Source organism: Tympanuchus pallidicinctus, unplaced genomic scaffold (assembly GCF_026119805.1).
Source record: "Tympanuchus pallidicinctus isolate F22 unplaced genomic scaffold, pur_lepc_1.0 scaffold6, whole genome shotgun sequence".
Classification (NCBI taxonomy): Eukaryota; Metazoa; Chordata; class Aves; order Galliformes; family Phasianidae; genus Tympanuchus; species Tympanuchus pallidicinctus.
In genome coordinates, this window is record NW_026294780.1 from 10,162,754 (window position 1) to 10,226,694 (window position 63,941).

General features: G+C 42.3%; 3 protein-coding genes and 1 non-coding gene across 4 annotated transcripts; 1 reads left to right on the forward strand and 3 right to left on the reverse strand.

The window, feature by feature from the left end:
- Positions 1 to 5,319: 5,319 nt before the first annotated feature.
- CNOT11 (CCR4-NOT transcription complex subunit 11) lies at positions 5,320 to 14,537 on the forward strand. The gene is made up of 7 exons (XM_052664905.1): positions 5,320 to 5,749; positions 5,942 to 6,106; positions 9,200 to 9,352; positions 9,913 to 10,115; positions 10,912 to 11,114; positions 12,589 to 12,685; positions 14,197 to 14,537. The coding sequence occupies exons 1-7, from the start codon at positions 5,335 to 5,337 to the stop codon at positions 14,392 to 14,394; spliced, it is 1,434 nt and encodes a 477-aa protein (XP_052520865.1). The 5' UTR covers positions 5,320 to 5,334; the 3' UTR covers positions 14,395 to 14,537.
- A 1,595-nt stretch (positions 14,538 to 16,132) lies between these two features.
- On the reverse strand, positions 16,133 to 39,511 carry RNF149 (ring finger protein 149). The gene is given in 9 exon segments (XM_052664904.1): positions 16,133 to 16,750; positions 19,479 to 21,481; positions 21,848 to 22,043; positions 24,708 to 24,804; positions 25,283 to 25,365; positions 28,154 to 28,222; positions 30,861 to 31,111; positions 38,790 to 39,298; positions 39,300 to 39,511. Coding segments are annotated over 8 exon segments (1,476 nt in total). The 3' UTR covers positions 16,133 to 16,750; positions 19,479 to 21,422.
- LOC128071835 (small nucleolar RNA SNORD89) lies at positions 19,115 to 19,228 on the reverse strand. Its single transcript, XR_008202020.1, has one exon. It is a non-coding gene; the product is annotated as a small nucleolar RNA SNORD89 (small nucleolar RNA).
- A 2,459-nt stretch (positions 39,512 to 41,970) lies between the features above and the next one.
- On the reverse strand, positions 41,971 to 60,332 carry CREG2 (cellular repressor of E1A stimulated genes 2). Its single transcript, XM_052664912.1, has 4 exons — positions 59,915 to 60,332; positions 58,639 to 58,808; positions 48,026 to 48,139; positions 41,971 to 45,568 (listed from the first exon to the last, which is right to left on the reverse strand). Exons 1-4 carry the CDS (start codon positions 60,305 to 60,307, stop codon positions 45,421 to 45,423), a joined length of 825 nt encoding a protein of 274 aa, XP_052520872.1. The 5' UTR covers positions 60,308 to 60,332; the 3' UTR covers positions 41,971 to 45,420.
- Positions 60,333 to 63,941: the final 3,609 nt, after the last annotated feature.

Genomic DNA, 63,941 nt, shown 5'->3' on the forward strand with positions numbered 1-63,941 from the left:
TATACTGCAGATGGGCTGGGTCACTTAAATTATTAAGGGAAGGAATTTGTGTACAAGAGAAAACTCTTGTGAGAATAAACAAAACAATCTGGAAGTGTTCTGATTTCCCCTTTGACTTCAAGGTGTGACTTAATTCCATTCCCACCATATTCTTCCCATGTGAAATATGGGATAAAAATACACTGGTGGAAGTTGTTTCCTAGCTGAAGTATTCAGCTTCTTTGCTAGAAGAAACTCAAGTATATGCCATGGAGGAGGTCAATTTAATATAACTTCGTTGCCACTTTTTCTTTTGCCTCCCTAATGCTGTCATTTTCTGTTGCTCCCTCATTACTATTCTTTCCCCAAGTGCCCACAATGCAGTTTCTATTCCTTGGCATTATCTAGAATACAATAGCAAACAATAACATAATCAACTGGAATAAGGAAAGGAGAAAAAACAAATTCTACAGTTAAACTGCATGGCCTTTCCCGTAGCTTTGCCTGCTATTAGCAAATCAGATTAAGTCAAATCAAATGTGCTCCTTTAGTTACAGATCTAATTTTCCAGCAACAATTACCATTTCTCACAAGATGATGTCAATCTAAACACTAAACAAAGTTCATATTCACAGTGACATGACTTGAAAGGTTTATTTGTACATGCAAAGGTTGTCTGAAATCTGTGTGTTCGTATTAGTATTCATGAGCCAACAGGACAGAGTAACAAAGGAGCCTGAGAGTCAGTAATTTAAGTGTAGCCCCAATCCCTTTATCCATCCTTAGGAATTCAAAGCATGATGTTTACTGAGGTTCTTACTCAAGCCCAACTTAAAGAACAGCGGGTCAATTTCATGCTTTTATTGATCATTTAGAAACTCTTTTATAAGCCATCTTGCAGAAATGAATCTACGTTCAGCCTGCTCCCAGAGAAGCTGTACTGCAAAGGCAGCAACGTGAACCTTTTCCTTTGTGCCACAGGGCTGTGCTGTGCTGGACTGCCAGCCTGGACGAGCTGGGGGCCCAGCTGTCCCCCCTGCATGCAAAGTGATCCATTTGAGAAGTCAGGTGTGTCCCACCACTCCTTCAGCCTCCATAGTATCACATGCTGTTGCTTCTTTTTTACATAAATGTTGAGTCCAAGAATATCCTCTTTAGCAGCACATTTATTACACTTCTTGCCTGGGAAGTATTCTAGCCCCACCTTTTTCTTAGATTTTTTGCTACTCTGAAATGGTAATCTGTATTCCATCTTCCAAACCGTTAGCTTTCCTGCTCTGACCAGAAACCTCTTCATTTGGATAGAAGGATTTCAGATGGCTGCATTAGCCATGCAGAAGTAGCTTTCTTTTTTTGCTGCCTCAGTCACTAGGGAGACATTTTATTGCTCTGATGGCAATTTCTGCAATTTTACATTCATTATTTCAATAAGAACATTATGCAAGAATGGTTTGCATTTCTGAAATTTATGGGAAAAGGAGAGAGAGCTTTTTCTTTCTCAACAGGTTTCTCCTTCTTGCAGCAAATCTGCTCTGCACAGTCTATTAGCAGCAGGCTGACCAAAAAAGGCTACCTGGGCAGAAGCACCACAGATCTACTTGACAGTGGATTAGCACCCAGAAAACTGTCCTCCACTTCATGATGCCTAAAACTGTATCTTATTTCTAACCACAAACTTCCTCCTACCAAAAAAAAAAAAAGAACAAAGAAAAGGTTTGCCAGTACAGCAGAAGCACAAAATCTGCTGCTCAGTTTCAGGTCAACAGATGAGCGCAACATACAAAAGCATTGAGGGAAAGAAGCTAAAGGAGAAAAGCTGAATTAATTCCTTGCATCTCTACAGGGATCTTGGAGTTGTTCCCAGGCGTTACTGACAGGGTGCAAGTCAAGAGAACTGTCTCACAGTGAAGAGTTATTAAGAGATGTGAGATGAAGTGTATAAAATGAATCATTATTCATCCCCAGGATCTGATGGGACTCACTCAAGAGATTCATTTCAGTTGAAGGATGAAGATGTTATACTGCAGTGTGCAACCTTCTCATCAAAATGGTCACAGTAGCAAAAAAAATAGGGGCAGAAAGTATGCAACCAATCTTTCAAAAGGCCACAGAGAGAATCCAAGAAACTTTAAGCCATCAAGTCCAATTTCTGTACTGATGAATGCAAAAGAAAATACTGTGATGAGGGTGGGGTGGAAAGAGAAAGAATCTATCCCTTGTGCAGCAGTGGATGATTCCCAGCTATTGCTGCTGAGGAATTATAAGAAAAGTCATTGGGGACAGTTCTTTTATAGCATCAGGTCAACGTTCATGGCTTAAATAGAGCAAACAATGTGGAAAAGTGAGCAGAGAAATAAACAGGACTCATTGTATAAAGGTATATAAATACATAAATCTGTGGAACACTCATAGTTAAATAAGGATAAGGCAGTAGTAGGAAAAGCAGAGAAGGGCAACAAGGATATCAGCACACATAGCTTAGAGGGGAGCAACTGAGGTGTGCTATGGGAAGAGATATGCAGAACGTGATGAGCAATGAACAGAGTTAAGAAATAAGTACTGTTTTGTGCAGTATGGCTCTTGAGCTGCAGAGATCATTGCCACAGCGTGTTATGCATGCCAAAAACATAAGCTGGCTTGTGAATCACTGAAGATGAGCTCAAAGAAGAAAGGTTCATCAGGGGCTGGGAATGATGAGCATTCAACCTTTGAATTGGGAAGTACCTAAACTGGAGATGGCCAGAAGACAAGAGCACATGGGAAAGTGCCACTCTTGCTTGATCTTTTCTCTAGCAGTTTCTGCTTACCAGTCATGGACTAAGTGAACACTGTCCTGTGGTTCTTGTATATAGTTACAGACGTTTAAAGCTGCAGTTAATCATGTGAGTTTCTCTCATTTATACCAGCAACTCCTATCAGGAAAACTTAAGTTTTGCTGTAATGAGCTATCTCCCAAGTTTCTGTATCCTTGGATCAAACCATATTCCCTCATCTCTGTAGGAGGTGTAGCAAAGACACAGAAACAGCCACCAGAGCCTTTTCCACCCTGCAGACCACTGACGTGGTTTCACCTTCTCAATTTATTGCAACAGTTCTTCAGACCCAGAAAAACAAACCTCTCTGACAGGAACAAAGAACTACAACAGTTTCTCTGCAGCTCAGTGAAACAGAAGGGAAGATAGGAGTTGGCCAATTTGGCATGTTCTCAATCACTGTTACCCAAAATGTCTTCCCAAAGACCGAGAATTCAAGGCAGCTGCCAAAGTTCATCCTTCTGCCTATTTTGCCAGAGATCTATTTGACCTATAAAGAATTTTACTTTCCCACAGCACCTTCCTCCCTAAACTACTCAGTTTTCACCTTTTTTGACTGAAGAGATTTTTGACTGCTCTGTATGTGTTGCAAGTAAGGGTAGAAAGCCTTTGTATAAACCAATGCTTTCCCAAGTTCTCCAGCCAGCTCTTCTGCACACCTCCAAAGATTATTTCCTCAGCAATTTGCAATTCTTTTATCTTCTTCCTAAAAATTAAAACTTAAGTCCTTGATGCAGCTGTTAGCACATTGCAAAATCCCAAGGACTCACTCTTCTTTTTCCTAGTACAAGCTGGTCATGGCAGCAAGCTCAATAGCATCCTCTTCCATTTGCTTTACTATTCTAGCTACGCTTCACACCACAAGCAGACCTCTCAGTGTGATCTACTCAGTGAGTAGCTACTCTAACAAGAATGCTTTTAGATTGACCCTTACATGTCTATAGATCTTGTTATTTTTGTTTTGATTTTTTTTTTCTTTCTGGGGGGGCAAGAGGGGCAGTTGTTGTTGTTGATTGCTTTTGCTTGTTTTTCCCAAAGCAGTCACTGGGCATGAGCCAGCAGTGTGTGCTTGCAGCCCAGAAAGCCAACAGTATCCTGGGCTGCATCAAAAGAGAGGTAGTCAGTAGGGAGAGGAAGGTGACTGTCCCCTTCTGTTTTGTGCTTATGAGGCCTCATCTGGAATATTATGTCCAAGTCTTGGTCTCCCAGCACAAGAATGCAGAGCTGTTGGAGCAGGTCCAGAGGGAATGCCAAGATGATAAAGGGCAGGAACACCTCTCCAATTGAGACAGGCTGAGGGATTTGGGCTTGTTTAGCTTGGAGAAGGCTCCATGGAGACCTCATTGCAGCCTTCCAGAACTTGAACGGAGCTTACAAGCAGGAGGGGGACCGACTTTTCACGTGGTCTGATAGTAACAGAACAAGGGGGAATGGTGTTAAACTAAAAGGGGATATTTAGGTTAGACAGTAAGAAGAAACTCTTCACTCAGAGGGCAGTGAGGCACTGGCACAGCTGCCCGGAGAAGCTGTGGTGCCCCATCCCTGGAGGCACTCAAGGCCAGGTTGGATGGGGCCCTGGGCAGCCTGAGCTGGTGGGGGGCAGCCCTGCCCTGGTAGGGAGTGGGGCTGGATTATCTTTAGGGTCCCTTCCAAGTCAAACCATTCTAAGATTCTATGTATGTGAAGACTTTGCACCTCTCAGATCTTGTTTTCCTTCTTATTTGTTACCATTACCCTTCAATTTATATTACTTCATAAACAAAATTCCATTCTGACACCATGAATGGCTCACTGGAAAGCCAAGGTCTTCTGGGCCGTGCAACTGGGGGTGCTCATCTGAGGGAACGCAGTCACTGCTCCTACAAGAATCAGACCACAGAAGCAGCGTCTGTTCTCGGGACCTTCCAAGTCCTTCTTCCTCAGTATGTACCGCAGTCTCAGCTCCATGTACGGTGGCAGGTGGGACAGGGCCCGAGGGAACGGCACGGAGCTGTCAGGGGAGGGGCAGCTGGGGGTGAGGGAAAGGATCTGCGCCAGAGGGCGGCGGGCATGGAACGGGATGTTCAGGGCTGTGGGCAGAGCCCCGAGCTGCTCCTCCCTTCCTCTCAACCCTCCACCGCTGGTTTATCGCCCTGGAGGCGACGACACCCCTCCGCTGAACGACCACCCTCCCTAAGCCGCACGATGCCGCACGCGCGCTGCCGCGTTCCCCCTACCGGCCCCAACGGTCTCCGCGCTCCGGCCCCACCCCGCCCCGCCAGGCCCAGTCCAATGGGAGCGCGCGGTGCCGGCCAATCCCCTGCATTCCCCCCGCCCCCCGAGCGGATGGGGCCAATCCCGTCTCGCGAGACATCGCCGCGGGCCCGAGCACGGCGGGCGGATCGCAGCCCTCCCGCGCCGGGGCAGGCCGTCCTCACGGCTCCTCAACGACCGCGCCGCCTTACGGCCGCGCCGTAAAGCGCGGCCGGCGCGACAGCGCGCGGCCTTCCGGTGGCGGGCAGCGGCGGAGCCGGGCCGGGCGCCGTGAGGCGGGCAGGGGCGGATGCCCGGGGGCGGGGGCAGCCCGGCTGAGGCGGGCGGCGAGGCCGGCGGCGCGGCGGGCGGCGGCGGCGGAGCGGCGGGCGGCAGGATGAGCCTGTCGCCGAAGGAGCTGACGAGCCTGCTGGGCATCGTGTCGGAGGAGGCGGGCGGCAGCACCTTCGAGGGCCTCTCCAGCGCCTTCCACCACTACTTTGGCAAGGCCGAGCACTTCCGCCTGGGCTCCGTGCTCGTCTTGCTGCTGCAGCAGCCCGACCTGCTGCCCAGCCCGGCGCAGCGCCTCACCGCCCTCTACCTGCTGTGGGAGATGTACCGCACCGAGCCCCTCGCCGCCAACCCCTTCGCAGCCGTTTTCGCCCACCTGCTCAACCCTGCTCCCGAGCGAGGCGGCGACGAGGCTGAGCGCACCCCGCTCTCAGGTGCCAGGCGGCGGGGCTCGGGGGCAGAGTGGGGCGTTGCGGGCTGTGACGGCGTTGGCGCGGGTTTCTCCCTTTGCGCCGCCGTTTGTCGTTGGCGTTATTTTTACCATACGTTTTCTCCACCCTCGAGGACCCCGCCAGGTAGCGATTGCCTCAGGAATCAAGGCTCGCTTCTCCTTTCTCTCCCCGCAGGCTTCTTGCCGCCCATAACCCCGCCCGAAAAGTTCTTCCTCTCGCAGCTGATGCTGGCCCCCCCCAGAGAGCTGTTCAAGAAGACCCCGCGCCAGATTGCAGCGATGGACGTTGGAAACATGGCCCAGTCGGTGGATATAAGCGGGCTTCAGCTGGCCTTGGCGGGTAAGGAGGAGCTTCGGCACCGTTGCGAATGGAAACGTTAATTGCCGTTTGACTTTGAGGCGCTCCTGTCTGTGTGTGTGTGGAAGAAGTTAGGCTAAGCTGTAGTGTCTTCAAGCATATAGAAACTAAATGTAGTTGTGGCACAGCTGCTTTATCCTACTTAGATACGTCACTGCCTTACAAATAAGACCGATTTGCAAGTATAGGAAGACTTGCACCTAAAGTTTGGTTTGCTTTTTGTGTGCATCATTATCTGTTTTTTTCCTTTGCCGTGGTTTTGGTATGAGAGAACATAAGGTAACTGCTGTGCAGCAGTACAGCAGCACCTGGCAAACAGGCTGTTCCAATTGCATCTTCAGTTTTCTGTGGTCAGATTTTGCAGTTACCTCACTGGTGGGAAGTGGTCTGCCTTTAGTAGGCTATAAGAAAGGAACTCGGTGCTCATTCTTGGGCAGGAGGAAAGGAGGAAGGATATGATTGTTCTGATCGTGTGGAGCAACAGGTTGCATCTGGAGCTAATCTGAAATGGAAAATATTCATTGGAACAAGTTGCGAACTTGAGCAGTTTATTTAAAGAATAAAAATAAGTTTCCTAGGCACTTACAAATGGAACTACTTCAAAACTGATCATCTCACTTCTGTGAACACTGTACTTTCTCTCTGTGAGGACAGGCATTACTCTGTCCTGCAGTCATAGTTTGGTGCTGTCATTTTTATGTAGCACTTGTCACTGACTTTTACACTCTGCTATGCTGTTCTCAGCTGCTGTCTCCAGACAGCAGGATCTTTGGGAACTGCAAATAGAATATCCAAGCATATCTGCAAAGAGGGCAAACAAACCATTCTGGTTCTTCTGTACGTTCTGTATTTTCGAGACTGCTTTCTCCATCTTGTAACTGTAGCTCCCTAGGATAAATACCTTCTATTAGCTTTCTTAAGAGACAGCTGCTGTTGTATCTCTGTTAGTATTGTGATGCTTCTCAACTGTCTGTGTGCAGCGTTTCAGAAGGTCTGTCACTTCTTCAGAAGCTGACAGTGTATGTCCCTTATGTAAGGAGGATGAAGCCAAGCTATTCACAGTGTATAAATACTGTGTGTCATGGTGCTTAAATAGGTGTTTGGGGTGTTGTATTGCATTGTTTTCCCATCTATTTCACAGAACAGCTGTGGGCCTTCTAAAATTGTGGCCCCTGACATGAATTCAGGGCTTTTTAGAGCAGAATAATTGACTTGCTTTAGAATATACCTGCGGAATAGAGTACTTGGCTTGTGAACTTCAGTTGGTGACACACTGGAACAGGTTGCCCAAGGAGGCTGTGGATGCCCCATCCCTGGAGGCATTCAAGGCCAGGCTGGATGTGGCTCTGGGCAGCCTGGTCTGGTGGCTGGTGATCCTGCACACAGCAGGGGGTTGAAACTGGATGATCTTTGTGGTCCTTTTCAACCCAGGCCATTCTGTGATTCTATGATTCACTGTGACAACTTTTCTTGTAGGCTTTTTGGCTGAACGTCAGCTGTTGGAATAGAGCATCTTGGGAATCAGTATATGCTTTGTTCTGTTCTCTCTTCAGTCCACAGAATATTTATTCAATCCTTGATCTATCCTTATAACTTGATGGTGTATTACTGTATCAAAAGTTGTCACCTTTTGCTTCCTGCGGGGACCTGAATTCTGGTGAAGTCCTCAGAAGTGTTTGTGTGCTAACTGCCATGTGATGTAAGGGTAATTGGCCTGTACTGGCATTTGGGCTTGTAATAAATGCATTGTAGATCTTCCTGCTAAAAATCAAAGAAAGCTTCTTGCTATCTGTTAAAAGGAAAAGAGAGCCTGATAAACCATCATAAGTGATTGCGTTCAGATGAATTGTTTTCTTCAGTTTGAATGTATTCAAGTTGCTGTTCTCTTCTGAAATACAACTGTGTTCTAACTAACACTCATCTCTTCCTTCTGCTTACTCTGGGCTGCCCAGGGCAGTGATGGGGTCATCATTCCTGGAGGTGTTCGGGAACATTTAGATGCTGACTGAGGGACATGGTTTAGTGGGCAGTTTGATGGTGGGTGAACAGTTGGACTTGGATGGTCTTGGATGTCTTTTCTGATCTTGGTGATTCTATGATTCTATTGTGATTTTTTTGAAGCAGTGAAAGTTAGAATGTCAACCCCAACGTATGTAAGTAAAGGGCTCGTTTAGGCTTAAAAAAATCACTGAAATACTGTATCTTAAACTTTTTGTTCTTCTAATTAAGCATCATTAGTCATTTGAGATAAGTGGATTTGAGGGGATACAAACCAACCAGTGACTTTATACCTATACTGATAGGTGTAAGTTCTGGACTATAGATGACAAGAATGAAGGACTCCCTATGTTGCCTTGTTTTCCTCTCAGAGAACTTCTTATGTTAACCCAGCTGATCCCTCTAGGAGCTAAATGATAGAACTCACAAGCTGGAATTTCCAACAGAAAGCTTACTCTGCTTAAAGGAGATAAGGACAATGTACTGCAGCTGAGGGCACTACAATCATCCGGATAAGAAGCGGTGTTGATTTCGTGTGGGACCAGCAAATTTGGACTTCAGATTACTTGGGACTTAATCTGCTACTTAATATCCTCTTTGGGAGGGGGAGGGAAGGAACATAAGGTGGCATTGTGTGGTGGTCTCTTGGCTTTCGTGCATGTTGTTGGGTTTTTGTTGCACCGTTATCATTACAGAAAGTAAATGTATCTGCAGATTTCTCTCTTTGCTGCTCTGAGAAATGATTGCAAAGTTAGAGAGAGTTATGTGAACTCTTTCAGGACTATCGTGTGAATGTACCAATTTGATGCAGTCTGATACTAAAGCAGTTACTTAACTTCTTAAAGTCAAAACTGTCTGAGATTCATTTCTACTTCCTTATTCTTACTGCGTGCTGCTGGCCTTCTTCTGTCAGCTGGCATTCTGAATATTAGCAAATACTGTACTGAATTTCATGTTGTTGTGGTTTGTTTGTTTGTTTTGGGTTTTTTTCAGCTAAAAAACTCTTGCTTAACTTCTAGACTCTGGCATCTCTCTTTCAATTTCACACTTTAACATTCTGAACTGACCTTCTTGCAGAGCGTCAGTCTGAGTTGCCAACGCAGAGCAAGGCCAGCTTCCCCAGCATCCTCAGCGATCCTGACCCAGATTCTTCCAACTCTGGTTTTGACAGCTCTGTTGCCTCCCAGATCACTGAAGCATTAGTGAGTGGACCAAAGCCTCCTATAGAAAGTATGTGTGTTTTCACATCTTTTTGTTTAACTCACAATGTGCCCATGTTGTTATTCATCTCCAGATGAAGCGTAGTATGATTCAAAAATATTTTCAGGGTATGAAATGGGAATGAAGATGAATGAAGCAATGCAGAACTGCATTAAACTGTCTCCAGATCAGTCTCCATCATGTTCACGTTTCCAGGCTTTTCAAAATCTGGGGTCTGTCTCAATCTGTTGTCTGTGTTACCTGATGCTCCTGCACTTGTAGCCCCTTGCACTAAGATCTGTGCTGACCGTAACACCTCAAAGAATCAGGTAGTGTGGCAGGGAAAAAAACCATTCCTCAGTGGCAGAAGCAGTAATGTAGTGATCCGACTCAAGAGGAAAAACATGCTGGCGTAACAGCGTCACTAAAAATAAGGAATAAATACTTGTCTGGGAGGAAAATAAGACTGTAACACGCTTCCCAGTGTTGTTATAGCTGAAAAACTTGAGGACCTTGGAGATATCCTTGTACTGAAATAAAACAAAGCTGGAAGTTTAAAACAAACGTTTCACATTGTTGTCTTTTTTTAGGTCACTTTCGGCCAGAGTTTATTCGTCCACCACCTCCACTCCACATATGTGAGGATGAATTGGCGTGGTTAAATCCAATAGAACCAGACCACACAATTCAGTGGGACAAGTCAATGTGTGTTAAAAACAGCACTGGAGTTGAGATAAAAAGAATTATGGCAAAAGCTTTTAAAAGTCCTTTGACTTCCCCACAGCAAACACAGGTAAGTATCGTGCAATTTTCTGCCTAAATTGATTTTCTAACAGGCTGTTAAACTTATGTGTTTCCAATGTAAATTATCCAAGTTTACTAATTCAGATTTCTGAAATGACTTGGTAAACACCAAGTAATCTAAGTTCTCAAAACCCAGTGCTTTAGGTTAGGGTATGTACGAACAAGGTAAGTCTTTAAGCTTCACAGCACTGACTGGATGTAGTTAAAAGTGAACAGTAAGTGAGTGGCACTGATATTTTTCTGTGTGAAATCTTTTGATAACTAATTTGTTTATGCTTCTGTGGAAGCTTTTGTTAAGAAATTAATTCAGAAATGCCAACACTGAATCTTTGCTCAATTTGGTAATATTAGCCCCTTCATTTCAGTGGGATTTGAGATATTATGCTAGCACTATAGAATGTGTGGCATACAGGACTCTTTCTGACAACAATGAACTTTAAATTGAGCTTTGTTTTTTTTTTCCACTGGACAGAAAAGTAAAGAAGGAATTTATTTTTTCCTTCGTTGCCCTCCGATCAAAAACTACTAAATGCCTTGGTAAAGGTTTTCTTATCATAGAATCATGGAGTGGCTTGGGTTGGAAGGCACCTCAGAGATCATCCAGTTCATTGGCACAGTTGTTTCTAAGTGGAAGTGTTAAAGAAATATACCTGCAATATATTTCAATAGAGACATCTGTAGATTTATAATTCTCCTCTAGTTTAGATGTATTATAGCTGTTACTTCAAGCCGCAATCTGAATAATTAAGAAGAAAATAATTCAGACTTCCTTTTCCCCTTTACAGCTCCTTGGAGAACTGGAAAAGGACCCCAAGCTTGTTTACCATATTGGTCTCACTCCTGCCAAACTGCCAGACCTCGTTGAAAACAATCCTTTAGTAGCCATCGAAATGCTGCTCAAACTGATGCAGTCCAGTCAGATAACAGAGTATTTTTCTGTCTTGGTCAACATGGACATGTCTTTACATTCAATGGAAGTTGTCAATCGGTGAGTACCACCTCAGATCTAAGAAAGTTTCCTGAAGTTTGTAAAAGAAAGATATAATCTACTGAGCAGTTAAGTGATTGTGAAGCTGGCTGCAGGCTGTAGTTAGATGCGCTCCAAGGAACACCACAGGTAACAGAAATAGCAGGAGCTGAAGAAATCATCTGTAAAGGAGAAGAGCATCAAATTCTTTTCCATCTCAATTTCTCAGCTGTTTTGCTTTAAATACTCCTTTAAGAGTAGGGCTTAATGTGCTTTAACTAATCCTGCAGAGGAAAGCAGTGCTATGGATTTGTAGCTGTCTGTGACTGCTGCATTGTCTGTTTCTTTCATAAAGGCTTTATTTGCTTTTCATGCAGTTTCTTGTTGGTGCCATTAGTTACAGGGAAAAAAAGCTCTTGTTTTGGTCCAGATTAAACTTACGTATCTAAGAATCAATCTCACCTCTACTTTGTCTTCTTTTTCAACTCTGACAGCAGTTGTGTTTTATTGGGACATCTGGAAATGCCAGTTGTGACCCTTAAGGTATACTGGTGTGGAAGATGCAGTTGTGGTAGGACAGAGGGCAGTTACTGTGAGAAGCATTTGCAAAAAATTACTGCCACAGAGATGTTTGCTTAAACAGAACTTGCATTCTTTGTTCAGAATAAGTGAACAGAAAGTGTTACTGTCAAATAGCCATCCTGCTTTATGCTCTGCCTTCTTTGGAAGTGACTCCTGCACGTAGATAAAACCCTTTTTCTGAACAAAATGCTAGCACTTGAGCTGCCTGAGTCTTCCCATTTAATCTCAGAGATCTAGAAGAGTGTAGCTTTCCTGCATTCTTCCATTTCTGCAGTGATTACTGAATGTGAACTGTGAAATTCAGCCTTATTCATCAGTCGCTTCACAGTTGAATAACACCTCGACTATCATTTGATAAAAGAATCCCATATGCCACCTTACTGGTGCAGAATTAAGCAAGTCAGATGCCTGTTGGTGGGGGTTATCATTATAACAGGGAAAAACAGTGGTAAGAAAACAGTTCTTATTCCTGTCTAGGATAGCTGCACAACTGGCCAAGCTTGCTGGCTTTTTCCATAGTAGAGCTACCATAGGAAAAAATTTAGATTTGAAAGAAAAAAGGAAACTGGTCTTTAGATGCATGAAACAGTTATGCTGGTTGTATTCTTCAGGAAGGAATGCCTGGATTCACTGAAGTCCCAACATGGATAAGCCAAATTATATGAAGAATCTCGTTACTCAGGAAGTATGGAGGACTGAAATTATATTGATTCACTTCTGTAATTTATAGCAAATGTTTGTGTTAATGTCAAATACACTGGAGCCCAAGTTTAACTCAGCTTCTGTACTCTGTTGGGTTTAAAAAAAGAAACATGATCAGCAGTAAATTAATATTGCAGGTCTAACTCTGTTCTGCAATGGAACCATTGAATTTATGGCTTCATAAAGTATTTGATATCTTTAATTTGAACAGGCTGACTACTGCAGTTGATCTCCCTCCTGAATTTATTCATCTTTACATCTCCAACTGTATCTCCACTTGTGAACAGATTAAAGACAAATACATGCAGGTGAGTGCTCTACCTAACCAAAGAGAGATCTTTGGTTAGGAAAAAAGATCCTGTATCTTGCTCTGTGTAATACATTCTTAGACAGATAGATACATGCTTAGAGAGATAGCATTGTAAGTTATTCTGTCCTTATTTATTCCTAAGCATTAAATGGTTAATTTCTGCTTAGTTTTGAGCTGTAAGGCTTTTTTTTCTCTGACATAAGTATATCAGTTCCATACCTTTTGAGGTAATGTTACTCATGTAGAAGCCTCACCCCTCAGTTCTGCCAATTACTGACCTACAACAGCTTGCACACATCAAAGACCTAAAACCTCTTTTCTACCCTTATAATGCCACATTCTCTGCTTCCCAAATCCATCTTTCTTCCTTGGTTCCAGTATGCAAGCTGTAGCTGCTTCACAAATCTTTATCCCCATTGCAGCTGTTATCTGCATGCTGCACGAGGTATTCCTTCTATCCCAAACTTGTTCCCGTTCATTTCACCAAGTGCCCAGTAAGTCTTCTTTTCCTGGATATGTTTTTAGTAAAAAACAATTCCATGCTTAGTTCACGCCAGGCTTGGTGAGTTTTAACCAATTCCTCCCTCAGCCTTCTTCCCTTCATACTGAAGGACTGCAGCCTCATTAGGCTCATGCAAAGCAGCCGTTATATTCCTTTAAGCTTTCTGATTTCTTTTAGTGCCTTCTGTAGCTCTCCTATATCCTTAAGTTGCAGAAACCCAAGGTAAATGGGATATGAGGACAATGTGGTTTTAGATAGCAGCAAAATCTCCTGTCATGGTTGTAATCTGGAGAGGCACTGAGAACAACCACTTGTTAGTTTTTGGTGGCTGCTTGAAGCATGTCTGCTTTGGGACTTTGCCAGATACACATGGATACGCTGGCCTGGGACCTTTTGAATAGCTGGGCCTATTACATGAGGTAGCAGAACAGGAAAATAGAGCTGTGCTGTGGCTGAGAACACACTCAGCACCGTGTTCTACTCTGGGGCCTTGTTAGCAGCTGTGTTTCAGGCCCACGGGACAATAAAAGGAGGAACAGAGGGCCAAGGAGCACGTTCTGATCACTAAATGGCATTTAAGACCTGGGGGATGTCACTTTCGTTAATCCTGCACGAGGTCTCACAGCAACTGAAACAACATGTTTTGCAATGGCCCCAGTCATGACAACACATCTTAGGCTTTCATCCCTTAGGACTCTGTATATAAGGTTGCATAATAACAAAATGAAATGCAGTGTATAAGTGAATGTGATCATTTGTTCAGGGGGCTAATCTTGAAGGCACCTGTATCTGTAAGTACAGTACTGTAAAGCAGAGGAGCGAGTCCACTTTTAAATACAGCAGTAAAGGAGAGGTAGAAGAGCACGAGCAGCACGTTCAAAGCTTCGGAACAAGAGGGCTGCTGTACCTAAATTTCCCCTGCAGGGGCTGGTGCAGTGCTGAGGGCCAACACACTGCACTATGTGCAAACATGTATGAGAATTGTGAAACCATCTCTTCTGTTTCAGAACCGCCTGGTACGTCTTGTGTGTGTCTTTCTTCAGTCTTTGATCAGAAACAAAATTATCAATGTACAGGACTTGTTTATAGAAGTGCAAGCATTCTGCATTGAGTTCAGCCGGATCCGAGAAGCTGCTGGCCTTTTCAGGTTGCTGAAGACCCTGGACACTGGGGAAAACCCATCAGAGACAAAAACTTCTAAATAAGACTGTGCTGTCAGTGGAGGGGAAAAAGCCTGGCAGCATTCTGTACTAATTAATTGTATATTTCAAACTGAAATCACTGGATTAATAATGTCATACACTATAAATAGCATTTTCTGCATTGATCAATAAATGTTTTTCTCAGATGTGTGCTTAAGTTTCAGGTATTCTGGAGTACAGGTTACATTCTTATACTGGACTAGAAGCTCTACTCCTAGAGTGGAATGTAAATACTACTTTCCCTTCTGCATTAAATTCAAATACGTACTGGTACTTATTGCTTGTGTCCAAAACTGCTCACAAATAGCTGAAGGCAGCCACTATCCAAATAATTAACTTCAATTCAAATCAATTCTTTGCTCTGTAAGGCCTTCTGAAAAGCAGATGCAACTTCCAATGAGGCATGTACTTCTCAGCAGGTAAGGGAAAGTCTGTCCTGATGTTTAGAATAAGGTGAAAGGATAATTTTTAATGCTTATGATGGAAGTGTGTTGAGGTGTGAGCTGTAGGCTCAAAGCAATATACTCTCTTTTCCACATTAATGAACCTTTCCAGAATAGAGGCTTGTATCATCAGCAGTTGAAGTACCACAACTTCAGGCTTTTGAGAATGCTCTGCTGTGGAAAAAAAAAAAATGGCCCCATTTCTTCTGTAAAAACTGAAAGTCATAAAGCCTGTTCTCACTTCAGAACTTGCACAGCCACTTGCTTTGTGGCTACCAAAATTAAGATAACCTCCAGCTCATAGTGTAGAGTCAGAGACAAAGTGCTGGGGAAGGCAGGGAAAGGGTCAGCTAAAGTCTCATTTTAAATTCATGGTAAAATAATTGCTGATATTTAAGCCCTCAAATCTGAGGGGAAAAAAATGAGAAGAGGGCTAGTCCTAATTTAATGCTGCTAGATAAACAAAAGCTGTTTTATAGTTACAGGATAGCCACAGTTATAATCTAAATCTGCTGCTCAGATTTTTATGAAGCAGAAGATTGATAATGTAAGATCAAGGCTTTTGGTGCTATCTGAGTGCTGCCCGTTGCTAAATTCCTTGGATTGATGGGATTTTTCCAATCTCCTATTTTACACAATGTAATCTTTTTGTAAGATGTCCTGTAAAGACTTCTCTCTAGGCACTGGAGGATTAGACTGCTATAGTTTAGTTTCTCAGAGTTAGGATGGCCAATTAAATTAGCATTTCTCTGTGCTGAGGTGCAGATGCTGGGCCTGCTTTTATCCTTCCAGAAACTATGTTTTAAAAAACTCCCCTAACACAAACCCTGCATTTCATTTATTATTAGTAAACAGTGCAAAAATCTTTTTGAGCTGTTGTTTTGTGAAGGACTGGACCCAATAGAAGGAATCCACATTTAAGCGAGAGAAAAGTGTGAGGAAGGAGCAGCTAAAGCCTTACAAACTGACCACACTCCCCACTGCCCCCTGGTTGCTCAGAGCAGGGGGTGGAAGAATGGGGAGAAAGAACAGAAACAGGCTGAGAAGGGCAGGGGAAATGAGATGTTTTTGTTTTGCCTTTGTTTCCAGTTAGGAAAAAAAACTTCCCAAAGTCAAATCTGCTTTCTTTGCCTGTGACTGATTGGAAAGGAATCTCCCCATCTTATTTTCTTCCCCTCTTGTCCAGGAGAGGAAGCAAGAGAGCAATGTAGTGGGCCTTCAGCAACCAGCCAAGTTCAACCCACCACAGCTCTGTTTACACATGCAAAATAAAGAGAAAGCTGAAGTTCTTCAGAACATTGCTTTTTAAAAGGTCTGTATAATTTATTACGGAATTTAGCTTTTAGCCATTAAGTTACATCAACAATGCATAACTTGACATTCTTATAGTTGTACACACACAATGGGAAAACCAACAGTTTGGTGCTTAATCCAATCAATCAACGCAACCAAGTTAGTACAAGGCTACCATAAGAGCTGATTGTCTGTAGTTGTTGACAAAGACCAGCAAGTTGAAGTGGTTATCTGCACTTGTGTTTCTAGCAGAAGTGAATTCAAAGTTTTGGACTTCAGCTTCAAACTAATGACATGATGGAAACTCAAATTACTCTGCTGTTGTCAATTCAGAAGGATATGCTCATTTAAAAATACAGTATCATTACCGTGTTTCAGATGGTGAAAACTAGTTTCAGGTCCAATGGAAGTAAAATGAACAGCTTCCAGGCAATGCATTCTTCACACAAACACATGCAATCGTAGAGATATTCTACTCTTAAACTTTTTCAAATCGAGTTTTGCAATGCAGCAGGATATCCGAGGAGAGATATTAGGACCCATACTGAACAAAAACAAAAGCCACCAGCTTGATTTGTGCATTTTTAATCGACGATTCCAATTCCCAAATCTTCATGTATCACCTGTGAGAGAAAAGAACAACTAGTAAAGATCAGCATCAAGGACAGAAAAATCAAAGAGCAGTTGCCCTGCCCTCCTCCTCCACCTCAATGGCTCATTCCCTTAGCCCAGCTCCAAACTTCATCTTGTTACACAGTAAAAACATACACCTTCCTAGCTTGTCAAAATACCACTTGGATGGATTTATTTTTCTACCATTTAAGCTGAGTTAGTTTATCACACTCTTAAATTTGAATGCCAGAACTAAGTGAATAGTTCAAGCATAAAAGGAAAAAAGGAAAACTGGAAAACTCTTCTGCTCCTGTATCAGCAAATTCAATTGGTTTGGGGCATCTTGTCAAGTCTCACCAAGACTGATGACTGAAGTGAAACATGTGGAAGAGAACAGTCTCTCATCAAGCTGCCAACATCAAGAACACCATTCCCTCCAGGTTAACCTGATGAGATAATGACAGCTATCCCCCTCTACTACATGTCAGTTCCATCTCTCCTTGTAGTCAGTACTTCCTTAATAACCTCAGCATATTTGTCCAGCACAGAAATGCTGCAGTCAGTACCTAGCTCTTTGGACTTCAGCTTCAGACTAAGGAAATAAATTCCAACCAAAGACACCCAACCTCTGACAACTACACACATGACCTCCCTGCTCAGAAGACCATCAAGATCAAGCTCTTATAGCTCTTTTGAGCAAGAATTCCCAGTTTCACTGAACACTAGAATACTGATGTATATCAAGGCCATGTATTTATGGCACAGCTCTACTTATTGATTCACAGTGCCCTCAACTTCAAAGTAATGACTGGTACTGCTAACAGCAGCTGTCTAGACTTGGCTAGACAAAAGAAGTTTGTTTCTATGGGGCAGTTACACCTTCAGCTCAATATGCTATTCTATTTATTGCCACAATCATACAAAACCAACATTTTTGCTTCTGATGGAGCTTATCAAAACCTGTGAGTGCATATCCCACTTGTCTCAAGCACCCTCTGAAGCACAGGGATAGAAGGGGACAGTCATCACCACACGCATGCTGGGCTTCTTTGCACTGCCTGCTACTGCCTTGCCTTAGAGGGAAACCTAGAAAGCTGGGCAGAAAACCAGAAGACCACCCCTAAAACAAGAAGAGGTCAAAAAAAGATACTTTGCATGCTTCCCTAAAGTTGTTTCCCTATGCCCAATTACATCCCTGAATAGGGAAGAAATTCCTGAAGCACAGTAAGAAGCCAGCTTTGGTAGGAATATAGAAGCACCCAGTTCATTAGGTAAGTAAGAGTTAAAAACATTCTCACTGTGAACAAACCATCCTGCAACTCCTCTGGCATGCCTTCTCTTAAGAATCTAGCACTGATTACTGGCAACAGGACGACAGTCACACACTCAGCAGTAGGGCCCAGTCGAAGGAGTTGCTGCTATCTAATCAAATACTACAGAGAACCTCATCCAAGCGTTGCTTGAAGCCCATTTTTGCTTAGAAGAATGCAGCCTTAATTAGAGGTAGTTAGTGGAAAAAAAATCCAAATTGTCTTGTTAAACTGGTACCACTGGTAATTTAACTCACAGTTAAGATGCTTTTAGATTTGAAATGTCTACAAGTTCATTTTTTTTCTTGCCAACAGGTCTAAGAGCTGAAGCTAAGCTTTGAAAAAATTGCTATTACATTTTTCTTCAATTTAGCATTAGTATTAGCAAGATTCAGTCTCACTTTAAACATCAGCCCATTTGATACTTGTCTCCTTTCAAAATCTTTTGCACTTCACAAGTTTGCTCCCCAACAGTACCACTAGAAGTAATGAAATCATACTAACGAATGCCAACCCAATGAAATTTAACATCCTGTAGGAAGTACATTCCTTGGTCCTGCTAGGGATTTTCCCCTTTATTTACTTAACACTGCCCAGTGTGGCTGAGCATTTCATCCTGTTCACTTCATAATCACACCACATGGATGCCTCCAGCCACTCTGGAGGGTTTCAAAGAAATGTAACAAAGGGACAGATCTCAGAGAAAAACCTCTGCACGTTTTAGGAAAAACATGCAGCTAGAATGAGAACCCACAATACATACAGCATTAGCTCACACATTCGGCAGGAAATAGCCTCAACAGAGAGGCCGATTATAGATTCTACAAATGGTGGGGAAGGAAGTTAAAGGACATCTACCCTACCATAGGTAAAAATTACATATATATATAATCTGGGTACCTGTATTTACCCAGAGCTGCCTTCACCCACCTACCCTAAATGATCTGTTTCAGTTCTAACCATACGCTTCTAAGCCTCTTGGCTACTGCTTTAAGTTCCATAGACCGACTCTTTCCTGTTGTTTATTTTTACACTACCACTATTTTTGCTGAAGTACACAAGCTTTCTGAGGTCAGACCAACATTCGCTTCGGACAATTTTGTCATTGTGCTTCCAAGGAGAGCAAACTGCTTTTTGGAGGCACTGCAATTCGGCCTTTTATTGTCATCATTCCTCAGCACTACAGCTGTGACAGACTACGCACAAAGACTCCTGTGACATTTTGCATGAAACAGGTACAGTGACATGAGCAGACGTGTTCCAGGAACCTTTAATATTTGTACACTTCACCAAAGTAGTCAACACTTCAGATTTTCCTAAACACACTTGTCAATTTGCAGCTTCTCTACCCTTCCTTCCAGATTTCAGCTTCAATTCTAAACCAAAGCTTTTTGTTTTAGAGCTATTACTTAAAAATTTAAGTACTTACCATAATTCTCCCCTCCAGCATGAATACTGCACTGCAGATATCAGCAAGATACAATCCACAGATTAACAAGACTTCTCTTGGTAATTCCTCTTGGTTCCTCCATGAGCTAGAGTTTAAACCCTCTCAACATTTACTAACAGAAACAATGTTCAATTTTGTGTTAAGGAAGAGGGAGAAGACTTAGTTTATAACGTTGAAGAGATAGTTGAAAAGGCAGTTCTGGAAATGTTGATAGGCTTCTTTTGGAGACAAACGTCCCTATATATTGTCTGTTTTAGTTGTGGGCTGTTTTTTTATTTGTTCAGTTTTGGAGATGCTTGGTCAGTCATATTCCATTCTCATGTGCTTCTTGTAAGATAAAGGCATCACAAAAACTTGCACCTGCTGGTGACATCAGAACTACAACCTGACAATTTTCCAGTAAACCTAAAAATTACACTCCTACAAGGAAGAGGCAGATTATTGTCAACAAGCAAGCATTAACAGGAACATTTTGAAGTAAATTTAGGATGAAACATCTGCTCTGCAAAGTAGAAGTTCAGACTGTGTTTCCCCAGATGAAATCTCTCATTTCTGGAACATTCATTCTAAACTTAAGAAAAGTTATTGCTTCTATTGAAGCTCAATGTAAGTTAGAAAAAGAATTGCATATTTTCATAAAAACATTCCAAATGTACATTTTAAAAACTAAATGCATTCTGAAACAAATGTCTGGTAACAGACACCGTTTTAAGCAACCTGTAAGACCAGCTTTACCCAAAATTAAGGAACATAGCACGTTTATAACACGACAATGCTAAAATCCTAAGCGATTCATGTATACCCTTATTAAGTAGTGTTTTAAATATACATATTCCTTTACAAAACAGCTTAGCAATTCCCTATACCGCTTAAGAGTACATAAATATAAGAGGTCATACTGGGAGATGTCAGGGTTTATATTTACTCTCGGATGCTTCAGGTTTCACAGGTGTTTGACTATAAGGCACAGTACTGCTAATCTGAAAGAAAGGGATGCAAGGTGGTGACAAACCCCGTCAAAACCCCCTATTATGGAATCTCCAGGAGGAGAATTCTAGCATCTCTACACAAAGAAAAGGTGTTTGTAGGTCCTAAGAAACAGTTTCAATTTGCACATAAAGATGGGAGCAGGAATAAGAAGGAATTAAGTCTTATAAATAGACTAATAAATACGTTTTAGCTATAGTTAGCCCTTTACCTCTGTTCTACTGAGTTTAAGATTGGAAGAGGTAATCAGTGTGCATATACCTAAATAAGTCTACATGCTCAGCACGTGAAGACCACTTAGCACAACCTATTGCTGCCAAATTCAGTATGAAAAGCTAGTGAGACAGAGTCCCCTTTTGCTCTCAGTGGAACACGTTACAAGATCAAATTATTATTTATTATATGTACAGAAAGTTGCAACTACTAATTTTTTCATCCAAGCGGATATGTAATATACCCATTAAGTTGGTTCCTTCAAAGACTAGATTGTGTCTTCTTTTTTAACAATGTCCATCTCCAATTACAACAGAACTTTCAAAACATTTTAATCATGGTAGTCTTGTAAGTGTTCTCCATATATACATGCTGAACACGAGTAGTGCTTCCAAAATATTTATCCATTAGACATTCTACATTGTCTCGCTGCCTTGTCTTCATCTTGTTACAGCCCTCTGAAACACAATGACATTGTAATAATGCTTACAGAAAAAGGGTTATTGCATCTTTTTATAGGATGAGACATCCAGAGGAAGTTTTATAAAATCCTCTTGCGTACAAAATTTTTAGTTATTAGCCCTTTTGGAACACCAGCTAGAAAAGTTTGAAAGGTAAAATAATTTACATTGTTATTTTTCCATTAACCAGACAAAAGTTCATACTACTTAAATAAAAAATAGTTCTTCGACAACCTATCCAAGGTATCTTCCATGAAGCAGCTCAGTGGGAATTTCCATTAGATAGATGCTCTCCATGCCGGTTATTACTGACATCCACATCTAGAAGTCAGAAACCAGAAGAAAATTTGTTTCTAGATTCATCTTCTAAATTGCTTTATCTAAATTCTAGCAACAAGTAGTCATGTATATGTAAGGTTCAAAATGCTCCACATAAGTAAACAGGTGTTTTGGGAAGATTGTATCTCTTCCCTCCCCAAACAATTTTTTTCCAATCTTGACAGGACTCCCTCATGATCTACCTGCCTCTGTTTTCTGAACATCAGTACAAGCACCACTCAATCTGCTCTGCAGTGCAATACTAAGACTACTAACATCATTTGGAGATCTTCCAGAGATCATTTGGCATCTTCCAGTGCCAATAATGGCACCACGGATTATGAAGTGATGAGCTGAATTATTACTTACCAAGTAACGCTGTGGTTTCACCTGCATCCTCTTTTAAACTGGTACACTGCAATACAGATTCACTGGTGGAGGAAGCTGACAGTTCGCTTACTTCATTTCTCTCATCTTCTTGTAAAGCAATACTCAGACTTCCAACTGACACACTGCCACTTATTGATTCAGGTATTGGAACTTCTAGTGCATCTTCAGGGTCCCCCTTCAAAATTAAAATACATTAATTGACACTTTGGTCAACCATTACACATCAACATTCTTCCATATTATCACTTCATATCTTCACCTTATTGGAAAAAATGACTCTTCTCAGCTAGTGTTGCCTATAAGCTCACAGGTATAGTATTTAGCAGTGTCTACTTCAAATGTCAATGGCAGATCCCCAAAAAAACTCAGAAAACCAAGAGTGGTGGCAATGGCAGGAGTCAACCCATCCAGCTGGAGTATGTCAACACTTCAGCAATAGTATTGATGCAGTCTATTGATGCAGTACTGATGCAGTTTAAGTGCACACTCAGCACGTATGAAGTCCTCGCTGAGCAAACCTACTGATTATGCAGAAGATGATATAAACTGCTGTTTTTTCACAATAGTAGTTTGGCAAGGTGCAATTTTTTCTCTTCTTAAACTGGAGTAAACAAAGTTTGACATAGGAAAAAGCTTCTCTCCACCTCTTCCTCCAGCCTAACTTTAAATGCTGGTCTGAAAAAAAAGAAGTAATGCCAGCTCCTTACATTGCAGGAATAAAACTTGCAGTGTGAGCAAAGGAACTTCTTAATCTGGGGGGAAACATAAGCTACTTCTCATAACTTTTAGGATGGATCCAAGTCCTACATATGCAATTCTGTTCCTAAAATTGAACCTTAAGCTATTGGTATTAACACAATCAGACTATTTGAATACACAAGTACAGTGCAGCACAAGTAGCTCTCCTGCAGGCTACAGAATTATCACTTTCCCCCTGCTCAAAAAATTAGCAAAGGAGGCCTGTCTTAAGAAATCCTATGCTGTTCCTTCCTTTGCTCTTAGAACACCACACTTTATAGCATGCTGGATTTTATTAAGCTGTAGAACAATTACATCTGAACACAAGTTGAGACACGTGACACTAAACTCCAAAGGGTGCGAGCGTCAGGGAAAAGACCAGTGACTTTTTGTTTTCAAAGCTTCAGCAGCTAAATAAGCACTGAAAGTTCAACAATGCTCACCTAAACCAGAAAGTCAGACATGCTGAACTCTCATTTTTCATAAGAAGTAGTAATGAGCCCACTAAGTACACAATTTACAAAACACAAAGTAAGTAACAGGACTTCCTGTCTTCTTTCTACCATAAGCATTTAAATATACGGAAGCATCTGAAGTGTTTACCATAAAACTGAATTCAGCCTTCAAGCTCTTAGCATGCCTCAAGAAACTTCTGTAATAAGGCTGTACCTTCAAATCTGTTGTTACAAGTCAGCAAGCACCCTACTGAAAAGCTGCCTTGCTCTTCACGCTTCTTTGCTCATATTAGCAAAACATTTATGCAATTGCTCTGTGTATCAGAATGGACAACCTGGATGAGGCTGAAGACCAAGCTAGAAAAAAAAATAGCTGAATGATATCTCACACTACTAATTCCAGCACAATCTGGATGGCTGAGAAGATATTTTCTCCATTCCACAGAAAAGAGAACTGGGCTTCTGTGTTTAATACAACTTCATTCAACCTGCTTCCAATATTTTTAACCAACAAGCAGAGTCATTAATCCTCTTGGTTAGCATTGGTATCAGTACCTCCTGCAACAGCAGGAATTCAAGGAATAGGAGTGTTCTGAAATGTTTCAGCTTTGAGACTGTATATGAAAGGATATAACCTTTCACAGACAACACCAGTTATGTCAACATCAAGACTTGAAAACAAGCAAGAAGCAAGCTGTTAACAATAGTAATGTAGTTATTTCACGTGAGAAGATTGCAACTCCTAGATAAAGCCTTACTTGCTACGCAGAACCACCATAATTTGGTGTATATGTACACATAGAATGTAATATGTATATATACACACACACTGCATACCAGGAGTATTGCCATCCTTCACAAAACAAAAAAGTCAGTCAACCGTATACCTGCTAAATCTCTGTAACAAAATAAGAGAGAAGCTAGTCATAAGGCAGACCTAGCCAATGAAAGGAAGGCCCCTGAATCCAAGGAACACCCCTGCTTCCTGAGGGTCTCTGCAGATCAGTAGAAGAGAACAGGTACATTCGTGTCTAAGGCATCTTAATGGAACTCAAGACTATTTACCAACAATGACCAAGTAACCTACCGCGTGTGTCTTCATCTCTCTTTTCTGGTGCTGTCAGGAAGAAATGAGAGCACATCATTTTCTCTATTTAACCAATTTCCAATCAATGTCTTTAGGAAGGTTCTCAGTAGTGCCTCATTTACAGGGATAAAATACTGGGTATATGTGGAATTATATATAAATGTGCTCAAATATATGAAAGTTATACTAAATTTACTTCGAATTGCAGTTCTCAACAAGATTGAAAACATACATGTAATCTATTGAATTAAGTTAGTTTTTGGTAGCTTGAGCAAATTGCCTCATTTCTGCTTTTACTATTGTCAGCTGATGGCAGGAAAAAAAAAAAAAAAAAGATCACCACAATGTACACAGAGGGTTCATAAACAGTTCAATATTCTGTTTAAGCTCCTACCCACAGAATTCCCTTTTTTTTTTCATATTCTCATTCGCTCTTGTATCTGTGCTCAGCTTCTCCAGCTAGTGAAGTCGTAACTGTTCTCATTCTGAACAGTTACATGAAGACTTGCTCAATGCATTACACTTCTTTCTCGAAGATTAAAACAAGCATGCAACATACCCAGTATCCCAAAGCTTTGATAACATCCAGTTTACACATCGGACAAGTTCGGTGATCCAAAAGCCAAGGGTCAATGCATGTTCTATGGAAGATGTGTCTGGAAAAAAAAAAAGTACCCTTTAGAACTTATTATGAAAACCACACGTTACTTCTTTAAAAGATATGCAAGGCACTGCCTTGACAGGTAACCCAACTCCTCTATAACCCTGACATATCAGTACTGCTTAATTTACTAGGACAAATGTAATCATAAGCTCTGGAAGCATCTTTTCCAGGTATGTTAACCTAAAATAAAAGATAGCACTAACTACAAAGACATCACTGAAGTATCATTTCAACTGTGTACAATTCAAACTTACAGTTCTATTTCATTTTTACACTTCTCCCAATTGTTTCTTTTCCTTCCATATGTATGAAACTCTACACTGTCTCCCAGTGCCCTTCTATGTGCAACAGGCCATAGGAATGGCAGGACTTCAGCTCTGATAGCAGTTTCAAGAGTCTCCAAAAGGTTTGTCAATTTTTGGTTAGGTAAAATACAGCACAAAGAGAAAAGAATAACAATGTTAACTTACTTGCATGGCAGAATTCGGACAGTATCTTTCAGTTTGTAGTTCTCAATGCACACAGCACAGTTTTCCACATCAACATCTAGACCCTAAAGACGATAACATTTAAATGCATTGCATCCACGTCATCACAGAACAAACTTCTGAGTTCCCATAAAAGGTGGTATAAGTTAGCTCAGCAAATAAAAACACATCCCTCATTTAATTCTAGATGAGGTGATTTGATCAAGTGATACCAAATACCAAAAGCCAGGCCCCTAACTCAAGAGTTTCTAATTGAAATAGCTATACATGGTATGCTAAGCTATCTGTTAGACCTCAAACACTGGCTAGGAGATTGGCTCCCATGAACAACTTACAAAAAACACAACAATCTAGAAATTTTTTTAAAAAGCCAGCATAAATGAGCTTCCAATCTAACTTTTAACTGATCCAAGACTTGCAAGAGACTAAGCAGAGAGTGGTCCTTGAGGGTAAATACTGTGAACCATCTTTTTCCATATATACTTTTCTTCTACCACATCTAATATATATACTTTGGAGGCCAAAGGAGGAGAAGTAAAATTTTATAATGATTTTTAAGTCTCTTCTCCAAGCTTACAGCATAACGAGTTCAAACAGGATTCCCCCCATCCCTACTTTTTTAGGGGTTATTTAAATTTTCTTAACAGGTCTTACTGCCTCCTTGAAGCCTTACTTATGGTTATAGTAGGTACAATAAATACCTCCTGACAAGAGAAATAATTCAGTGTTGAGTTGTTTAAAAATAAGTATTAGAAGAACACACAGTGGGCCAATTCCTTCCATCCTCCACTGAAATATTTCACATTTACTGCTGACTGAAACAGTTTAAAATTACCACAAACATTCAAATGAATTAGTATGACAAGGAAACTCAACTTCAAGGCAAAGTTTTTCCCTCCTTTACATGCTATTACTTTACATGATGTCTCAAATTCCCAATTTCTTTTATTTTTATTTTTTTTTAATATAAGCAGTTTAGGATAAATATTTTCCTATCATAAATGTTTTTTCTTATTCTACACAAGAGACAAAACCCAAGCATGCAGCACATGACCGAATGAGTGTCCATCTCGCAATAATCCCATAAGCCTCTCAGGAAAGATCTACATGATAGCAAACAATTTTAAAAGGTTGACCCATTTTTAGTTAAATATCTCGACTACGACAGAAGTGACAATAAAAAAAACTGTACTTTATCACAATAAGCAGAATAATTGCACTCTTTCTGTCATAAGGACAGAATGAATGGAAATATGAATGGTACCATTTTTCTTTAGAGGCAAGGCCGTGTTTTCAGATAAATTCACATTAGTTCAAAGGTACATTTGCACCTCTAAGTTACCAAAATTTGCTGGTAGTTGGGTGACTCAAAACAATTGGTAAGATATGGTTCACCAAGCAGAAAACCTTTATTTTAGATATTTTTATCTAATTTCATCCTTTGCTTGATCAATGTGCCACTAATAGCTGCTATGAGCAGACTGCACAAGAACTTTGTTAAATCCCCCTATGTCATTTACTTTGCTTACAGATACATTAATAGGAATGAACTGATATGCTGTAAAATCCCCCCTTTCTATAGGCTGATTGAGAATCAGCTTAAAAGCAATTAACAGCTCCACTGTGGTCCTCATGATAGAGTTTACCATGACTCTTCTACATCCATTTCTTTCCACGCAGATGCTACACTTTGACACTACTTCATGTAAGTTGTTACACAGTTCTATATTTCCTTCTTTCTAACTTCACCTTGTGAGGAATATGCACATTCCCCATTCCAAGCTTGGCAGATTACTTTTTGATTTACAATTTAGTTCAAAGCAAGAAATACTTTTAAAGTACTAAACTAAAGTACTCAATGTACAAGAGGTAAAAATAATAATAATAATAATAATAATAAGGCAGGCTCTGTGACTGTTTTAACCTCAAGCTAGTTTGCTATACAAAGGACACGCTTTCCATAGCGTATACCTTAAACTAAACAGCATCAGTTGCACCACATCTTTTGAAGTTCTTAAGCACCCTTTTTCACCTTAATTTTATTCATGGATTTAAAGAAAATTCTTGTTTTCATCTCTAAACAAGTCAGTCCTTAAGTAAAACCTGATCAAATAAAACAAATAAGGTTGGGAAAGAAATGTCTGTATGCTAGCAGAAATCTTCTCAGAAGTTAATTTAGCTTTTAGATTCACAGCTGCCTGAAGCTAAATTGTTTCTTTCAAAACATCTCTTTTTTTCCTACCTCATATTTGTTCCATGAGTTATTAGTTTAGGCCTTAAGCTGGTAAAATTAACTTTTTGAAAGCTATACTGAATTTTTAGAATCGCTTATTCTAGTGGAACTGTTTTAGCTTCTTACATTTGTACTTGAAGTCTTTATAGCTCATGTATCATATGCTGAAAAAGTTGAAAAAGCGTTTTGCTTTTCAAAGCTTTTTAGGTTTGTAAGGCCCTCTGAAAAATAAAATGGGATGTTCTCTTAAACGAAAAGCTTATATCAGCTACACAAACTATGCAACCAATAGTCCTAGGAAGAACTTTGCAATCTACCTGTTGATGTTTTCAAGTGCTTCTAAGATCAATGTTACCTCATCTTTATAGCACTATCAGCCCTTTCTTATCCTCTGCTCTGTGTAACTAGATACAAAGTGCAACGAACCAGCCTTATGTTTCAGAAGCAGTTGAATTTTGACTCTTCAATTTTAAAATTGGTCTTCTAGCAAAGGCAATGAAATTAGCCTAAAATTGTAAGAATCTCACCGCAGTTATTTTGAGATAATTTCAGACTAAATTCCAATAAGGCATTATGACACATTTCAAATCATTCATCAAAAACCAAAGCCACCAAGTTACCTTGTCTCCACGTTTCACAGTATGCAGTTGAAGCTGGCTGATTGCTTTCTTGGTTTCTTTCCTATGTCCCTTGAATAAAGATGTGAAGCATTAGCATAGACTTGAGCTTTAAGAGACGCATTTCAAAGCTTTTAAACATTTTCCACATGGATTACTAAGCCTCCTGAATGCATCAGAAAATTCAACTCTGGCCAGATAATTTATTTACAAAGTACTGCCAGCCAGCAGAGGCAGAAGAACTTGCATTCTTGGGGCACAATAGTAAACATTATCTATAGGCATACCGCTCTAACAATGGCCTGAGCTGGCACAGAACTAAGCAGATCAAACAGACATACAGTCTTGTACAGTAGCTGCCTGCATTAAGGGCCTTCCCACACAGGAAAATTGAAGTTAATTTATGCTTTAGAGCTGCAACAACAGAATTAACCAGACCTTCTTGTTAGGCCAAGCAATGAGCAAGCAGGCTGTAGGTTTTACACAAGCTTGAGAGTAGGTGGAATCCTGCTGAGTAGCCTACAGCTGGCTACCAGGTCAAAAGGCTGCTTGTAGCTATTCATGCCTTCCCTTGTTAAACACTGTCTAACACATTATCCAAAGCTTTACACTGAAAGGACACATTATGCAAAGGAGACAACAAGAAAGGCTTCACAGACATGAGACAACATACTGGACTCCTATACAGTAACAGCCCTAATTATGCTTAGAGGGGAAGCAAGCAAATAAAGCAGTACTGTATTCTAAGACAAAGACATAGCTACTGCTAGAAACCAAACATTCCCAATTAAGAGTTTGATCAACCTAGCAAGAACTCCCACTGATGAAATATAATAATAATAAAAAAAAAAAAGCAGCTTTTCTCTTAATGATGTCACAACTTATATCTTTATATGAACTTGAAGTACCTTTCTTCTCCCCTCTCAAGTAATCACAGAATGGCTTGGCTTGGCAAGAGATCCCAAGGATCATCACGTTCCAACCCCCATGATAGAAAGTAGTCTGAAACTTCCCCTACACTGCACTTCACCAGCAGCAGTTTCTTCCACCTTCTATACCAGCTCAGGTTTCCTGCACTGGCCTGCTTCACGTCCAGCAGCAAGAAGCTGTTCAAAGATTTACTGCTAAACTGATATTAGAATGTGTCACAAGACACCCTTCCACAACCTCACTAAGCAGCTGCAGAATAGCTTGCTTTATACCATGTCATAATTAACTTCAAAGTTTTAATTGTGCTGAAGTCAATAAGCCAAACAAATAAGATTCAGGTCACGTTTCCAAATTTCTCTCAAGATTTCTAACACTATATTTTGACCAAAGATATTCAAAACATCTCACAGCTTCAGTTTCGTAAATCGGTTTTCAACAGTCGCTATAAAAGCAGAAGATCTGGGGAACATGGCATAACAGCCTAACGCTAGATAATTTCATTTCATTAAAAAGCATTTAGATGACAAACTGTTTATGGCTTATGTTTATGGTACATATTTTTGGGAAGCATCCCATTCAATCTAAAATCTACAAATACAAAGCATTTGATTTTCCTCTAGGGTGAACTGTCCTCAGGTACACACAGGCAGGAAGAAACGGCTTTCTTAACTTAAAAGTTAGAACAAAAATGCACTCCTTTTTCTCTAAGTGTTTCATAAGAAAATACTTTTCTTAGAATTTACATTCTGAGAATATTTTCAAGGCTTAAATATTTGAAAAGAAAAAGGAAAAGAAGACTACAGGGAATCAATACTTCATGACTTCATGTAGACTGCAAGTTTAACTAATACAGGAACATAGAAAGGGCAAAGCAGAACAGAAGTCATTCCTTCCTGACCTCTCCTGTTCTCCCACCATGCTCTCCACTTCTAACAGTCCCACTGAGCACAATCACACACAATATGTGCTCCTTCCAAAGCACTGCTATTCACAGCAGGTTTTGTAAGGCATTAGAACCAAAAATTTTAGCTCTAATTATTCTGTCTTAAAAATAAGAATTACTATGGTCTCCTTCTTCATTAAAAAAAAATAAATAAATTCTGGTTAGTAAAGTTAATACCTTCAGAATGAAAATTACATAAGAATGAAAATAACATCCACCCTTTTAACATTAAAAATTAACTTAGGTGACAAATAACACAAGAAACTGCCTTCATTTATTTTTTAATGATTGGCTAAATTAATTTCCCACTACTTCATACTGGTTTCTATAATTAAAACTGGCCAAGCATATAGTGTTAACTAGCAAACTGTTTATTAGCCTCACTAATCATCACTGAATACTCTTGGAGGGCTGTAAGAAAGAAGGGGACAGACTCTATAGCAGGAATTGTGACAGTACAAGGGGAAAAAGATTTCAAACTAGACTAGAGGAGATTTAGATTGAATAGAAGCGATTTTATTGATTTATGTTTTACAATAAGGGTGGGGAGGCACTGGATCAAGTTGTTCAGAGATGAAGTGGAAGTCCTGTCCTTGTCAAAGTCAGGCTGGACAGGGCTCTGAGCAACATGATCTAGCTCTAAGTATTGCAGTTTGCTGTAGGAGAGTTGGATTAGATGACCTTTAAGGGTCCCTTCCAACTCAAACAACAGTACAATTCTATGACAATATGGACAAGATGGAACAGATCTTTAAAAACGCTTCAATAAAACACGGCAAGTTAGGCGACTGATCTGACAGAAGACTGCAAGTACTTGTAAGCTGCATCTCCAATTACCTGGTTTCCAAACTGTGATCCTGTGTACAGGAAACGTTGGATATAGTAAAAGATCAGCCAAGCAAGCGATATAATCATCATGGTGATGAAGGCAATGGCAACAAACACAACCGACTGACCGCTGATGTATTCCTGCACGTGACGCGTGCCAACGCCAATGGTCATTCTTACTGGAATGCCTCTTCGTACTGGCTCCAGTATCTCTATTCCTTTCGGATAACCAACCATTATCACCACTGTATTTCCTGTTCCTGTTAGAGGGGGGGGGAAAAAGAAAAATTAAGTAGAAATTTTGGCATTCTGGCTTGACAGTAATTTGGGCCTCTTCAATTAAGAGCAGGGAGCAAAATTACAGGAAAGTGTCCTCATTTTTTCCAAGTACAGCAGAACTTACATGAAGTTTAATAATAGAGAACCCTTTACTTACATTGTGAAACTCAAGTGGGAGATATTTAGGAGTTTGCACTACTAAATGAATTAAAAGTACACTTTACTTTTATCAAGGCCCTACACTCCTCATTCCACACAGCAAGAGGAAGTGTAGATGCCATGCAAAAAGCTGGCAAGCTAGATCTTATATTGAATTTGCTAAGATTCTAATATACAACTCAAGAACAGTTGTCCTTCGTTAACGTAGGAACTTGCACTGCAGCTGTAGACAGAATGTAAACTACCACAAAAAGAGAAACATTCAGTTAAGTTTGAATTGGAATTGACAGCACAATTAGACTGCACACAAGACAATAACAAAAAGACTGGATAATTAATATTCAATTACATTATTCAATACTAAGTATTCGCAATCTAAAGGGACATCAAGGTGAGAACTTGTCAAGAAATACTTTTGGACTCTTCTGGAAGCATGCAACAAAAATATGTATTTTCTTAAATACTAAAACTCAAAAGCATCCCATGCATATGGAAGAGAAAGCACCTAATAAATAAAAAAAAAAAGCACCATGTTGCAGCCAAACAAGCTAAGATACTGTCAAGACCAAATTGCATGAACAAAGACTCTTTGTGACTAGGGTTTTACTCAGTTTCGTCTGGAAGTGATTCTAGTATTGTCTCAAAATCTGATCAGTATTACAAAACAAATGGAAATCAAATATACTTGTTATGAATGTCACCTTTTCACTGGTCCATGCTGTTTTTATTTGAATAGTTCTTACTATACGCCCTTGGTAAATTACGGCTTTCTAGTTTGCCTTGTACTCCTGACTGAGAAAAATCAAAACAAAGCTTGATCCAAGGAAAAAGTCATGGAATAAAGAATAGAATTTCCCCAGCTGAAAATAAGAAATTGTAATATCACAGCTACCCTTTCAGATTCACAACTTTACTGACTTGCTACTTGCAGTGAAGCCTCCCCACTGAAGATGTAAAGCCTTTTCCATTCCCAATTGCATTAGTGGCACTAGTGGCAAGTCATGTTAAAAGAAACTGTCGCTTAATGTATGACATTATGTTCAGTGGGATTCTGAAAACTTGGAAAACCATTTTGGACTCACTGCCTATTACCATGCAGTTATTTGCCTTAAATATTTCAGACATCTTCCAGCTGAGACCATTCTTACCGAGACACCCACTCAACCTTGCCACCTCAGTAACACTCCAAGGGGAATGGGCTCACAGTGCACTTCTGCAGGCAGCAGCTTCCAAACCCTCCCCAGAAGGTGTGATGGGCAGCTGTGGATGAAAAGTCGCAGGTTCCCAAGCACAAGCTGAATAACCCTCCTGTCTGAATGCCAGGTAAGCTTTCCCAGCTCCACCTTATGCAATCACCCCACTGTTCACCTACCGTAAGAACTACTACACCCACCAGCTGCTTCCAGGCCTGGCAAGAGAGCAGCATTTCCAAATAGGGCTGGGTTTCTCAAAGGTCTGAGAAAAAGGTGCTGCAGGAAGGCCCAGCTTATGTCCCTGCTTAGCCATTCCGCATTTGCTCACCAGAAGCTATCTGCCCAGCCAGCATTCACCTAGATCCCAGCGTGTGCTGTCTTGCGTACTGGTTGTATTCAGGAGATGCAGAGCAGTGAAATTTAAGACAAATAGGGCAAATCCATGAGCAACTTGCTCCCTAATTAGCTCTACTCACCAACAGTGTGATTATTCACACAAACAATACCGCACATCCAAGCACACTCAGAGTTGTGTAACAATTATTATTTTCCTTCCTGAACCAGCACAAAAGCATTACCAGAGAAACTAACGAATCCTGTAGAGAAGATCGCACGATACTCTCCTTGCTTTCTGACCTCGCACTGCATCACTAAGTTACCAAGAAAAGAACATATTAAGTTAAAAATGTATCCCACATAACCAAGAACCATTCTCTGCAAGCCTTCATCTCCTGATTTAGGTATATGGTTAATTAATTGCAAGAATTCACAAATACCAGGATGGGTGGCACCAGCATTCATGTACTTTCATTCTGACTTGAAGAATAGAAGGCTGGAAGCAGCCTAGGTTTTTCAACCGACACAGACTTCCTCTTCAAGCCCAAAATCTGCACTCAATTTAAACATGCTACATAGACCTCTGCACAGTTTCTCTCTCACACACACACTTTAATACCCCACAGCTCTTAGCAATGCCTATATCTGTAGTGTCACTGGCATGGCCAAGTAGCAGTCAGTTATTTACTTGAATTGGAAAGCAGGGTATTTCTGCACGACTGCTAGGTACTGTGACAGCTTCCACTTTTAAAACTAATGCAACTACTGCAAATTTTATTAAATGTCCATTAAAAGCATTTTAGCAGCTTTAAAGACTTGGTGAGGAGCCTGCTAAGATGCACACAGTTAAACATGATGACCTCAAAGGTCATGAGATGTAAGGAAGAACGAAAAAAAAAATACCAAGATCCACTATTACAAAAGCAATCTCAGAGAGACGTTGCCCTGAGCAGCCTGCAAGACTGAGGACTTTAACTCATTCCTCACTCTAATTTTAGACTTCTGTTCTGAAACGCATAATTCAAAGACAAATGGTGTTGAGTCATTCCATCAGCTTCAACTGCAACACAACTCAAACCTGAAAAAAAAAAAATAAATAAAAAAAATCACACTTTTAAAAACCTCAAAGTCACATACGCTTGTTGGGAGCACATTTTGCTGGCTTTGCTATTCTATACTTGTTTCTACTTCTGCAATCACCAACCACATTTTTACCCCATTACAATAAACCTGGATTATTTGTAAGATTTGCTTCATGCTTCAGCAGTCAGGTAGATTTGGAATCTGGTGTGTGCTTTTCTAACCATTATCATCTCAACTGAGTGCTGGGAAATCCTTAGGATACCTGAAAATAACGACAGAATCACAGAAACACCAAGGTTGTAAAAGACCTACATCATCCAGTCCAACCACCCACCTATCACCAATAGTTCTCACTAAACCACGTCTCTCAACACAAACTCCAACCGTTCCTTGAACACCTCCAGGGTCGGTGACTCCACCACCTCCCTGGGCAGCCCATTCCAGTGCTTACAGAATCACAATGTACATGTTTGAAACTCTGTGGAGATGAAGGTATGTACCCTGCTACTGAGCCAAGGTCAGTTCTACTGCATATATTGTTACAGCCTCCTCTTGCAGATGGCAGCCAGCACTCTCCTCACAAGGAGAAAGCTATACAGATAGAAGCCTCTTGATTACACATAGCCTACACAACCACCCTTATTCCCATTCATGAATGCATACAACATAAAGAACATCTTCTATCATCCAGAAACCAACCACAGTCGTACTCAGTTTCTGTCCTCATGAGAAATGTCTGAAGGCTCTCAAGGTTTGAGGGAGCTGAGCCCTTAGAGCTAATTAAAATATCTTACTTACATTGCCACAATTAACACTGAATATGTTCTGCTCCTGGCAGCAAAACAAAGTCTCTGATCTTTGCCAGTGCCATTTACAGCAGCAATCAGATGACAAGCTTTTCCCCAATCACCCAACCCCACCTCATCTCCCCAGATCCTAGGTTTGTGTGTTGTCACATGCCTCAAGAAGCAAGTATACAATCAGAAGAGTCAAGTAGCCAAGCAACTTATACAGGCTCAAGTCCCTCTTTCCACATGGGCTTCCAACATGCATGTACTTTTACACACAGAATAACACAAGCATCTTGAAATTACTTTCGTTTCTTTTGAAACAACTTAGCAGCCCAACACAACAGCTGTTGTCCAGGTTAAGTAAGCCTCCGATTTCAGTTCTGTCCTTTCAGTAAAACAGCACTAAAGCCTTCAGTAGTGAGCAGTGTTAACACAGAGGATTCTCAAGTGGTACATAACTTAAGTATCACTCAGGTCTCTGAAAGAAAAGTGGCAAAGAGTTGAAGTACGTGCCAAAATAATCCTAACTCTGCCCCTTGGGAGCTGGCAGGAGCTTTTAGAATTGTCAGTACAAAATCATTCACACCTATTTTGTTCAATGTAGCTGCGTAAAAAACACGTCAATGAATTAGCTGGGTATATTTTGGCAAAGCCTCATTAAAAATAAGTTACATAAAGAAAACTGTCTTAAGTGTATGATTTCAGCTATGACCCAAGCTTCCCTGAAATCCACAAGCCACACACTGAAGCTCCATTCCAGACTCATCTTAAACGACTGCAGCTGGTCCCCATTCCTCCATACAATAGTCAACAGCTGTCAAGCAGAGCAATACTTCATATTTTACTCCTATTTACATTCTGATCAGGATCCTAAAATCATAGTTTGAGAGAGTATTCACAAATGGCTGGATGCCCAGCACAAAGTATCAGTCTCTTCACTTCCCTATTTCCAGGCCAGCGCACACAGAGCACACCCCAGCTCATTGGTCTACTCCCTACAATTCTCTACACCTTGACAATCCAGACTCCTCCCCAACCCAACCTCTCCCAGATAGTATTTATATACTGTATTTATTTTCCTTTCAGAAAGGAATTTTAAACCTTTGCATTACATTAAGTTCCCCCCCCCTCCCCTCCAAAATAAACAGAGTTCAAAACACCTGCAAACTCTTGTATTTCTGTGAACCTGAAGATGGAGTTTAGACCATTCAGATACACTAACTGAAGGATTGAGAACTCCTTGAGTCATCCAAGCAAAACAAATGCTTTCCACTGGAAAAAAATGCTCCACAGCCACACGTGAAGTGGTTTCACTACTACTTCCCTCAGGGAGACAAGACATGCAACATTCTGAAGAACTTAACTCAGAGAGAGGCCTGAAACATAGGAGACATCAGTAAAAAGCTGTATCTGAAGAACCTTCTTTTGCAGAAAGGAACAGGCCTGCAAGGCTAAGTGCTCAAACTCCTGGCTGTGATGCTCCAAAACTACTAACTGAAATCCCTGCTCACTGCATTCCTGTGACGCATGTAGGGCACCCATAAAGCAAACAACTAATCTGCAGATTATTTGGAATTTTTGTCTTTAGTCAAATGCTTTGACACCAGCTAGCACAAATCACTTCTTGGCCTCACCAACAATCTTTTTACACAAGCTGGAGTAAGCCTAAAAACAGGCAACTGCCACCACCACGTGCACAAGAAATGTTAAAGGCAAGGATTTTTAGAAGAATGGAAAAAATGAACCTTAGAGATTGGAACAGTCCCCCACTTATCACCTGCATAGTATTCAGGCTCAAACGCACATTTATTGGCTAGAATAACTACTCTGTCTTCCATCTTTTCCAGTGCCACAGCTGCAAATCCACCAAGTGGATGTTCTTCATATACGTGCAACTCCACTCCTTACATACAGCACTACAGATTCCTCATAGCGTTCTGTGCACTCTGCTCACAAGTAGGATTTTCCTCATGTCACCTCACAGATCTGTTCAGAGGAATGGAAAACTCACATCTGCAATAAAATACTTTCATATTCCACGTTCTCCCTTGTCCCATTTTTCTTAAAGCAACACAAAGCCTGGAACACCAACAATAATTCTTCCCTATATTCCCAGAAGAACGCACTGAAAATTCCAGTAGCTATTTCAAACATTTACATGTTTTAAAAGTTCCCACTGTGAAGCAAAAATCTGTTACTCAGAGATAGTGTTTATACTGTAATACAGCACATCCCCATGCTGTCCTGACAATCTTGAGGTCTAGCCTGCATTTGTGAAATCACAGTAAGTACAAATGTGTAACTGTATATAACCACACTAAAGCCTATTCTTCACACAGACAGAGCTTTTATCAGCAAAATTCCAACAGATTACAAAGAGAAATGTTAACAGAATGGCAGCAGTCAGGGAGCATTTGTTTTCATATTGCTGACAGATGCAACTACACTAGCAAGTCAACACAAGGTCTTCCAATGCACAAAGATGACAGGAAAAAAAAAAAGAAATAAGCAAGATAAGAAAGATTTCACAGAGAAAAAAAAAAATATATTCATAAGAGGCTATGACAGTGCATGAAGTGGAATGCAAGAAATTCTCACAGGACAAAACAAACCTGTACTTATCAACCAAAGTGACAGCAAGAATAAAAGAAAAATGAGCAAAGAACAAAACAGTTGCAAAAGAAAGAACCTTTACTGCTACACAGGACCTAAATCAGAAGCCCACCTTACCTTTCAGCCCTTCTCTTTCACAGCAGGTAAAGAATGGTTTGGAGCACAAGTCTCAAGGGGAGCAGCTGAAGGAACTGGTATTGTTCAGACTGGAGAGGAGAAAGCTAAGGAGAGACCTTATCACAGTCTACAATGATGTGAAAGGAGGTTGTGGTGAGGTGGGGGTCAGCCTCTTCTCTCAGGCAGCAGCAATAGGACAAGAGGGAATGGCCTCAAGTTGCACCGTGAGAGGCTCAGGTTGGACATTAGGAAAAATTTACTGTCAGAAAGAGCAGTGAGGCAGTGGCACAGGCTGCCCAGAGAGGTGGTACAGTCACAGACCCTGGAGGGTTCAATAAATGACTGGATGTGGCACTGAGGGATGTGATCAGTGGGCATGGTGGGGGTGGGCTGCTGCTTGGACTAGAGGATCTTAGAGGTCTTTCCCAGCCTTAATGATTCCATGGCCTACTTAAGCATGCAGCAGGCAAGAAGGAACAGTGATCACAGTCCTAGCTGTGCCAGCAGGAGCTACCTTTCCCCCAGTATGCTGTGAGGCAATTTTCAGCTTGCCACATTCAAGTAACACTGTTTTCTGCAGAAAAGCCTTACAGTTCTACTTCAACCAAATCCCTGGTCCTCCCTCTCCTCACCACCAGAAGGACAGCCTGGCCACTAACCAACTCATCACACCAGGAACACACGTCACTGATACTTTTGGCATGATTTGCTTCATCTTTCTATCTTCCTCAAGACCCTCCAGTTCCTCTGAAGCCTACAAACGCTAACAGATTTTTATAGGAGAGCTTCGAGGATCTTCTCCTTTTGCTCAAGCATTTGATCTTGTCATATCTGTTAAGCCAGCACTGCACTCCGGGCACAGGTCGAGCCGCGGCTGCAGCATCCATCCCAGCTCTGACATCTGCAGACAGCACGGCTCCTTTCCGTAGGCTAGAGATAAGCACGCTCAGACAAGCCAACTCAACGTTTTTCTCTAAGTATCAGTTTTTTCACCTCATCCCCAAGCTGGAAGCACGTTCTCCCAGCTTTACCTTCCTCCCAGCCCTCACAGACCCGCACAGGAGAGGACGACGAGCAGAGCAGCGCCGGCCCCAGCCGCTCTCCTCACAGAGCCGCGGCTGTGCACACCGAGGCAGCGCGGCGCCCTGAGGCGTTCGGCACAGCCCAGCTGCCCCGGCTGCCGCACGCCTGCCGCGAGGTGCGGGCTAACAGAACCACGGCCCCAAGCAAGCCCTGCCCTCAGCAGCGATTTAAGGGACGGAGCGAAGGAGGCTACGACCGGCTCTTCGCGGCGTCACCGCGAGGGCCGCTTCCCTGTCGCCTGCCCGCCGTCCCTCAGACAAAGCCGCCGCCTCCTCCCCGCTCACCGAGGTGGGACATGGAGACGGTGCTGTTCCCGAAACGGGCCTCGTTGTAGATGACCACGGCCGTCGCCCGCTTCCTGGCCGCGTTGGTGATCTTGTCCTTGAACGTGCAGCCGCCGCGGGCCACCAGCGCGATCCACGGCGGCGGGTCTCCGTCGGGCGCCGGGCGGCCGCCGGCGGGCAGCGGCACGTCGTAGTCAGTGTCGGCGGCGCAGCCCTCCATGTGGCGGGGCGAGGCGCCTCGGGGGATGCCCACGTGGCCCTGCGCGCCCTCCTTGGGCGAGCTGTCCCCGTAGCGGCCGCTCTCCGTGTTGCCCCGCACCGTGCGGTTGCTTACAGGCTCCACGTAGCTCGTGCTCACCCACGCCGTGTACCACTCCAGCGCCCGGGCTCCCTGCCCGCCCGGCGCCCCCAGCGCCACCAGCGCCGCCGCCACCAGCGCCAGCCGGGCGCGCCGCACCATGGCCCGGCCGCCGCCGCCACGCCGGGACGGCTCAACGGGACGCAGCGCAGGAGAGACGAAAGAACGAAGACGAGGAGAAAATACAAAGGGAGGCCCCCTGCTCTCGCCTCGCTCGGCCCCGCACCCGGCTCCGGCTCTGGCCCCGCCGCCGCCGCTCAGGTGAGCCCTCCCGCCGCCCGCTCCCCGCCCCGGGCGGAGCCGAGCCGCCGGCACCGCTAATGGCGAGGCGGAGGCAGGGCCTGCCGCCCGCGCACGCGCCCATCCGCCCCGCCCCGGGGGATGCCGGGAGGGCACCGCCCACCCCGGGAACGGCGGCTGGGAGGGGGCGCCTCGGTTCCGACCTCCCCACTTCGCTCGGCTGGGCTCGGATCGGCTGGGCTCGGGCTGCCTCGGTCTTCGGTCCGCTCCCCGGGTCAGCCGTGGGCAGGTCTCAGGGCGGAGGAGCGTCCCGTGCTGATAGCTGCCCCTGTAGCCGTACGCGTGCCATCGCCCCGCACCAGCAGGTCCTCCAGTGTTGTTTTCCCTTGGCCCTAGCCGGAGATAACTATTTTTAAAATTAAGTCCGGTCAGTCGAGCCCAGTGGTACATGCGTGAATGGAATGAGTCATCGCCTCCACCCTTTTCCTCACCCACGTTCGAGAGTAGAACAAGCGTCCTCCCTAGGGAGAGGCGGCCTGCGGGGCAGGAAGCGGGGAGGGACAGCAGCAGGTACGGTCGGAGGCTGACAGAAATAGAGCGCGGTGTGTGGCAGGGCAGGGGGGAGGAAGCCAGTCGCTAAAGCTAAAAGTTGAGATAAGAGAGGCGTTTGAGCCTCCTTCGTCACAATAGCGCGTTTTTGGGAACAGTGACTCTAGCACCGCCTTGGGCAGACTGCTGGATATTCCAGGTTGGATATTGTGAAACATCTCTTCTCAAAAGGAGCAGTGAGGCAGTGGCACAGGCTGCCCAGGGAGGTGGTGCAGTCACCGTCCCTGGAGGTGTTCCAGAACCGTGTGGATGTGGCACTGAGGGACGTGAGCATGGTGGCAGTGTGCATGGTGGGGATGGGCTGCTGGTTGGACTGGGTGATCTGAGAGGTCTTTTCCAGCCTTAATTAAGCCTTCTATGAAGGCTTCTGCGTACTTTTGCAGCTACTGAAATGGATCAGCTTTTCATCAGCTTTTTTGAACAATCTCATCGTTTGATTTTCCTTGAAAGGTCAACAGTCGTTGCGTCATCACAGTTAGCTACATGCACTGTCCATCAACATTGACAGATCTCTGTAGAGTCTTCTTCCTAATTGTGACTGTAGATCTGGCAGTGCCTGGCCTACTTTCTGAGGAGGGTGTACTCAGACAAAGGCCTTGAGCTCAGTAAGCCCTTGGTGCCAGCAGGACTGCTTTGCTCTGTCAGCATCAAGGCCATTGTGCTCCACGTTCTGGCTCACAGTTGGTAAAATAAATCCAGTAAAAAAAAAAAAAAAAATTAAACCCTAAACTATTCTTTAAAGTAACTCAAGCATTCTCCCCAAATACTTGGCAGTATAGTTTTGGGACTCTCTCCAAAAGCACTGAGTATTGTGAGAACAAGATCAAAGGAACAAAGTCAAGATGACAGCCAGGGCAGATCTATGGAGTGCAGTAAGGGGCTGTGGAGAAGAAATCTGAACAGCAAGAGTAGTTAATGAAGGAAAAAATACAGGAAAACGCTGGAGGATATTAAATGGTACATGGTGAACGGAGTTAGTGGCAGAGCAGAGGAGGTAGAGGCTGGATGGTGTTGAAGAACAGCAAGCAACAAAATTTTGAAGGAGCCAGAAAGTGTTTGGCAAAAAGCAGATTGAAAAAAGCAGATTGAAAAAGAGTATTTTTAATGAACCCAAAACTGTAGTTCAAGTGAGAATTTTTTTTGAAAAACAGTGATAGGTACTTAGTGTACTCAAAATAGACATTGCTCCAGAAAAGGGACAGAGGTAAAAAATAAGTAAGTGAAAGTGAAAGGAACATCTGCATGGACTGTTCTTTGAAGAGTATGGAGTCATTGGAAACAGGAAAATGATGCTGATTATAGTTTATACAGGTTAGGAAACTATTGTCATGATTTTCACAGAGAATGAAGTCCAACCAATGACAAGACAAAGATGATAAGGTGTAAATAGAAAGGAAGCACAGGCTGTTCCCTATGCCCTTTTTTTTTTTTTTTTTTTTTTTTAATGAAGTAGAGACTTTAATGGAGGAGCTTGAGTTTTGTTGAAAGGAGGTGCAAGAAAACAGTATGAAAGGGTAACTTGTCAGCCTGGGCTTAAGAAATCTCGCCAGAGGGAAGCAGACAGAAAAGAACAAGCTGTAACAAGAACTTACAAGAGTAAGGCTAGCAGTGGAAAAAATAGCACTGAGGAATCTTCCAAAACACCATTAATGCACACCTGATAGGTGCCGGCTCAGTCTCCTGGCAGACAGGAACAACGATTGTTGTTAATAATAACAATTAATTGCCATGATGAAAACAGAACTGATATAACTGAGAAGACGAAAGGAAGATAGAATGTGCCCAGCTGCTTCATCCCTGGAGAGATGTGAAGCTACACCAAGATAGATCTGATTCTCTGTTCCCAGAAGTGCTTTGGAAGAAATTAGCTTGGTTCAGAAAAACAGAAAAAAGCAGAAATTTGAATAGCTGCCAAAAAAAGTAAGCTACTCGGGCTCATACCATCCTGCACACTTAAGGATATACTAACTGCAGTTCCTCTTTGAAAACTGTTTTATTTGCATGTTGTCCTTGATGGGTATTTTGTTAACATTCAGTATCTTTAGAAATCAAAAGGCATTGCAGATTACAGTACACATCCAGAAATAAAACATACTGAACTTCCTCCAGCTAAGTGATGAAAATTTCATCAGTAATGGAGTATTCTTTGGTTAAATAAGAACAGCAGTTAAGACTAGCTGTGCTTAGTCCTGTGCATGCATGATGTGTGCACAATTTAGCAAAACATTTGAGCCCAGGATTCAGAACTTTGTCTTCCTTTTTTTTCAGCAAATACACAGACATGATTAAATGCATCTCTTAAATACTGCAAAAACCCAGTTAAAGTTTTAAATAATAGGTGTTGTGCAACAAGTGTTTTTGGGGAAGCTAAAGAAATAAGTAAAATACGGAATACATGGCAGTACATTGCACATCAACTAGCTGAAATACTTAACAAATTTTTCAGGGCTTATCCAGACTTTCTAAAAATGTTTCTTTGATCTTATAATCAAAGCACAACAAATAAGTAGGAGTTCTGCTACCAACTTAAGCTGAAGTGAGATGAGACCCTTTACGGTCTCAAGGAAATCTGATCTCATTATGCTATCTTAATAAGACTCTTTTGATTAAAAGCTTTTACAAATGTCACTTGGCATATGACCACCAATTCCACTTGATACATTTGCCTCTTTAAGGAAAAATTGGAAGTAGTGCATAACTAATAATGTAAAAAACAGCTAAACAAATTATTGACTGTGTCTTCCCCTTTCTGTGCTCTGGAAAATTCCATTCAAAAATCTGCACGTCATATTTTTGATAAATTTATGTAGACTTTCAAGAACTTTAATGGAATCTATTCCTTGGAGGAAGAAAGCATGAAATGCGAGCAGGTGATTTACAGCAGTGTTTCCTTATGAAGGCTCTTTTGTCACTTTACATGCCATTCTACCTTGTGTTTTGAGCTTCTGTCAAGAATCTCAAGGCTTGTCGCTATAGAAAAGCTCTCTGATGAATGTGTCAATTTATAACACAGTATATATCTCCAATTAATCTAACTGTGCAGGGACACAGCAAGTAGAATAAATTCAAAACCTTTCTTATAGCACGCACTTCTGAAACGGTTAAAACTCTTTATCTAAATATTGTGGACACGCTCCCTTACTGCTTTAAGGCAAGAGTGTTAGTCAGTAATGGATAACACATACTAAGACCATGTCCCTGTTACCAAGATGTCTAAGGATGGAAGTGAAAGTTTCTAAAATTCTCACTGTTCCTTATCTTTCTTAAACACTGGATTTGCTCACCCTATGTGTGTGTTTGTGGGGGGCAGAGGGAGAGAAGTTCAGACTTCTCTAGGAATAGCAGTAACAAGGATGACAAACTGTCTAATTACAGTTGCACAGAAATGTGTAGGTTGGACCTGTGGAAATTCTCTTAGAGAGCCTAGAACTCTGCCTACTGACCTCTGTTTTGAAAGTCCCATTAATCCTAGTGGACAGTGTCAAATCCATAGTGCACAAAGATGTCCATGGCAAAATTAATCCAATCAAGAATGATTTCACTGAATGGTATTCTGTACATTTGTACAGGACCAGCCATTTTGATTCAGTACTACACAGTACCAGATTTGGGGGCAAATTTAGATGGGAGGATGCTGTTCATCTGCCAAGAAAATACGGGAAATACATTCAGACAGGACACTTCCTCATCTTGTGTAATTACCTCTGCAAGAGATCTGCAGACTCACTGGCAATAAGACAAGAAAAAAATGCTTACCAAGTGTCTAAAGAAAGTTTCTCCCCACATCTTCCTTCAGTTCTTACAGAATATTAGGAACGTTAGAGATGCCTGCAGACTTGAGGCCAAAATCTGAGTAGCCCTGGAAGTTAAAACAGCACGGTGCCCAGGTCTGTTCAGAGGATAATGTCCTTTTTTCATGCCTGAACCAAAATAAGCTCAGCTACACTTAATTGGCTTCCAGGTGGTCACAGCTCCCTGAGCTGCCTTGGAACTCTGGCCAGGGATTAACCTGTAAAAGCTCAGGTCACTCACTGAGAAATCCACGCTACTCATGCCTGCGTTGATGTGGGCTAGTGCCAAAGGCTCTGCTTCCCTCCCAGGGATTCAGAGAAAACCATCTCAATCTGCCTCTTTCTTAACATAACAGGGAGACCAGCCATATGGTTTTCAAACTGTGTCATGATGTGACATGCTAGCCATGGGACCTTTTGCATTATCACACCATTAGGAATTGCAGAATAAGATTACCAGCACGTTTCAAGAAAGGGATGAAGATTATTAAAACTGCTCTGTACTCTTTTGGGATTATTTTATAAGATGCGTATTCACTGCCTATTCACAGAGTTTGTAAACAAGTTTGCACTTTCCACACTAGGAAAATGAGTATTTTGATGATCTAGTGGTTGGTGACCCTGCGCATAGCAAACTAGATGATCGATGTGGTCCTTTTCAACCCAGGCCATTCTGTGGTCTGAAATATCTATCTTCAGACTTCTTTAAAAAAATATCATGAACAAACCCTTTAAACCTCAGGGAATAAATGAGAACTAAGGGACTGGCTCCATCCCTAGATTAGTTGGTGAGGGTTTACAAAAGTCCATTGCATAAATGAGTCAAAAATAAAGTGGTGGCTGGACGTGGGGTGCAAAAAAAGTGGGACTGCAGGCTATTGATAAAATTTTTGTGTTTCATAACAGGAACAGACTAGCTAAGAATACTTAACGTCTTCTTAGGAGAATGTTTATAGTTGCATTTGGATAATCCCTGTAAGCCTGGTTTGGTTTTGTCTCTTTACATGTTTAACCAGCTTTGTGTCGGTAGAAGACAAGTTCTGTTGAAGTTGTGTTGTTTGAGCAGCTTGCATTTTTTTCCACAAAAAGTCTTTGGAGCCTTTCTACTCAATTTCCAAGTGAAATATTAAATTAGACAATTAGGAAGAAATACATGTAGAAAATATAAGTTAGCAAATGAGAGCAGCTTTAGCACAATATTTTAACAACTTAAATATCTAATGGTGTAGTTATTAGGTTTAGATGAGAGCACTTATATCAGAGAGACTGAGCAGCAATAATACTTCCACAATACGTGAAGGGCTGTGAATAGGCAAGTTTGCCTTTTCTGTGAAACAGAACACCATAGTAAGTGAGTGGCAAAAAAAAAAAGTCTAAACAAACAGATACATTCAAGATGATACATTGCCTGTTTGAAATGACGTGTTTCTACATTGCAGGGTAGGGCTGCTATTTACCTCTCCTTTATAATTTGAAAGTCTGTGTTGGTTTATTTTCACCCTGCTCCACGTAAGACAGAGTTATTTTGAAACCTTTTGAAAATAATATATATATATCACTGTAAGATAACCATCTAGAGTGAAATTTTTTAAGTGTTCAGAAAGGAAAGCGCCGTAGATCAAAGCCCATTCAATCAAGCTTTACTTGGAACTGCTTTTAAATACTCTTCTACTGCAATGGTAGAAACACCTCCATACCAGCTCTGAAGCCAGACGTGTTCGATATTCATTTTCATGAAGAACCACTCGTAGCTACGAGGCCACTTTCTTATCACTGGGTGCCTGGAAGGACAAAAAAGAAATATTAAAAGATGTGCCAGATCATATGCCTTGTCTCATTTTTTTTTTCAGCCTACTGTGCTTTGCCAGAAGGAAACTCGAGATCTGACAGTCACCATCATTCATCTTTTTTTGCCCTGCTTTGAAATAAGGTTTATGATGTTCCACACCTCAATATGGGTAAAACTACAGCTTAAGGTAGCCAATGAATACCTCCTTCCTCTGTTGCAGAACAGAGAATTTGTTGCAAATGTGTTTTGGTTTATAAGTAAATAAAAATCAGCTGAAGGAGAATTTCTGAACACGTGTCAAGGTTGTGTTTGTATCTCTTCAAAGGAAAATCTTGTAGTAATCTGATTTCTGCAGATTTTATAGAAAAGGCTTGTGTGCAAATACAGCATCCATCTGTCCTTGGCCCCATATTTGCTATTGCTTGAACTCCTGCCAGCAGGGTCTCATGAGTGGGTTCCAGTAAGCCGCCCCTAGAGTGGGTTCCCAGTCAGCCGCCCCTAGGCTATTTGTGGGCATCTCGGGGGCATTGCTGACAGAATTTAGATTTTGTTTTGTTTTGCATGGTTATGAGCAAAAACCAGCAGCAACCTGCTGGGTGTGTTATTGCTTCATTGAGCTGTTCCCAGATGCTCCTCTCCTTTTGGCTCCAGAGGATGGTGGTCCACCAGAGACAGTGGCCTTAAAGGCTTATAAGGAGGGTAACTGAGGTTGTGGTTTTATTCAGTATTCCACTTCCTCCCTTGATGAGCCTGTATTTTTTGTAAGAAGGGAGGGTGGAGGCTTGAGGCCGTGTGCAGGTCATTGGAGATGCAGCTGTATTCAAGCCACAGGGATTATTACAATCTTTACCAATTTCTGAGCAGCCACAGCAAATTAACTGATTTTATTGCAGACTTGCTGGTGTCCTACAGGCACCCAAAGCCTTGCATAAGTGGCAGCTATTTCTTTCTGGTCTATTGGGTGGTGTGGAAGGTTTACCACCTACTTCTGGGAGAAGCTTATAGCTCTGCTGAGGGTGCAGCTCAGCCCTGCATCACCTCCAGCTGATAACCTGGAGCAGCTTCTTTGTTGTTCCATTAATTACTACGAGGATGACGGGGCACTCTGACAATGTCAACCAAATTTGCCTTTAAGAGCAGTGCCCTCTTCCCTGCAGTCAACTACATTCATCTCCATGACCACCCAGCTACATTGACAGCTGCCTCAGGGTTTTCCCATGAGGATTCCTTTGAGCAGCTGCAGTGTATATGTTTATTCCTTACAGAGCATCAGAAAAAACAAAGACTGCTTAAAAGCACTGGTCAGCAGCACTGGACTTCATGGCAAGGGACTGTGTTTGGTTGTCCTGTGATCATGTTCATTTGGTGTGCTTCTCTTCTATGCCAGTGACCACTGCTACCCAGACCTGTAAAAAATTAATTTGCCCTGCCAGCATTTCTCTCGCAGCTTCCCCATTTTCTCAAGACTGACCCTGTTGTTCATGCCACCCTATTAAAACCTGTTCACCCAGATCCCTCCCAGCAGGCCAGAGAGAACATTGCATCTGGGCCATGCCGGGTGTCAGCACATCCCAGTTTCCCCACAGTACTTGCTGTACTGGGCAGGACATGACCTGGAGGGCCATCCTTGGCAGCCTGTGCTGTAGGTGTGTCCCAACTAAAGTTTGAGCTTTTGATGCCTATTACTCTGATAAAAACAGGTCTCACTTGAGGGTATGGGGCACACACTGGATGTGAGGTGAATGGTGTCAGGGCTGTGCTGGTGTTTGTTGACTGGAGACCGTGTTCTGTAACTATTATGGCTTTGGAAGCAGTTCTTGTGCACAGACTCTTTCTGTAACCACTTGCTACAAGACCTATATTTCTCTCAGGACAGCCCGACAGCACACTCTTTTATTCTCCGTTGTAGCTCATTTGAAGGTGTCAAGAACTGCAGCGTTGGGAAGGACAAATTATTTGCTATCAGACTGCAAAGTTTCCAGGAGATGAGAAGCTGACAATCCATAATTTTGTTTCCAACCATTAGGTTTGGCATCACAGAAGAATTAGGCTTCAGACTGGTACCTGGAAGGAAGCAGAGCTCTGCTCTGGCTATTGTCAGGATTAGGAGCAATTCTTGTGCTGTGGTGAGGAAGAATTGCTAAATGCAGTGTCCCTCTTAACAAATGCACCCCGTATTCATGGAATCTCTCCTCAGAGCCACATGATTACAAAAACGTTTTACTTAAATCTAACATTTAGCAACTGTGTCTCCATATTCCTTGCCTCAGTAGGTAAAACAAGGTTACGAAGCTCTGCTTGTTATTTCAAAGCAGCAAAGGCTCAACATACTTTGTTGTCCCCAAAGTAAATCAGGCTTGTCACTTCTCAGCTTTTCCATACCAAATGGCCACATGTATATATTTGTCTCAAAACTGCAGGCTGTACTATATGCATATCACATACAGACCTAGAAAATATTGCTTGCTTGGCAAATTCCGTTTCCTCTGGAGGCACTGTGACCATCTGTCCTGTGAGTGTCAGTCTGGCGCACCTTGGATCCTCCGGATCAACTACGTTTTTTCTGTGCACAGAGAAAAATGCTCATGTGTAATAGCTTGTTTGATTTGCTTTTGCATAACTATTAAAAACTGCAAAAGTTTCTCAAACCTCGCAGGTCTTTTCTGCCATCAGCTGTAACGTTCAGGGGGTCTGTTGATCGAATACTCACCTGACATAGATCTCTACTGTAGACATTTTCTTAATCTTAATGTATGCTTTTAAAAACTGCCTTCATAAATATATTTTTAAATGTGAAAATGGCAGGTTTTCTAGACATACAGACTTGAATTCAAGAGTCTGAGAAGAATTAGTAAGATGACATATGACCGTGCCTGCAAAATAACTATGCATGCTCGTATTTGTGTGTCCTTTTTCCTTCTGCCTATCCTAGAAAATCAATTCTTGTTCATTTTTATCCATTTTTCAACTGCTTTACATTGCTTTTCATCACAGAACGAGCCAAAAAAAAAAAAAAAAAAAAAAAAAAAGAAAGAGAGACAAGTAAGGTCTATTAAAAAAATATATCCAACTGCACTCATCCTTCAAACTGAGACAGGGTAGATACTTGTTGCCTTTTGGCTCTTTCTATACAGTAATAATAAATAACTCCCATTAGTAGCTACGGAGCAACTGCTGACTCTGACTTCTACAGTACAGTGATATAAATCATATGTAAACTGACAAACTGCAAAAAAGTTTCATGAAATGATTACAAAGGCCTGCTCCGTAGATGTGCTGAACAGCCCCACGGCTCATTGCCAGCACACTGAGACTGCTCAGCATTGCCCAAGACTGGGTCCCCACTTACAAACATATGCCCTGAAAACTACTTTAGGAAATGAAGATTGCATTTCTTGCTCAGTTTTAATCTGAAGCAGTGCAGTAAATTACATCTCATTTGTGTGCAATTTTACTTAAGGATCTCGGCTTGAGCCCTTTAGCATTAACTGTGCAATCTGCAATGGCTTTTTTTGTTGTAACTCTCAATATGTGCCTATCACATGCAGGAAACATATGGGCATCCTCCTGCAGCTAATTTAACACCTGCAGATTCCCCACAGATGGTTATGAAAGACTGCATAGCTTACTGGATAAAGTGTCTGCTTTTATAGATAGGACCACAAACAGAAATACGCAAGGAAATACAGCGAGCTGGTTGATACTCAGCTATGCCCAGTGAGCACTTGGCACAGTCTGTAGCCTGAGATCCAAAGAGCCGTCTGCAGTCACATCATCTCTAGGGCGTGTTTTCAGCATCCTGTTCAGGATGCAGCAGCTGTTCTCTGAAGGTGATGTTCAGCCTAACGATGTCTGGACAAACTGCACTTGTGCTTCTTTTCCCTTGCCATGCATGAGAGGAAGCTCAGCCACTAAGGGTCAAGCTCAAGCTTTCTGTTCACATCAATAAATAATGGCCCCATTTTCTGCAGTACATTTTTTTTTTTTTAATTATGAAATAACAAATGGTGTCCTGAATACCTGAAAATCCACATTCCTTACCCTGACACAAGGAATTTTACCAGTGTACATTCATAGTATAGACTTGTCTACATGGTCGCAGAATCACAGATTCAATAAGGTTGGAAAAGCCCTTTCAGATCATCTAATCCAACCATCAACCCATCACCACCACATCCACTAACCACATCCCTCAGTGCCACATCCACACATTTATTGAACATCTCTATGGACAGTGACTCCATCACCTCCCTGGGCAGACTGTTCCACTTCACTGTTCCGGTGGTAGCTTCACCAACTCTTCCTGATATGAATTTTTCCCCACTTTGCAACCTGAACGTCCCCGGTGCAATTTGAGGCCATTCCTTCTCATCCTATCAACTTGGCACCCTACATATTTTTATACATTTAACTCACTGAGTCTTCAGAATATGGAAGGGAATTCTCACTAGCAAAACTGCAGTTCAAAACATTTGCTTTAAACTAATAACCCTTTGTATATGAAAACCATTTTATCCATAGCCTAGTAGTGCCATAAAACAACTGAAAGTGGGGAGGGCTATTTGCAGCTGCTTTTGTCTGGTACAGCCCCTAGGTAAAATGTTAACCACTTTCAGGGATTGTTTCAAAGGATGTCTTCATTTCACAGAGTGATCAAGGTGATCCATGTGGCTGTAGGTAGGAGCAGAAAGAGGTTTATATCTTCTCAAATGGCAATTATTTGATCTTTTCGTGCAAATATTTATTCTCAATACTTGCTGATTTTTGAGTTGGCAATTGACTTGATGTTGCTGTTATGCAGTGAATGTTGCCTTCCTTTCTTAAGAGTTTTTTTTTGCCCGATAGATGCGTCAGATGTGGTTTTTCCCTGGTTTACAGGAAAAACTGCACACTGCATATGTGGCTGATGACAAAACCTACATACTGTACAGCTATATCTGGAATCTTTTTATTGCTGTATATTTCTCCCTGCCTCTTTCTTCCGTTTTTAGTTTTCTGTATGTTATTCTCTCCTCTCAGAGTGTTACAATGGTACACACAATACTACCATTCCCAGTAAAAGTTATTCACACTGAATTTTGTACAACCGAGCAATGTCTGGAGAGGCAGAAGTTCATTTTTCTGGGCAATGAGGCAAATTATTTGTTAAAAACATGCACGATGAAGTTTAGAAGAGCTGAACAAGGACAACCACACATTTGAATCTAGTATTATTATTTGGCTGCTTTGCTTTTAACACTGCCTCTTATCATAGGTTTTCTGTTTCAGAACGCTGACCTTGTACTCTAATCTTACACTAACATTAGTATTTGTTTCAATCAAAGGAGCCCTTCATATTCTGAAATAAATCTGTTTCTACATCACTTTTGGCATAGGATTCCCCTAGTAATGAATGATTACTTTTATGGTTTCTAAATAATCAGAAAACACTAGAAGTTAAATCTCTTCTAACTGTGTTGTGAATGGGTTTTGACTTTTCATTGGTGCTACTGGTGTAATTAATGTACACACAGGTTTTATTTCTTAGGAGTAAGGGGATACAGCCAGTGACATGGCTTATATTTTTACTAACGATAATGAAGGGATATTAAGGATAAATTTACAGGTATGTTTACTAAAGTATCCCTCCTACACATCCATAGGGGTGTAGCCATACATTCCCTAGTTATTTCTTGCCTTCTACCTAAATTAATCCATATTCAGCTCTCAGTCCTTGGGTTCCTTTTGCCTTGGTTGACACAAGGAATGCAGAAACAGCTTTATATCAAATTTGTGCACTGCTGATGGGGGCTGTGGGGAGGCAGAGCCATGGAAAGAGAAGGCATGCTGACTGCACTGTCTCCATGCCAAGGAAACCATGGATGGCTTCTTAGGTCCCAGCTAGAGAATCATCTGCAGCCCTGGAGAGGTCTTCATGGAGGCTGTGATGAGAACTGAAGGGAAGAAAAAGCAACGACTTGTGGAACAAGACAAATCAATAGGGAACATGTTTATTTATTTATGCTTATATAAAATATATACACCTTCTTGCAGAAATTAACTGAAGCCAGATGAAAATGGAAGAGGATTCAGCTTATGCACTTTGTAAGAACACGGTGCATTAAGAGACATTCTCTTAATTATTCATCTGATTTGTGAAGAAAGAAGAATTGATTGTCTCCATCCCTCTGCCTATGGTGAGCAAACAAGGTATGCAGAGTTTGACCCACCCTGGGCAGTTCTCTCCTGTGAGCATGTGAAGTTGGAGAGGGAGCTGCATTCGCTTCCGTTCAGCTGGCCCTCAGAGTTCCATCTTAGGTAGCTCTGCTGAGCTACGGGCCGGCCTGCGTCCAAGTGAATACACTTCTCAGCAATGATGGGAAGCATACTGCTGATGAACACGTCCCACTTATTTTACTGCATACCACTTCTGCACTTTTTGAGTCACAGTTCAGGACTGGTTCAGGGCAAAGAGTGCCACCTACTCATTAAATTGTTTACTGCATAAGCCAGCTTGTAGCTCACAATTAGAAGGTTCCTGTACCAAAACTAGCTAAGTGCTGATCTGATGAATGTATGGTTCAGGCTGATGACATTATATGGGTTCACAAGGCGATGATACTGGGACTTTGTTAGGATTCCTTTTTTTATTTGAGATCCCTTCTTTGATGAGTTATTCTCTGGCTCTGGGTTTTTCCATGTATTACCTTTATCCTTATCCTTTAACTCCACTGAGATAGAACAGACTGGCACAGATCAGCAGTGAAAGCAGAAGAAGAGTTCGGGAAGCGCTTGAGAAAAACCACCAGATGTTCCCAAGAAGGAATCAGTAGGAAAGTGGAAGAATTCAGTGATGCTCCAGGGACTGGTGGAGGAAACAGGGATCTATAGATGGGAATCTCTCTGTTCTTCCCCAGCCTGCTTTTCCCATTGAAGAGCTACTCTTGAAAAGACAGCATTTTCCATCCTTCCATACTCCTCTATTTCTTCTTGAGCAGAACAAAAGAGAGAAGAAGCTGTGAAAGCTTTCTGCAGTTGTAGAAAGGGGGAGCCAAGAAGAAAGCTCTATTATTGCTATTCCTATTCCTGGTACTTTAGAGCACCTCATGTGTGGCATAATGCAGTGGTAGCTGCATCCATACAAATCTATGCCATTAGGACTGGCTGAGGATGAACTTGCTGATCCCCATCTGCTTCCACCCACACAAGGCAGGCACTTTGTCCTCCTGCATAGGACCCCTATCTGCCTTGTCCCAAATAGCTAGTATGGCATCATAGAATTTCTCGTCTTCTAAAATCTACATGAAATAACAAAGGAAATGCTATGTGCTTTGGGAATTATTGCAGGGTGCATATAATTCTGCTTATTAAATCTGATTAATTTTGAAAAGCAAGTTATCCTCCTTATTCATTTCATTTGCTCGTCACTAACTGATGGAGACTCTGAGGCATAAAGAGTGCATTGGTGCTGCTAATCCACATGGCATGAACGTCAAAGAAAATCTCTGCTGAAAGCAATTTCATAATCTGAAAAGCTGTTACTGGCCTTCAGCTGGATATGGTAGGGCAGTTTTGCTCTGCTATGGCTTGGACAAACACTTGAGAGCCAGCAGAGACACTCAAAAGACATCCTGACTTTCAGAAGAGCTGTCTTCCATGCTGGACCTGAAGTCAGGCTTGGGAGCTGAAGAGTACAATGGCTTTTCTTCATCCAAGTGATCCAGTGCTCATAGTCTACCTGTCTGAATGTTTTAAGTCATTCTGCTGTTCCTAGAAGAGAATACTTTCTAGAATGCTTTAACTGTAATTTCTTATGTCATGACAGATTCTTTGCCTGTCTTTGTTGACAGTAACAACCAATTTTTTTAGTTGAACTATATGGTTAAGCCAGGAAGGTTTTATATAGTTCAACCACAGACAATTCACAGAAGAAAAAAAAAAATGAAAAAAAAAACCCAAACAAAAAAAAACCCCCAAAACAAACCAGAATCATAGCATCAACTGTTTCTGTAAGCAAAGTCAGAGAAATGTTGGTGTACCAGACAGGGATTTTGGGAAGCTGGTTATTTAAGAATACAGGAGAAAAAACAACAAAGTAATTTGGAGCTATATTGCGTGCATTGGGTCATGATGATAGTAGGTTTCATATTTGACTTTCTAATTTGATGTCTTCCTGAATTTTTAAGTACAGATTTTTTTCAGGAAGAGCTACTGACATAATTATTTGCATATGACTGAAAAGAGCCAGTATAAATACCTGAACTAGAAATGTGCCTGTGCCACATAACACCAGGAGGTGGGTTCTCAACTTCCCAAAAACTGAGGGATGTTTGGATTCAGCCTTTGTCTTCTGTATGCGTGACTTCTCCTTGTGTGAAGGTGCAATGCTAAATTGCTTTGTTATGTTCATCCTTGGATTAAGCGACTGTGCAGATCACCAACTGACACCTCAAGGGCTGTGCCTGCCATCCAAAGCAGTCTGTCTTTCTCTCAGGATTGCCTCAGAATAAAGTTTGCAATTCATGTAAGCCAGCAACCAGCCAAAGAACAGGAACTCTCACCTGCCAAAGTGCTCTCCTCTAGCAGTCCTCCTGGTGGTCTGCCGCTCTCCAAAAATGCTGGAGATGCTTTAGTTCATGCCAGTGTTGTACCTCAAGCAGAAGATGAAACAGGGTTGGTGGAATGGCTCTGAAGGAGCCATCTCTGATGCATGTCATAAAACAGCAGAGGAATCTGGGTCACTCAAAATCACTCCCAGTCTGCAGTGAGGATTTGAAACGCCATCGTCAAGCTAACAGCAAAGAGAAACGAACCTAAGGACTTAGCTCATCACTTCTCTTTCTTTTCCCCTTGTGTGAAAACCAGCCTATGGCAGCCATGTAACTGTTCCTCCTCTCAGAAAGCTGCATTTGGTCCCTTTGAATGTGCTGAACCTGATGTCAAGGAGATGACACATGTTTAAAATTAATTGCCTGTTTTCCAGACTGCAGCAGTAATAAGGCAGGTCTAGGATCTTACTTGGAAAGAGATCCTTTTTCCAAGCAGCTTGTGTGTTGGGAAATTTATTCAGAACAATAGCCTCTCTATTCTTTAGTATAGGGCCCCAGTCTTGTTCTCTCTGAAATCTGCAAGAATAAGACTCAATCTTTTCAGTTTTTCTGCAGAATAGGCATGCCAGTGTAGTCTATTTATGGCCTTGAACCATTTAATTTTTCTTGCCTCCATTATCCATTTATCTGCCATCAGATCAGACAGAGTGTCACCACTAACTAACACTCCTGCAGCCTGACCATCAGAGAGCATCTGCAGAGAGAGGAACAGCCTGTTGTCCCTCTAGGAAATGGAAATCTCTAGGTCAGAGATGAGGAATCCAGGCTATAGTTGCAACAGTAGCATGCATTGCAACCCTGATACCATCTATCACAGCTCTCTTTCTTTCATTTTTAAAAGCCAGCACAGTTTGAGCTTTTTAACTCTTTTTCCCCAGATGATTAAGTACTAAGGCTGGAAAACAAAAAAGGCCGCCCTATATCCCTTACAGCCCAGAAAGAGGGAATATTTATTGTCAAGGTTTGAAACCTGAGTATATTCTGAACCAAAGCAAATGAAATTCACTACTAAATTTAATATCAAACTGATGTACAAGCACACAAGCCACTTGAAACTCATTAGATACAAGAAGACTATCGAAATGTCAGCTATGTTTTCTTACAAAAGGCCAGAGATTTCCTTTGTATGCAATAGGTCAGGAGCATTCTCCAGGAGAGCACCAAACACAAACACCAAGCACTGACTATGAGCATCAAACAGCTTTCAGTTATTTTAAGTCGCACAACTTAGAGTAGGTTAATAGTTGCATTCTAATTAAATTATACATGTAAACAAGCTACAAGGCCAAATTCACTGCTGGCATATAAGGACATGAACTTTCTCACGTCGAGCATTATTCCTTCAGCTATTCTGCATAATTATTTTGGAATTAAAACAACTAATAATGTCCTAGACTGAGAGAACTTCTGGTATTAATACCATCTATAAATGGCACTTCTTTTTTTGAAGAAAACCTCACAGATACTGCCTTGACATCGAGCACAATATGAGGTCTGCCAGGATAACAGGCATGAGCAAGGAGGAGAGAGAAGACTGCTACATCACCTCACAAAGCCCAGCACTAAGGATGCTCCCTGTTGCTCACACGGCCGCTCTGGACAACTTGGCATAGAAGAAGCCTGGCAGAAGCTGCTGAAGCTTTTCTGTGGAGTACTGGAGTGCTGCAGAAGGCTGAGATGTTGCAATGATGAAATAATGAAAAGTAAACAGAAAGGACTGACAAAATAAATAATGCAATGAACAGTGATAAGACTCTGAATCTTTGCATTCTGTTGAGTAACAAGCTCAATATTTAAAGTGTGGTTACATGCTAAAAAGGGAGTCTCCTGTTTTCTCCCACCTTCCCTCCTCTGCTCTCCCTTGTGCTTCTCTGGCTCCCAGTGAGCTACTGCAAGTTTCTTCAGAATTCTGTTTGAACTCAAGGTCAGGCAAATTTCTGAGCTGATGCAAAAGAAAGAGGGAGCAAGAAGTGTAGGGATGTGGCCACTGGCAATTAGAGAGGCCTCAGCTGTCCTGAAATAGGCGTTACCAGTGCCCAGAGTGCTGCAGCACAAAGCACAGACATACTGAGCAATAGAGCAGTGGTTAGTTAGGGAAATTAATAGGTACTTAATAGGATGACAGTGAATAAATATTCTTGAAGGGTTGTGATGTACCTGAATTTTGTATTTTTATAAATCATGAATCATTTCTCCTTTGTTGGTAAATTGGCACTTCCTAAGCAGGTAAATCAGGCAGCAATGTTGCTAAAACATAAAAGGCAAGGACTTTCAAAAGTGGATGTTTAAAGTCAGGGATGAAAGGCCACACTCCAGTGCCTAAATGCATGTGTAATTCTCAGAAGTGCTCATCACCAACAGCTGACATCAATGGCAGCTGCTCTGAGCATTGAGCCTCTGAAAATAGGGCATCTGTGTTGCTGCTGGGATGTGGAGCTGGCCATACATTTTTAAGTACTTGATCTAGATATTCTGCTCATTATTTGATTGAATGAAAAAGCTTAGAAAGCAAGAATAAGCTCCATTAGCCTTTTATGAAACAACTGATAAATTTAATTACAATTTGAAATTATTAATTCAAAATATTTAATGAAATAATTTTAAGCAACAGAGTAATGTGGAGTAATGGAATCTTAGCTCCACCACTCTGTTGACCTTTTCAACCATTCAAAGCTGAATTATCATAGAATTACAGAATGGTTTGGATTGGAAAGGAACTCAAAGCCCAGCCAGTCCAAATCCCCTCCAGCTCAGGCTGCCCAGGGCCCCATCCAACCTGGCCTTGAGTGCCTCCAGGGATGGGGCACCACAGCTTCTCTGGGCAGCTGTGCCAGGGCCTCACCACCCTCTTAGTAAAGAATTTCCCCCTAACATCCAATCTAAATCTCCCCTCTTTTAGTTTTAAACCATTTCCCCTTGTCCTATTACTATCAGCCCATGTAAATAGTTGGCCTCCTTCCTGTTTACAAGCTCCCTTTAAGCACTGGAAGAATGCAATGAGTCTTCCTGGGGCCTTAATAAACATTAATTATTTACCTTAATAAATGTAATGATGGAAAGTATGTATTGGTGCTTTACATTGCAAGAGGAAGCCGTCGTTTCCTGGCAGCCTTCCATTCCTTGGGAATGGGACATTAGCCTGACATAACTCTTTTTACCACCATCTAAGTCTTAAGAAAACAAAGAGCATATTCTGGGGACAAATACAGACAAGAGGAACAGTGCCTTGCTTTATATTTGCCATTCACTGTTTTTTTCCCATGTTCTCTTCAGATAGCAGGAGTGAAATCTGAGATGGCATTCGGCTCCAATCAGGTAAGCTTGGGATGCAGTTCCTAAGACAAACCTCTCTTCCCCCAAAGAGGACCTTATGATCTCATTTCTTTCTGAGGCAGTCTGTAATTCCCAGTTATTCTATCTATTTCCCTATATCAGCTATGATCTGCTTTGCTAATGGAGCCCTGTCTGACACAGTTTTGGTGTCATCTACCTCGTCACGTAAAGAGGCCTCTGGAAATGACACCTCACACAAGGCTGACCCAGCCACGCTTGTGGCATGCCTGACTGTAAACAAACATATGGTGCAGATACGTCTTTTTCACAGAGGAAAGCATGGTGGGGGAAAACTCTATCAGCTTTGAGTTTACATACATACATTTTAACATGTAACACTTCAGCTTGTGCTCACTGTTTGTGTGGTTAGAGAGAAAGAAAGCAAGCTCATTGTTTATCTCAGACCGGCTGTAGATCAGTACATCTCAAACCCAGCGTCCTTTACATGGAAGATTGTTGTTTACCAAAATCTCTTCTTGGGAGCTACAACCCAACCAGTGGGATGTCCAGAGCTGTCAGGTGTCAGTAGAGGTGGCACTTAGGGACATGGTTTAGTGGGCGTGGTTGTGATGGGTTGGCAGTTGAACCTGATGATCTGTGTAGAGTGCCAAGATGATAAGACAAGAGGTAAAGCTTTAAGTTGCATCAGGGAGGTTCAGGTTCGATATCAGGAAACATCTCTTCTCAGAAACAGCAGTGATGCAGAGGCACAGGCTGCCTAGAGAAGTGGTGCAGTCACCATCCTTGGAGGTGTTCCAGAACCGTGTGGATGTGGCACTGAAGGACGTGGTCAGTGGGCTGGTGGTTGGACTGGCTCATCTGAGAAGTCTTTTGCAACCTTAATGATTTTATGATACTCTGACTTCAACAGCCCTTGAAACTCTGCAGACATTACTGACTAGATCACTATGGTTTATAATTGGATCTTGAACGCCTAGAATTCATGGAGACACCTCCAAGGAGAGATCACTGAATCACAGAACCCTTAGGACTGGGAAAGATCTCTAGGATCACCAACTATCCATCCACCACCAATGTCATCCACCAAACCATGTTCCTGAACAGAATCATAGAATCATTAGGGTATTCGCCTGCATTTGTTCTCACTGAGGTTGGTACTTGGCAGATAAAATTCTGTTACCTGCAGAAATTCCCATCTGATTCTGGTAGGGTCAGTGATGCTACAGGATCCTTAAGGAGATCTGCCACTGCATTATCTTTCAGTGTCACATAAAAGAAAGGAATCCCGGTGCTGTTATTGACAGGACCGTCACTGACAGGCAAAAGGTTCCCATAGGGCATTCCTTGGATCTGCAAAACCCAAATAAGTCATCGTCAGCATCTCTACACACAGACAGTTCCCAGTGTTGGTCATTACCCAGGGAGATTTAGAAGGAAGGACAGTAACCCCCAGCTGCTCAGTCTCCCACCTTCTGCTGTCATCAAGAGACACATTTTTACTGAATTACTACTTTTTCATGTCTTCAGATATTTCTTCATGGTCATTTCCATGTTAAATAGTATAATTATCAGTCAGTGCAGCTGGTAAAATCCTATACAGCGAAATCAAGTTAAGTGTGAACACTTAATAAGAAAACTCTGGATGATGTTATTATTGGAGTGCACGCTTTTCATTTTTTGATGTTCATACACTTTTAGAATTTGAATGTTTATAGTGCTTATAAACGGTCCTCATAAACATTAGTAGGGATTTACTTTAATGAAGCTGTATAACTTTGAAGCTAAAAATGCCTGTTTATTATTAAGAATTGCAATGGGAAAAAAAAAACAAAACAGAACAAAACAAAACCAGCAGCTGTCAGTAATATTACAGAGTCACAGAATATCCAGAGTTGGAGGGACTCATGAATCACAAAGCCAAGCTCCTGGCTGCACACAGCACCACCCAAAATCCAAACCCTGTGTCTGAGAGCGCTGTCCAAACGCTCCTTGAACTCCATCACTGCCCTGGGCAGCCTGTTCCACGCCTCTGGTGCAGCCCCTTTCCCTAACCGCCAGCCTGACGCAATCCTCCAGGTAACTGCAGCCAGTATGGGAGCTGTCCTACCAAGGGGCTGCGCTGAGTGCATCAACCAGCAGCGCTCAAGTCTTAGGGCTTCAAGAGAATCTCTGTCAACCTGACGTGGAACCAGAGGTTTTGTGCACAGCTGTATACGTGTAATTAATGATACGGTGTTAAACGTGTTGTTTCACGTTAACCTAGGCGCCCACTGGCTCAGCCCAGCTCTCTGAAGTTTAAAATAACAAGACCAAGTCAGCAGCTAGTGAAGCGGTCAGTGAGCTACCCACGCTGTGGGCTCGTTCAGGAGCTATCAAAGCTGCCTCAGTAGAGCGCCAGGGAACACGTTAAAGCCGGAACCCCCCGGCAGCGACCCGCCACCCCCTCCCCGCGGTACCTTTCCGTGGGCGGCCCGGGAGGCCACGAAGCCCCAGGCGCCGTGTCGGGCGAGGCGGCGGGCGGTGGCGGCGCGGCCCGGCGGTGCTGCGGGCTGCCGGCGGTACGAGAACATCCGGGAGGGGGCGGCCCCCTGCTCCGAGCGCCGCGCCGACGCCCCGGGGCCCAGCGCCGCGTCCTCCCGGTACGCCGAGGCCGGGAAGCTCTGCTTCCAGATGCCGCCCGCCTCCTCCAGAAGGCCGGGCAGAGCCTCCTCGGTGGAGGAGCTGTGCAGCTCGTCTGCCGCTCCCCCCGCCTCGGGCAGCGGCCAGGACACCGAGCTGAGAACCACGTAGCCCCCCGCGCCGCCCCATAGCAGCGCCGGCAGCCACCACCAGCACCGCGCCGCCGACATCTTCTGCGGCGCGGCCCGCAGCACCCTCCCGCGGCCGCCCGCTGCGAGTGCGGCTCCGCGGGGCCGCCCGCAACGCCCCCCGGGTCCGCCCGGCCCGTGTGTGATACGGAGAGACTGCCGAGAGCGGGAACGGCTCTCTGCCTTTGGACAGCTCTGCACTGCGCGGGGCACAACTCCGCTGTGCAGCCCTGCGTGTGCTGTGCTCGCTGGGCAAGATCTTAATCAGGCAAAGATGTGAATGTTGGAGTTTATTTAAACGGTTCTACCCCTCAGGGGTGCTTCACTTGGCAGTAGATCCCTTCAGAGCAGCGCTGCGAACTCAATTGCATGAAATAGCCCGGGTGGCCAAGAAAGCCAACGATATCCTCGATTGTATCAGAAATGGTGTGACCAAGCAGGAGCAGGGGGGTGTCGTCCCTCTGCACTTGGCACCGGCGAGGCCACCTCAGTGCGAGGCCACCTCAGTGCTGTGTTCAGTTTTGGCCCCATCACTACAAGAAACATATCCACACCGTGGAGCGTGTCCAGAGAAAGGCAGCAAAGCTGTGAGGGGTCTGGAGCACGAGCCTGATGGGGAACGGCTGAAGGAACTGGGATTGTTTAGTCCGGAGAAGAGGAGGCTCAGGGGAGACCTTATCGTTCCCTGCAGCTACCTGAAAAGAGGTGGAGAGAAGGGGGTCAGTCTCTTCTCCCAGGTGACAGTAATAGGACAGGAGGTGATGGCCTCAAATTGCACCGGGGGAGGTTCAGGCTGGGTATTAGGAAACACTTCTTATCAAAAAGAGCATTGAGGCAGTAGCACCAGGTGCCCAGGGAGGTGGTGCAGTCACCCATCCCTGGAGGTGTTCCAGAACCGTGTGGATGTGGCACTGAGGGAGTGGGCAGTGGGCGTGATGGGGTGGGCTGACGGCTGGACTGGATGATCTGAGAGGCCTTTTCCACCCTTAATGATTCTGTGATGCTATTCTTCCATTGCAGGTTCTCAGGGACATGTAGCAGATCCTTTAAAGCTGTGAAGAGCAGATTTCAGAGATCGTCAATGGCTTCTGCTTGATTGCCTCATGGGAGCAAAATGCATATCTTATGTGTAAAGGATCTATGAAATGCTGAGTACTTTTAACTTCTTTATTTTATTCCTTTATCCTCACCATAATCACCTGAAGGAGTGCAGCGAGCCTTAAGGCTGAAATTCATTTTTCAGGCAGTAAAGATACATCCCCGGTGTATGTAATTTCCCCACCAAGTTCTCAGCCTGGGAACTGAATGCTCTCCTGCTGTTAGCATATGGTCCTGACTGCATGTGCTGTGCTATTTTGTCTACCGATTCCCATTTCAGTGCTTGAGCTGAGGAGTGTAGATGCAAGGAACAAATAAATGTAGATTTCTCAAGCACAAAATGAGTAAAAGTTTGATAAACTCCTGAGCAATGCTTCTCTCTAGCTAAGGAAATGTCCCTTATTAAAATTAATGGAGCAGCTGTCCCCTCTTGAAACAATGAGCATACCCAGGAAGCCTCCTCCCACAGGACACACTTTTCAAAAGCACCTAAGAAACCCAATTCCCCAGTGTTTCCCCATGACAATTAGTTGAATTCCTCGTGCATTGTGGTGCACGTGCCACATGTATTTCATTCTCTAAATTTACCTTAACATATAGGTTTGCTCCAGGTTCCTCTTTGTAGATTCTTTGCTCATACCCTGCTTGTAGAGCACATTCCAACAACTTAGTTTCTGACATAAACAAATCAATAACAACCTACTTGATGTCAGTTAATAGAATTAGGTCTGACATGTCGACTCTCGTATCCCGCACAAGTGGGAAGCAAGCGGGAGTTTTTCAAGACACAGAAATCAGTGCTAAGCTCTACGTGCAATAAATGTCAATTTTAAATTACATTCTGCTGATACAAAGCAGCACTGATTCAAGGTCATCAATCTATTCTGCAGTTTCCAGATAAGTTTAACACAATGTCTTCAGATGGGCCTTCTGCTTCCTTGATGTCTGAACTCCAAGAAATAAAATTAAAAAACCACACATTTCACCTTTTCATTCTGAAGATTTATTCAAATGAAGTCTAATAACCAAAACACATGACAACTTGCAATAGCTGTCTCACTAGCACAGTTTGGCATTTAGTATTTACAGAGGAAGATCTTAAACTTAAGAGAATGAAAATATTATTTCTTAAAATTGTATTAGAAAGTAAGACTGGCCTATGCTTATGAAGTATTTTTGAAAGTCAGGCTGTTTTTCTCTGAAAATTAACTGGGAATGGGAGGCAAAAATGAAAAGAAACATTCTGTCCATCTCTTTGAGTAAGAAGCGCTTTTCTTCTGACCACAAGATCCAACTGAGTGGAAGTTTTTGCTATTTTGTCTTCCAAATGACCTGGGTGAGCTGCAAGTTAGAAAAGAAACATGCAAGCATTTTGATTGGAGGCACTGCAAATCATGTAAATCATCTTGTTAAAGCCAGTTTGTTTAACTTCATCATCTTTGTTAAATCAACTTTGTTAAACAAGAAATTCTTCTCTCTACTTTCCTGCCTCATATTCTGCTTTTTTTTTTTCCCTGTCCGTTCTTGTGCTGACACTCAACCTACTTTACATCAGTTAAAGCAACAGGAAGATATACGCACTGAGCTTCCTCATAGGATGGCAGAGGTGTAACAGTAGTGCCAGCACCTTTTTGGTGCTCACACTTTATGTGGCTACTATCAACTATTCTTCTCCAAAACAAATAATCATAGTGCTGCCCCCTCCCTCCCAGGGACTGCTTTTACGTACTGAAATCCTGCCTTCCTTAAAATCAGTGGAAATTTTGTCAATGAATTAAAGCCGGGTCAACACTTTGCTCTTATTTTCGATCATTTTAGTTAATTATTTTACTTGATTTCTGTATCCTGGATTACACAGACTATTCAGATGACCATTCCCTATTCACTTAAGTGAAGCAGTTAATATTTCCTTATTTTTTCCCCCTTTTTAACAAATCAAAGTATTTGCTTTGCTTTTTGCCAAAAGAGCTGTGAACAGTGTTCCCTCAGCCTCTTTGCTCTGATTTGCAGTATATTGTATGGTACAGAGGCGTGGAAATGGATTAAAAGCCACAGCACAGTGCTCTGCAGATAAACCCACTGCAGGTGTGCAATTTAATAGGATTTTAATTTGGTAACAAGTGAACAAAGAGAGGAAACACAAAATAGGATTTTCTAGATGAAAAATTGCTACTCTTGCTAAAAGAAAGTGACTGGAAGCTCTGTGATAAGGAGTGAAGATCAGTCTGACGTTCTCTGAGCTGCCGTCTTACGAGTTTAAGTTCACTCAGAGCATCTTTGTTTGTGACATGGGTTCCAACAGTTATTAGTTCAAACTACTTGCACTCGGCTGGATAGAGTTCAATCTGCAATGCTGCCCATCAGGCCAGTTTGTTTAAATCTTGTATTGTCTCATTCCCCTCCCTCTGCCTTTTTTTTTTAAAAATATTAAAATATTTTCTTTGGGAGATGTCACCAGCTTGCAATATATATTCCATTCTCAAGATTATTAACAGTATTCATGCTTCAAATTACAAGATATGTATATGCTGCATTGCTCAAAATGCGTGGAAAAACATGGTGTCTCTGCTAAGGAGTT

Coding starts and splice junctions, on each gene's coding strand:
- CNOT11 (XM_052664905.1), top strand. CDS start 5,335: ATGCCCGGGGGCGGGGGCAGCCCGGCTGAGGCGGGCGGCGAGGCCGGC. Junction 10,116..10,911: donor CTTCCCCACAGCAAACACAG/GTAAGTATCGTG, acceptor TCCCCTTTACAG/CTCCTTGGAGAACTGGAAAA. Junction 11,115..12,588: donor TCAATGGAAGTTGTCAATCG/GTGAGTACCACC, acceptor TAATTTGAACAG/GCTGACTACTGCAGTTGATC.
- CREG2 (XM_052664912.1), bottom strand. CDS start 60,307: ATGTCGGCGGCGCGGTGCTGGTGGTGGCTGCCGGCGCTGCTATGGGGC. Junction 58,809..59,914: donor CCCGGGCCGCCCACGGAAAG/GTACCGCGGGGA, acceptor TGGGTTTTGCAG/ATCCAAGGAATGCCCTATGG. Junction 48,140..58,638: donor TCAGATGGGAATTTCTGCAG/GTAACAGAATTT, acceptor CTCTGTGCACAG/AAAAAACGTAGTTGATCCGG.